Raw genomic sequence first — 72,089 nt, 5'->3', positions numbered from 1 at the left:
CCCACGCAGTCACCTTGAGAACGTACAAATTCTGCATAGACAGTACCCGTTGTCAGGATCGAACCCGGGTCTCTGGTGCTGTAAGGCAGCAACTCTACCTCGGCACTACTGGTGCTGCCCCCAGTGGTTCAATTTGCCAGTGCAGTCTGTGTGTCGTCTGCATGTTCACCCTGTTTCTGCTGGTTGCTCCGGTTTCCATCCACATCCCAAAGACATGCAGATTGATAGTTTAATTGACCACTTTAAATTGTCCGTGGTGTGTAGGTGAGTGATAGAATGGGGGGGGGGGGGGGGGGGGGTGGGTTGGAGGTCGGAGGGAGAGGTCGGAGGGAGAGGGGCAGGGAGGGATAGCAATGTGGGGAGCATAAACGCAATATGGTGAGAATAAAATTAGATTCATGTGAATGAGTGCCTTGTCACTGGCATGGTTGTGGTGAGATAAAGGGCCTGTTTCTGTACTGTGCGACTGTTAAGGTAGTCAGTGACTGTAAATTGTACCCAATGTATATACGTACGTAGTAGAATCTGGGGGAAATTGATCAGATGGTGGGGAATATTAAAAATTAGTGTAGGACTAGTGCAATTGGGTGACTGATATGTAGGTGACAGTTAGTATAAACTCAGTGGGCCGCAGGGCCTGCTTCCATGCTGTACGACTGTATGTTAGCATATGATGAGCGTTCGGCAGCACTGGGCTTCTACTCGCTGGAGTTTAGAAGATTGAGCGGGACCTCATTGAAACTTACGGAATAATGAAAGGCAGAGATAGAGTGGATGTGGAAAGGATGTTTCCACAGATGGGAGAGTCTAGGACCAGAGGTCATAGCCTCAGAATTAAAGGGCGCTCTTTTAGAAAGGAGGTGAGGAGGAACTTCTTTAGTCAGAGGGTAGTTAATCTGTGGAACTCATTGCCACAGAGGGCTGTGGAGGCCGTCAGTGGATTTTCTTAAGGCAGAGATAGACAAATTCTTGATTAGAACGGGTGTCAAGGGTTATGGGGAGAAGGCAGGAAAATGGGATTAAGAGGCAGAGATCAGCCATGATTGAATGGCAGAGTGGACTCAATGGGTCGAATGGCCTAATTCTACTCCTATAACTTGTGAACTTGTGACTCCATGATTCTATAATTAAAAGCCAATAAAGTAAAATAACAAGTTCATAGGTTCATCAGTTACAGGAGCAGAATTAGGCCATTCGGCCCATCAAGTCTACTCTGCCATTAAATCATGGATGATCTATCTTTTCCTCTCAACCTCATTCTCCTGCATTCTCCCCATAACCCCTGACATACTCACTTATCAAAAATCTGTCAATCTCTGCCTTAAAAATATCAATTAACTTGGCCTCCACAGCCTTCCAATGAATTTCACAGATCCACCACCCTCTGACTAAAGAAATTCCTCCTCATCCCCTTTCTAAAGGTGCGTCCTTTTATTCGGAGGCTGCTGACTCTATTGCTCGACTCTCCCACTAGTGGAACCATCCTCTCCACATTCACTCTATCCAGGCCTATCAGTATTTGGCAAGTTTCAATGAGGTCCCCCTCCAGTGAGTACAGGCCCAGTGCCATCAAACACTCATGTTAACCCAATCATTCCCGGGATTATTCTCGGAAACCTTCTCAGGACCCTCTCCAACGCCAGCACACCCATCCTCGGATATAGGTCCCAAGCAGTTTTTTTTTTTCCAATATCATTCAAAGAAATGGATACTGTTAATAAACCAACAGCAGGGCTGGGTGAAAACTGAATCTCACCCCTTTCTACATTGTCATTGTGAGATCTTACTGTGTGGAAATTAGCTGCTGCGACAGTATAATGGTGAATGTGGTTTATAAGGTAAGTCACTGCTGCCAAATACTATGAAATTCCCTGTAGCAACGGAGCATAAAAGGATCTGAACTAAGGGTGCGAGTCGGCCATTCAGCCCATCAAGTCCGCTCCACCATTTAATGGAAATGCAAGAGACTGCAGATGCTGGAATCTGGAGTAGAAAACCAACTGCTGGTGGAACAGTGGGTCGAGCAACAACTGTGGGGTCAGAGGGTTAGCCAATAGTTCGCATCGAGTCTCTGCATCAGTGCTGAGAGCGTAGAGAGGAAAAATAGCCAGTATAAAGTGGTCAGGGGGTGAGGCAGGAATCAGCAGGTAATGGATGGAACCAGGTGAGGAGCGGGTTGTTGGTCAGGTGGAGACGAGCAGAGGGTGGAGATAGGGATGGAATAATCTGAATGTAATCTCAATCCAGATTCTTGCTTACCTTCAGTAATCTTTCACCTCCTTGATGGACGAGGAAGGTTTAGTTTAGTTTATAATTGCCATGTGTACCGAGGTACACTTTTTGGACTTTTGACTTAGAGATGTAGTGCAGGAACAGGCCCTTCGGCCCTCCGAGACCCCAACGACCAGCAATCACCCCGTACCCCAGCACTTTCCTACACACTTGGGGCAATTTACAAGTTTATCAAAACCAATTAGCCTACAAACCTATACGTCTTTGGAGTGTGGGAGGAAACCAGAGCACCCGGAGAAAACTCAGCAAAGACATCCATAGTTGTACAGATAAGAATAAAGGGTATAGCGTTCAGTGCAAGATAAAGTCCACAAAAATCCAAATAAAGATAGTTTGAAAGTCTCCAATGAGGTAGCTGGTAGGTCGGAACCACACTCTATTTGGTAATAAGATGGTGCAGTTACCTGATAACAGCTGGGAAGAAACTGTCCCAGAATCTGATGGTATGTATTTTCAAATACAGTGCATTCAGAAAGTATTCAGACCCCTTCACTTTTTCCACATTTTGTTACGTTACAGCCTTATTTTAAGATGGATCAAATTCATTTTTATCATCAATCTACACACAATACCCCATAATAAAAAAGCAAAAACAGGTGTTTAGAAACTTTTGCAAAGTAATTAAAAATAAATAACTGAAATATCACATTTACACAAGTATTCAGACCCTTTACTCAATACTTTGTTGAGGTACCTTTGGTAGTGATTACAGCCTCAAGTCTTCTTGGATATGACACTACAAGTTAGCATACCTGTATTTGGGTAATTTCTCCTATTCTTCTCTGCAGATCCTCTCAAGCTCTGTCAGGTTGGATGGGGAGCATCAATGCACAGCTATTTTCAGGTCCCTCCAGAGATGTTCGATCAGGTTCAAGTCCGGGCTCTGGCTGGGCCACTCAAGGATATTCACAGACTTGTCACGAAACCATTCCTGCGTTATCAAGGCTGTGTGCTTAGGGTCATTGTCCTGTTGGAAGGTGAACCTCTGCCCCAGTCTGAGGTCCAGAACGCTCTGGAGCAGGTTTTCATCAAGGAACTCTCTGCACTTTGCTCTATTCTTCTTTCCCTCAATCCTGACTGGTCTCCCAGTTCCTGCCGCTGAAAAACATCCCCACAACATGATGCTGCCACCACCATGCTTCACCGTAGGCATGGTATTGGTCAGGTGATGAGCAGCAATATCACAACACAGTGCCACTTGGCATCCAGGCCAAAGAGTTCAATCTTGGTTTTATCAGACCTGAGAATCTTGTTTCTCATGGTCCGAGAGTCCTTTAGGTGCCTTTTGGCAAACTCCAAGCGGGCTGTCATGTGCCTTTTACTGAGGAGTGGCTTCTGTCTGGCCACTCTACCAGAAAGGCCTAATCAGTGGAGTCCTGCAGATATAGTTGTCCTTCTGGAAGTTTCTCACTTCTTCATAGAGGAACTCTGGAGCTCTGTCAGAGTGACCATCGGGTTCTTGGTCACCTCCCTGACCAAGGCCCTTTTCCCCCATTTGCTCAGTTTGGCCAGGCAGCCAGCTTTATGAAGAGTCCTGGTGGTTCCAAAGTTCTTCCATTTAAGAATGACAGAGGCTTCTGTGCTCTTCAGGACCTGCAATGCTGCAGAAATTGTTTTATACCCTTCCCCGGATATGTGTCTCAACACAATCCCTTCCTCTTCTCTGACAGGCACTGCCAACTGTGGGATCTTATATAGACAGGTGTGTGCCTTTCCAAATCATGTCCAATCAATTTAATTTACCTCTGATGGGCTCCAATTAAGTTGTAGAAAAATCTCAAGGATAATCAATGGAAACAGGATGAACCTAAGCTCAATTTTGAGTCATAGCAAAGGGTTTGTACACTTATGTAAATGTGATATTTCAGTTATTTATTTTTAATTACTTTGCAAAAATTTCTAAACACCTGCTTTCACTTTTTTATTGTGGGGTATTGTGTGTAGATTGACGATAAAAAAATGAATTTAATCTATTTAAAAATAAGGCTGTAACGTAACAAAACGTGGAAAAAGTGAAGGGGTCTGAATGCACTGTATCTGTGCTTCTTGCCTGTTGGGAGAGTGGAGAAGTGGGAGTGACTGGGGTGAGACTGGTCCTTGATTATGCTGGTGGCCTTGCCAGGGGGGTGTGGTGTAGATAGAAGTGTAGATGGTGTTATTTAAACAAATCATTTACTCATCTGCGCCACAATTGTCAAAGGCAAGTGTTTTAAAATGCGTGACCATCACATTCTTTCTGTATTTATTATTTCCTTGTCCCAATCAGAATGCTTAATCCAGGCAAATCCTGAGATCCGAACATCATGGCCTCTTTTATTCTAAAGTGATGCAGTTAAATCATTATTAGGAAAGGGAAGGATTATTTCCTGGAGGGAAGGTTACGAAGGCAATTGCATTAGGGCAAGGGGAGGTTTCTCATAGTGGCTGGCCATTGATGTGCAATAAAAATTCACATACATGACTATACATGATTACAATCACACTGTCCATAGAGTACAAATACAGGTTAAAAGATACGGCGTTTCGTGCAAAGACAATGTGTAATATAGTTAACATGGCAAAATAATGGCAAACATTCCAGGAACGTCCAAATTTTCTGTGTTCACTTCTTTTATTCAAACTGGGCACTCAAAAAAAAAAAATGCTCGGCACAGTGGCGCAACGGTAGAGCTGCTGCCTTTCAGCGCCAGAGACCTGGGTTCAATCCTGACTGTACAGAGTTTGTACGTTCTCCCCGTGACCGCGTGGGTTTCCTCTCACATTCCAAAAACGTGCAGGTTTGTAGGTTAATTGGCTTCAGTAAAAAAAATTGCCGGTTTTCCCTAGCATGTAGGATAGTGTTAGTGTACGAGGTGATCGCTGGTCGGCGTGGACCTGATGGGCCGAAGGGCCTGTTTCCACGCTGTATCTCTGAAGTCTAAAGTCTGAAGCTCGAGCAATTATAGAGAAATTATTCTTTGCAAAGAACCAGCGACTCTGCAAACTATCCAGAGCCAGGTAATGTCAAAGGTCAGTCTCAACGCTTTGACTGACACTTGACATGTGCAGCTAAGTGCGGTTGGAACGCAGTGCCTAGTCCTTGGCTTCAGAGAGTTAAATTGATGGCCTAGGAGCTGTGATGATCTACCTTGCAGACGCCATAGCCTCGGCTGGGTCACGGCCTATCCTAAAAAGGTCTCAGAAGATTCTACTAATAGCTTTAAGCTGTTGATACTGTGGCTTTAGGCGGTGTGGTTAGGAATTACTTAATGCCCAGACACACATAATGTCCCCAGTCCGAGAAAATTATGCAGCTTTCCATTAATGAGGCCACACACCAGACTCTCCCTAGTATTTTAACAACTGCCTTTCAATCATGCTGGGGACCTCGGTACCTCATGGCAATTTTATTTGACAGGTACAATTTAGTAAAATTTGTTTCAAAAATCCGTAGCCTCGTTTTTTCTCCTCTGATAAGGAGTGTAGAGAGTTTTGCACAGCTGAAAACGCGTGCAATGCAATGAATGTTTGTTACGTAGGAGCAAAGATTCTTCAGGTGATGATACTGAGGTTTATTAAAAAAACATTGATAATCCCTTAAACCTTAATCAGATTAAATGAAGGTGAATCCTGAACCTTCGGTGACTGCATATGCAGACCTGCGAAATTTTCGCAAAGAATATTTTTTTTCTCGATAGTTCTGACTTTAATGTAACATGAAAGCAAACAATAAATAGTTCACAAAGTGAAACAATTCTTTAAAAAACCCAATTTGTCCTGTTTAAAAAAAAATATTCTAATCTAAATAAACTGGTCAAAAATGTACACATTGATCACAAGGGTGGAGCTGGTAGAGCTGCTGCCTCATAGCGGCAGAGACCCAGGTTCCATCCTGACCTTGGGTGCTGTCTGCGTGGAGTTTGCATGTTCTCCCTGTGACTGCCTGGGTTTCCTCCAAATGCTCCGGTTTCCCACATCCCAAAGACGTGTAGGTTAATTGGTCTCTGTAAATTGTCCCTCATGTGTAAGGAGTAGATGCGAAAGTGGGATATCATAGAACTGGTGTGAATGGGTGATTTATGGTTGGTGGGGTCACGGTGGGTCGAAGGACCTGCTTTTTTTGCTGTATCCCTATACTAAACTAAATTAATGCAATGAACTGAATTTAAATAACTCATCTGATAAAATGGGATTATTTTACCTGTTTATAGATTAGGTAGAAAGGGGTGGGGTTTTTTTTAAGGAAATTTCAGACTTTAGGATCTCCTAATTGAAGATACAACTGCCATCGGTGGATGCAAGGAAGTGCAAATGTTGGTTTATGAGAAAAGACACAAAGTGTTCGAGTAACTCAACAGGTCACGAAGCATCTGTGGAGGACATGGATAGACGACGTTTTGGGGCGGGACCCTTCTTCAGACACAAATCACCACCTATTCACGTCCTCCAGAGATGTTGCCTAACCCGCTGAGTTACTCCAGGACTCCTGTGGCTTTTTGCCTTTGTTGGTGTTATTTAACGAGGGGATGAGAATGAGCTCAGTGCTGGAGGAACAGTTGGATTTGGAGGGCTGCACGGCTGTAGGAAAATGTAGTTTAATTTTAGTTTTAGAGATGCAGCACGGAAACAGACCTTTCGGCCCACCGAGTCTGCGCCGACCAGCGATCCCTGTGCACTAGCACTATCCTAAACGCTAGGGACAATTTACACTTATACAAAACCAGTTAACCTACAAACCTGTACGCCTTTGGAGTGTGGGAGGAAACTGAAGATCTCTGAGAAAACCCATGCAGGTCACAGGGAGAACGTACAAACTCCATTCAGACAGCACCCAAGGTCAGGATCAAACCCGGGACTCTGGCGCTGTAAGGCAGCAACTCTACCGCCGTGCCTATGTAACTATGTAACTGCCTTTGTAAATATGTCACACTTTAACATCAGCCTTTACTGAGTAGAATTGCGGCGCAGATGGGTAAGTGATTGATGACTACAGAAGTTTGAAAACACAGACCATCAGATTCAGAAACAGCTTCTTCCCTAATGTCAGCAAATTGCTGGTGAGTAAATGCAACAAGCTGCCACAGGAGGTAGTTGAGGCCGGTACTACAATAGCATTTAAAAGACACTTGGACAGCTACATGGATAGAAATGGTTTAGGGGGGTATGGGCCAAATGCAGGCAAACGTGACTAGCTTAGATGTGGCATCTTGGTCGGCATGGATGAGTTGTGCTGAATGGCCTGTTTCTATGCTGTATTTCTCTATGACTCTACATTGAACAGACCTCTCATAAACTAAGGGTATAAATCTTAATCCTCCAACCTACCTCATTGCAGCCCTTGCAATTTTTTTAATGTGCACTTTTACCATAATTGTAACACTACAATACTGTAATATTATCTTCTGCACTCTGGCATTTTTCTCTTTGCACTACATATGGTACTTGTGTAATAGCTTGACCGTATACACGTACACTATGATTTGACTGGATAGCATGCAAAAAAACATTTTTCATTGCATCTTGGCACACGCAACAAAATAAACCAATACCAATGCTAATTATTTATTCGTTCATGGGAATGGAGATGAGGAAAAACATTTTCAGTCAGAGAGTTGTGAATCTGTGGAATTCTCTGCCTCGGAAGGCAGTGGAGGCCAATTCTCTGAATGCATTCAAGAGAGAGATAGATAGAGCTCTTAAGGATTTCGGAGTCAGGGGGTATGGGGAGAAGGCAGGAACGGGGTACTGATTGAAATGTGATTATGGCTGATCATTCTCAATCAGTACCCCGTTCCTGCCTTCTCCCCATACCCCCTGACTCCGCTATCCTTAAGAGCTCTATCCCAATGTTGGGGGAGTCCAGAACAAGGGGCCACAGTTTGAGAATAAGGGGTAGGCCATTTAGAACGGAGATGAGGAAGAACTTTTTCAGTCAGAGGGTGGTGAAGGTGTGGAATTCTCTGCCTCAGACGGCAGTGGAGGCCAGTTCGTTGGATGCTTTCAAGAGAGAGCTGGATAGAGCTCTTAAGGATAGCGGAGTGAGGGGGTATGGGGAGAAGGCAGGAACGGGGTACTGATTGAGAGTGATCAGCCATGATCGCATTGAATGGCGGTGCTGGCTCGAAGGGCTGAATGGCCTACTCCTGCACCTATTGTCTATTGTCTATTGTCTATCTCTCTCTTGAATGCATTCAGAGAATTGGCCTCCACTGCCTTCTGAGAGAGAATTCCAGAGATTCACAACTCTCTGACTGAAAAAGTTTTTCCTCATCTCCATTCTAAATGGCCTACCCCTTATTCTTAAACTGTGACCCCTTGTTCTGGACTCCCCCAACATTGGGAACATGTTTCCTGCCTCTAACGTGTCCAACCCCTTAATAATCTTATACGTTTCGATAAGATCTCCTCCGTGCCAATCAAATCAGATAATGCTGTGCATGAAGACAATCAAGCCAAACTCAAGTACAATATGTAGATGGAAGAGAGAGATGCAGAGTGCTAGATTTACAAGTGGAAAAGAGATTTAAAAGAGTTGGGCAATTGTGCCGGATGATCGTAGAGCCTCTTCTGGGGCCAGTGTGCAAAGAGTCACCACACTCTAGTCACTGCTGTGATGCCAGGACTATGATGTCTGCAAAATAAATCAATGGACAGTAGTTTAAACTTTAGACTTTAGAGAAATAGAGTGCAAACAGACCTTTCGGCCCACCGAGTCTGCGGTGGACCCACCGAGCCCACCAGTGATCAGCCCGCCCACCAGTGATCAGTACTATCCCACACACTAGGGACAATATACAATTTTACAATATGCAAACAAACCTGTACATCTTTGGAGCGTGGGAGGAAACCAGAGCACCGAGATAAAAGCCACACGGTCATGGGGAGAACGTACAAACTCCGTACAGACAGCACCCGTAGTCAGGATCAAACCGGGGTCTCTGGAGATGTGAGGCAGCAACTGAAAAGTTGAAAAGTATTTATTTCTAATTGTATTGAATTGAATCATTACCTAGTGGATAGATCAAATTGCAACTCTATTATTTTTATGAATTATTTCTACAATTTTTGACTCTACTCTTTGAACTGTGGTCTGTACAATACAATTCGATTTATTCACAAAATGCTGGAGTAACTCAGCAGGTCAGGCAGCATCTCGGGAGAGAAGGAATGGGTGACGTTTCGGGTCGAGACCCTTCTGCTCCCCAGTCTGTACAATACATGTGGCCATGTGTATCCAGGCTTGGACAGTTTCACCATTGGCAAGTATGTATTCCACTGGGAAAACCCTGCCATCTGATGTTCCATCCTGAAACCACTCTGAATCCAAACTGCAAATCCAATATCTTTGCCCAAGTCATTCAGCCTCCTGCACTAAAGCTCTTTGCCTGGCTCAGCACCTACTTTTTGAGTGCTCTGCTGAAGGATCTTACAATATTTAACAGTGTTAAATCAAGTTGGTGTTGGTATTGGTTTGTTATTGTCACTGGTCCCACAATACAAGGAATAACTTTGTTTTGCGGGAAGATCCAGACAATAAACAATAGACAATAGAAAATAGAAAATAGACAATAGACAATGGACAATAGACAATAGACAATAGACAATAGACAATAGACAATAATAATAATAATAATAATAATTCATTTATTTTATATAGCGCCTTATCGGGTGCTCAAAGCGCTTTACAAAAACAATTAACATAAAAACAAACAGACAAACTATCCTGACGGAAAAGCGGCGAATAAACAACGCCAGCGTCCTCTCACGTCAGGGTCCGGCAGTAGACAACAAAAAGCACAGGACACACAGATACAATTTTTACACAAACAGCCATCACAGTGATTGCTCTAGGCATACCCTCACTGTGATGGAAGGCAAAGTCTTATCTCCTCCTCATTCTTCTCCCGTGGTGCCACGAGGTGATCGAGGCTCCCAACTTTTTGAAGCCCCCACCGGGCGATGGAAAGTCCCAGGGCCGACCACGCCACGCCAATAGGCAACAGAGCTTGCAGCGCCGGAGACCCGGGTTCGATCCTGACTATGGGCGCTGTCTGTACGGAGTTTGTACTTTCTCCCGGTGGCCTGCATGGGTTTTCTCCGAGATCTTTGGTTTCCTCCCAGACTCCAAAGACGTACAGGTTTGTAGGTTAACTGGTTCGGTATAAGTGTAAATTGCCCCTAGTGTATGTGTGAAAACGATAGTTAGCACACACACACTAGGGGCAATTTACACTTATACCGAACCAGTTAACCTACAAACCTGTACATCTTTGGAGTGTGGGGATCATTGGTCGTTGCAGACTCGGTGGTTCGAAGGGCCTTTTTCCGCGCTGTATCTCTAACCTTAACTAAACATAAATGTTACAGAGGGAGGAACAGTCAGGAGGGATGGGTGGGAGCAATAAGAGTCATTTAGATCCTAATGTGAGAGAATCTCTTGAGTCTTGAGTATGAAGGCTGTGGAGGCCAAGTCAATGGATATTTTTAAGGCAGAAAGATAGATTCTTGATTAGTACGGGTGTTAGGGGTTATGGGGAGAAGGCAGGAGCATGGGGTTAGGAGGGAGAGATAGATCAGCCATGATTGAATGGCGGAGTAGACAATGGGCCGAATGGCCTAATTCTGCTCCTATCACTTATGAATTTATGAAGTAGATTCAGTGACGATCAACGGAGAACTGGTAGCTCAGGTCAGAGCAAAGATGGACACCATTCAACTGTATGTGCTACATGGGACAAGGAGACCCAATAAGGATTGTCCCAGCTTTCAGATGGCATGGGAAACTGTTCCATCACAATTGCAAATGTTCTTTCCACAACAATCAATGCACAGGCACCACGTGGTAGCAAGGTAAATAATTATTCACTGAGACTCTCCTATAAGAAAGGAGTTATTGGTCAGATTAGCAGCTATTGCTGTAAGGTCTCTCCAAAGGATTCTGAGTGCATGTTTACATTAATTTAACCGCACCGATTGAAGTAGACATGCGGAGTTAGTGGGCTAATGCACCAGTTTTATAGCATGTCGGAACAAAATGATTTTTTATTGAGGAAAGGTCAAGCCAGTTGCTGTGCTTCTGTGGTGACTCGTTAGATAACATGAGACTGTAGTTATAAGGAAACCCAACGCTCTCACTCCAAGGCGGCTAGGAGCTATGATTTAGAGTCTGATTATCCTGTTTCTCATTCGCCCTCTTCCTCCTGCGGAAATGTAATTGCGCGAGGCAGCGGGGGGGTGGGTGGGGGGGGGGCGGGGAGGGTGTGGAAACGGGGATCATGCACACCATACTTAAAGGAGGCAACATTGCATTTCACGGGAGCCCTTCCTTTACTAGCATTTAAAGCTTTTAAACCTCACGCTGGTCACGATCACAGCAACCTGGTGGTTCATTCTCAGCCCGCTATCTCATCTTTTATTTTAGATTTCTCTCACAATGATGCTGGAGGGCATTGACTCAAGAAGCTCCTTGCCTTAAGACCCTGTACTCTGCACTGGCAATAATAGCCCATACTTGGATAATCCTGTTTAAAAAAAAAATCATGACTACTTCTTTCTAAGAATGTCCAGTTAAAAAGGGCCACTGATTATTAAATGAGAAACAGAAGAATGCCTGAGGAACTGCTGATTATGTAGCTTATCCACACAGGTACAAACCAGGTAAATGAGACCTGCAATGCGCGCTGGTTAATAATGCTTATCTTATATCATACAACAACAAAAAAATAGCAGACTTCCACTTCTGTATCTTTCAACACCCCTAATACAGTATTAAATCAGAACTGACAGTGCAGAGCTGAAACCCTTTCATAAGACAGACGTTTCCTTTTTAATGGCTTCTCGCTGGCCCAGCTAAAGATTGACTTCTGAACCTGAGGTGGGTTTTAATAGGAAAGGAAGGACATGATATAGATTTAATGACAGGAAGCATGTGGCTTCCAACTGAACAAATTCTGCCACTGAGTTCCTTACAATGTGCTAATTATTTCCGTGTACGTACTCAGGCAAACAAAGTACATGGAGCACTGGGACATAAATATGCTTTATAGTGATGGTCATTTTTTTTATAGTTTGTTAAGTAAGCCCCTATTTCTGAGACTGGGACTTCAATTGCAACTTTCTTGAGGGATTGTAACCTCTAATCAAAATAAAGTCTCTTGTTATTGCTGAGTAGATATTTGGTTAGCAATTATCTGATTGAACAATAAGTACGGGAATTTGAATTGATTTATTTGCTTGGTACTTTGCTTGTATAAAATAATGATCTGACATCTTATTTGTGCACTTCCTTCTTTTAAACAGGCTATTAGTTTTTTTGTTTAGTGTAGCATGGTAACAGGCCCTTCTTCCCACCGTATCCACGCTGATCATTGATCACTCCCCCCCCCCTTCACTCTCTCTCGTTCTCTGTTATCCCACTTTCTCATCCACTCCCCACACACTGAGGGGCAATTTGCAGAGGCCCAATTAACCTACAAACCCACACATCTTTGGGATGTGGGAGGAAACCGGGGCACCCAGAGGAAACCCACGCGGTCACAGGGAGAACGTGCAAAGTCCTCACAGTCAGCACACAAGGTCAGGATCCAAACTGGGTCTCTGGGGCTGTGAGGCAGCAGCTGTGCCACCAAGCCATCCTACGGAGTGTTTGATTTCAGATGAATCTTTGTGCAGTAGTTTGGATTAGTTCAGGTTTGCAAGGTTATAGTTTACAGAGCTGCTTGAAGGTCTAACACTGTACACCGATAACAGACTGATTGGTCTCTTATTGCACTTTAAATGATTCAACGATTCAATGACACTTTATTGTCACGTGTACCTAGCTAGGCACAGTGAAATGCTTTGTTTTGCACACAACCCGGTGATATCATACAGTAGACCTCACCCAGGCAGTTCACAGTTGTGGCCACGATTTGGCGACAACAAAGTTACAAAAGTTCAGCGAACATTCCTATCTACTATCTGCCGCCCCAATGCCGGGTCCCCTTAATTCTCGGCGTCCTCCCCTACCCTCCCCCCCCCCCCCCCCATTGCTGGGTCCCCTTTCATTCTCGACAGCACCCCTCCCCACCGGGTCCTCCCCTTGTTCTTGATAACCCCCCCACCCCCCCCCCCCCCCCACCCACCGGGCAGTTGTCACTGGCTCTCCTCCTTCTCCGACGGCCCTCTCGATTGTCATGCTGTGTCCTTAGCTGCATGTTTGTCCAATGTTGAGCTGGGAGCCATTTTGCATCGATGGTATGCTATCAGGTTGGTCTGAATCCAGAGGCTTGAGCAGATACTCGACGCTTGCATGCACGGTGCTGAGCTGTGGGGATGCTGCACTGTTGGGGGCAGTGCCGTTAAAATGAGACCCACAAGCAAGTTCCTGAGTACTCTCGCGGGTAGACACATAGAAAATCCCACACCTATATTGTCAAGAGCAAATGAAATCCCCCTCATGTCACGGGCAAAATATCTCTCAATCAATGTTGACACAGTTCCCACTTTTTTTTCCATGACAGTGTCACATCTCTAAAAGTACCCAGTTGAGTTTATAACACTTTGGGGTGGTGTGGAGTGAAGAGGGTGAGGGTGGATATTGAAATTGAAGTATACAATCATAGAATCACACAGCCCTGAAATGGGCCTTGACTCTTCGTGCACAATGTGGTGTAAATGGGACCACCCTAGATGAGGCACCCTGGCCGACACGGATGAGTTGAGTCGAAGGGCCTGTTTCCACGCTGTTAACTCTATGATTCTCAATGTCTCCAAGCCTCACCTCCTCTGGTGCCAACCCTGAAGCCTATCTATGCTAATCCCTTATGGAATTAGGATTAAGACAAGTTTAGAGGAGTATTGGTCAAAAGCAGACAAATGGGATCAGCATCCTTGGGCAGCATAGACAAAATGGGCTGAAAGGGCATTTTTACGTAGAACATAGAACTTAAAACAGGCCAGCACAGAAATGGACCCTTCGGCCCACTATACTTGTGCCAAAATGATACCTAGCTGATCCGACCTCATCTGTCTGCACATGATCCATATCCCTCTATTTCCTGCATTTCCATGTGCCTATCTAAAAGCCTCTTAAACGTGGCTATCGTATCATATTTTTTCAATGCTGTATGATTCCCGCTATTTGTCTGCTTGGGGCATTGCGAAAGATGTCATGAAATTCAAAGTGTTTCTCACAATATTATTTCTTCAAACATCAGCACTGACTGTAACACAGATTATCTGATCATTATCACATTTCCGCTTTTGGACTTTGCTGTGAATAGGTTGTCTGCCGGATTTTATTGCCAATAAGCCTGAAAGAAAGTTGCATTCTGTGGCTTTCACAGAGGCATTAAAACATTTACTTCAAATGAGCTCGCGTTGCTGCTGCAGTATTGGACATAACAACATCACAAGAGCAACCCAAATGTTGACCTGCCAACTGTAACGTTGAGCTTGTGGCCTGCTTTGTTCATTATAGTTCTGGTGGACCCTTATTACCTGTGACATGTGACCTCCCCTCGTCTAATACAGGATTGAAAGGCAGTGGGATTAGCTGACTGAGACCCATTTGGGAACATAAGGGCGACTCGCCAAACATGAGAAGTGATTTTGTTTTGTTGTGTGACAGATGTGGGTTGTAAATCTCACCGCTGAGTGCGGTCCCACAGCCATTTAATTATAGGCTGTGTCGAACCAGTTCCTTCCATGATATTTAACAATGTTTCTGCCGGGGCTCATTTTGTCAGTGTCATAAGTCTGTACTTTATTCTTTTCCTGCGCATACGGGCACCTGAAACTTGAGACCGATACTGTTGTCTGAACAGTGAGGCCACAGGTCTGCCCACCCCCAATACTAGCATTGTTCGCATTTTTAATTGGGGGCCACAGCTGCTGTCTCATGTGGTAGACACGCGGGTTCGATCCTGACCTCAGGTGCTGTTGCAAGTTCATAAGATAGATCAGCCCATCGAGTCTACTCCACCATTCAATCATGGCTGATCTATCTTTCCCACTCAACCCCAATCTCCTGCTTTCTCCCCATAACCCTTGACACCCTTACTAATCAAGTATCTGTCAATCTCCACCTTAAAAATGCCTCCACAGCCTTCTGTGGCAATGAATTCCACAGACTCGCCATCCTCTGATTAACGAAATTGATTGTGGCATTTGCCCGTTCTTCCTAATGACCGCGTGGGCTTCCTCTGGGTGCTCTAGATTCCTCCCACATCTCAAAGACATGCTGGTTTGTAGATGAATTGGGCTCTGTGAAGTAACCCTGGTGTGCAAGAAGTGGATGAAAATGTGGGTAGCAACGAATTAGTGTGAACGGGTGATCGATGGTCGTTGTGGACTCGGTGGGCCGAAGGGCCTGTTTCCATGCTGTATCTTTAGACTGAATGAAAAGTTTAGTTTAGTTTAGTTTAGTTTACTTTAGTTTGGTCTAATTTAGTTTAGTTCAGAGATATAGCGCAGAAACAGACCCTTTGGCTCACCGAATCCACGCTGACCTGCGATCCCTGTACACTAGCACTATAGAAACATAGAAACATAGAAACACAGAAAATAGGTGCAGGAGTAGGCCATTTGGCCCTTCGAGCCTGCACCGCCATTCAATATGATCATGGCTGATCATTCAGCTCAGTAGCCTGTACCTGCCTTCTCTCCATACCCCCTGATCCCTTTAGCAAAAAGGGCCACATCTAACTCCCTCTTAAATATAGCCAATGAACTGGCCTCAACTACCTTCTGTGGCAGAGAATTCCACAGACTCACCACTCTCTGTGTGAAGAAATGTTTTCTCATCTCGGTCCTAAAAGACTTCCCCCTTATCCTTAAGCTGTGACCCCTGGTTCTGGACTCCCCCAACATCGGGAACAATCTTCCCGCATCTAGCCTCTCCAACCCCTTAAGAATTTTATATGTTTCTATAAGATCCCCCCTAGTATCCTGCACACTAGGTATAAGTTACAATTTTTACCAAACCCAAATTAACCTACATACCTGCATCTCTTTGGAATGTGGGCGGAATCCGGAGCCCCTGGGGAAAACCCACACTGTCACGTGGAGAACATACTAATTCCGTACAGCCAACACCCATAGTCAGGATGGAACCCGGGTCTCCGGCGCTGTAAGATAGCAACTCTACTGCTGCGCCACTGTGCCGCCCCCAAAAAAAATTTAGACTGATATTTCTGCCCTCAATTGGTTCTTGGATAAGATTTAAAAATTTGCAAGTGGGTGCAAAATATTCCTTGTCACGAGCACAGCATACGCCTGTGACACCCATTATGGGATAATGGATCATTTTAAATCTATATCTCCTAAGGTAGGAATGGTTCTCCTGAGTTGCACAGTCCAGTTCAGCCTTTTGGATGAGATATTAACTGAGGCACATCTGCCATTTCCAGTTATTAAAAGACATTTTCAAAGAAACTTACGGAAAATCTCCCTATTTTTTACAGCTCACAGTTCCCAACAATGAACATGCATTTCCTGTAAACCATGCTGGAGGATGAAAAGTCTGGGGTCACATTGTGTTCTGCAATATCAATGGACAAATAGTTTAAGCACTTGTAAAATACTTCCATGCCCTATATTTCAACTAAGACCATTAACCAGTACAGAATAATGGGACAAATATCAGGGGGATTTCAAACCATTTTGCCTTTTTTGGCATCGTGGCGTAGCAATAGAGTTGTTGCCTTACAGCACCAAACACCCGGGTTCGATCCTGACTATGGGTGCAGTCTGTACGGAGTTTGTACATTCTCCTCATGACCATGTGGGTTTTCTCCAGGTGCTCCGATTTCCTTCCTCATTCCAAATACAAACAGATTTGTAGGTTAATTTGTAGGTAAACTGTCCCTAGGGTGTAGGATAGAAATAGTTTGTTGGTGTTCGTTGATCGGCACGGACTTGGTGAGCTGAAGGGCCTGTTTCCACGCTGTACCTCTAAAACTAAAGCTAAACTAAACAAGATAGCAAATAGATTTGGAGCAGTCAATTTGCAAACAGCAAGGTCCTAGAAACACTGTGTTATCTAAGTCATCATTCTTTGGGATGTGGATTGAAGGAAGAATAATTATTAACTCACGTAGAGTTAATAATTATTAACTCACGAAGATTTTCCGTAAATTTCTTTGGAAAAATGTTTAATAGTTTGACAAGACAGATGGGCCTCAGTTAATATAAGAAAATAACTGCAGATGCTGGTACAAATCGAAGGTATTTATTCACAAAATGCTGGAGTAACTCAGCAGGTCAGGCAGCATCTCAGGAGAGAAGGAATGGGCGACATTTCGGGTCGAGACCCTTCTTCTCGACCCGAAACGTCGCCCATTCCTTCTCTCCTGAGATGCTGCCTGACCTGCTGAGTTACTCCAGCATTTTGTGAATAAGGGCCTCAGTTAATATCTCATCCAAAGGACTGAACATTATGGTGTAAACAACTATGGTGCACAGTGATGCACCAGTAGAATTGCTGCCTTACAGCGCCAGAGACCAGGGTTCGATCCTGACTACGGGTGCTGTCTGAACGGAGTTTGTACGTTCTCCCTGTGACTACGTGGGTTTTCTCGAGTTGCCCCAGTTTCCTCACACATTCCAAAGACATGCAGGTTTGTAGGTTTAATTGGCCGGTAAAAGTTGTAAATTGTCCCTAGTACGTAGGATGGTGCCATTGTACGGGATGATCGCTGGTCGGCGCGGACTCGGTGGGCTGAAGGTCTTGTTTCCATGCTATATCGCCAACCTATAGTTCGACAAGGCAGATTTGCCTCAGTTAATGTCTCATCATAAAGACTGAACACTTAGATTAAGCAACGTTGTAGAACCTTACCTAATAAACAACCTTCTTAACCTAATTTAAGAATTCTTATATTATGCCTTCGCTGTTCAGCTATTTTATTCGATAATAGCCAGTAGAAGCATATGTTGTGTTACTGACAAGAAATTTTTAGCATCCATTGCAAAATTTAAAATCATGTCCAAAAGATCTGTAGAATACAGAAATATCGGTCTAAATCTTGTGCTCAAGTGATCGTCCAACAAAGGAGCGAGAGTACCCGGAGTCTTTTGCCCAGAGTAGGGGAATCGAGAAGCAGAGGATATCGTTTTAAGGTGAGGGGGGATAGATGTAATAGGAACCTGAGGGGCAACTTTTTTACACAATGGGTGATAGGTGTATGGAACGAGCTGCTAGAGGAGGTAATTGAAGCAGTTACTATCGCAACGTTTAAGAAACATTTAGACAGGTACAGGTTCAGAGAGATATGGGCCAAATGCAGGCAGATGGGACTAATGTAGATGGGGCATAAGGCTCGGCGTGGGAAGTTGATCCGGATGTCCTGTTTCCATGCTGTATGACTCTCAGTTATGGCTGATGTGATTGTACCCTTTGGCTTTGAAATTCAATTGCACTGCAGTCATTTTCCTTGCACAACCAGGCGCTCATAGACCATTCATGACAAAGGGCTTGTGCTAACCGACACTGAACTGGAAGTGCTGTCTCCACACATGGGATGGAACTGCTCTGTAAGTGTGCACACTGGTTCTTGGATACTAGTACAGGATTCAATGTAACATTGCAAATTGTCTGATGCTTGTTACAGCACCCTCTTCAAAAAAACAAACCTATTTCAGAGCTTGACTCAACAGAAGTTAAATGCCCAGCAAAAACCAAAATCCAACTCTCAGCACGTGAAATCAAAAGTGTTTCCATCCAGTACCAAGTCCATGGGCTGAATGACATCCATCTCTACCATGATTCTATAACAATCATATTGCGAATAAATACCTTCTGAGATGCTGCCTGACCTGCTGAGTTACTCCAGCATTTTGTAAATAAATACCTTCTGAGATGCTGCTTGACCTGCTGAGTTACTCCAGCATTTTGTGAATAAATACCTTTGATTTGTACCAGCATCTGCAGTTATTTTCTTATACTATATATATCCATCCTGATGACTGGTTGTCCTAATCAGTGACGAGGCTGCATCCAAAATTAATTTTCAAGACTTTATACTTTATACTTAAGACTTTATACAGCTCAGAAACAAGTCTCTCGGCCCACCGAGTCCGTGCCGACCAGCGATCCCCATACACTAACACTACCCTACACACGAGGGACAATTTACAATTTTATCAAACCAATTAACCTACAAACCTGTACATCTTTGGAGTGTGGGAGGAAACTGGAGCACCCGGAGGAAACCCACACGGTCACAGGGAGAACATGCAAACTCCGTACCGACAGCACCCGTGGTCAGGATTGAACCCGGGTCTCTGGCGCTGTCAGGCAGCAACTCTACCGCTGCGCCCCTGTGCAGCACATTTTGTTGGTTAGTTTTTGTGTTCCATATATAACTCCCAATCTGCTAACAACACACAAGGAATCAGTTCTCTGGGCCTATCTATTCCCTCCACAGATGATGCCTGACCCGCTGAGCTCCTCCAGCACTTGGTGTTTTGATACATACAACTATTTGATGCTGTGTATGAAGTTTTATTGCAGTCAGGGTGGTCTTGTAGGCTGGGGACATGTTGGACTAGCTTCTATTTTTTTATGGTATCACTAACATGGTTAAGTGACCTGAGGCACCTCTTATCAGGAGTTTTATCAGACCAAATCTGACATCGTTACTTAAGGGTATAATTAGGACAGTTGATCAAAAGCTTGGTTGAAGAAGAAGAAGGTTTTAGGGAATGTCTTAAGGAGGATTGAGGGGTAGAGAGAATCAAGGTGGTATACCCCTGACCTTGGATCCCAAAACAACTTTAGTTTTAATTTAATTTAGAGATATAGCTTGGGAGCAAGCCCTTCGGCCCATTGAGTCCACGTTGACCATCGATCACCAATTCACATTAGTTCTAGGTTGTCCTTTTTTTGCATCCACTCTCTACATACTCGGGGCAATTTACACAGAGGCCAATTAAGCTACAAACCCACAAATCTTTAGGATGTGGGAGAAAATGTGGAGGCACAGTGGCACAGCAGTGGAGTTGCTGCCCCACAGCACCAGAGTGCGGGCTCGATCCTGACTATGGGTGTTGTTTTTTTTAGATTTTTAGATTTCTTTAGATTTAGAGATACAGCGCAGAAACAGGCCCTTCGGCCCACCGGGTCCGCGCCGCCCAGCGATCCCCGCACACTAACACTATCCTACACCCACTAGGGACAATTTTTACATTTTCCCAGCCAATCAACCTACATACCTGTACGTCTTTGGAGTGTGGGAGGAAACCGAAGGTCTCGGAGAAAACCCACACAGGTCACGGGGAGAACGTACAAACTCCGTACAGACGGCACCCGTAGTCAGGATCGAACCTGAGTCCCCGGCGCTGCATTCGCTGTAAGGCAGCAACTCTACCGCTGCGCCACCGTGCCGCCTTGTCTGTACAGAGTTTGTACATTCTCCCTGTGACTGCGTGAGTTTTCTCTGGGTGCTGCAGCTTCTTCCCATTCTCCAAAGACGTACAGGTTTGTAGGTTAATTGGCTTCGATAAAATGGTAACGTGTCCCTAATTTGTAGGATTGGGCTAATGTGCAGGGAACGCTGGTCGGTGTGGACTTGGTGGGCCGAAGAGCCTGTTTCCACGCTGTATCTCTAAACCATACTAAACTAAACTAAACTGAACTCATTAAGATAAACTAAATAGTGTAAGAAAATAACTGCAGATGCTGGTACAAATCGATGGTATTTATTCACAAAATGCTGGAGTAACTCAGCAGGTCAGGCAGCATCTCAGGAGAGAAGGAATGGGTGATGTTTCGGGTCAAGACCCTTCTTCAATCTGAAGAAGGGTCTCGACCCGAAACGTCACCCATTCCTTCTCTCCTGAGATGCTGCCTGACCTACTGAGTTACTCCAGCATTTTGTGAAGGTAAACTAAACGGTCACATATGTATCTACCAGAATGTGTTCTTTTCTCCACACATTCCCTTTAACTCTCCCCATTTCTATCACCCCCCCCCCCCCCCCCCACATGGGTGGGTTATCTCATGAGGAAAGATTGGACAGGGCAGGCTTGGATCCACTGGAGTTTATAAGGGTGGGAGGAGTCTTGATGTGGAAAGGATGTTTACTTCAAACTCTACAACCAGGTTCACTATATAACAGGGGTTCTGCCATTTAGAATAGAAATGAGGCAAACATTTTTCTCCAAGAAGACTGAGAATGTTTGGGACTGATTTCCTTAAACGACAGTGGAAGCAAAGTCTTTGAATGGTTAGAAGGCAAAGCTAGATAACCATAGATAATCATACCTCTCGTTTCCCTCTCCCCTGACTCTCAGCCTGAAGAAAGGTCTCGACCCGAAACATCACCTATTCCTTTTCTCTGGCGCTGCTTCCTGACTCACTGAGTCACACCAGGATTTTGTGTCTATCTTTGGTGTAAACCGGCAGCTGCAGTTCTTTCCTGCACATCCTTGCCATAGTGGTGATGGCAAAGTAGGTTCAAGAGGCCGGGTGACTTACACCTGCTCCTAATTCATAGGTTCATATGTTCCCACTCTTTTCCATTAAACTACTTCCTTCCTGTGATGTGAATGCAAGAAATGAATGCATTGCTCCAGGTGTAACCTGGAGAACAATTCAGTGGCAGAATAATTTCCTTCAAACCACACTCGATTTTTCATTCTGTACAATCAATCCATCGATTTACCTTCATGACAACAGGCAGATTTTGCCTTGGTTATTAATCACTATTGTTTTTCAGATCTCTGTCATGTTATACTTTTCAATCTCTTGAATGCTTTAACACCTCTGCTTATTTTAAATCTATAGCCTGGACTTTCCACTCCGGTTCACTCTTTAGTGCTGTCATCTGATCAAGATCACAACGAAAAACTGTGCAAAAGATTCCAGAATTTCAAGTGCAAATTGTACTTTAAAATTATAACATCTAGTTCATGAGCGGTACGGTGGCGCAGCGCTAGAGTTGCTGCCTTACAGTGCGAGAGATCTGGGTTCAATACCAACTACGGGTGCTGTCTGTACGGAGTTTGTACGTTCTCCCCGTAACCTGTGTGGGTTTTCTGCCGGTGCTCCGGTTTCCTCCCACATCCTAAAGACGTGCAAGTTTGTAGGTTAATTGGCTTCGGTAAAAATTGTAAATTGTCCCTCATGCGTTAGATAGTGCTGGTGTACGTGGTGATCACTGGTGGGCGCGGACTCGATGGATGGAAGGGCCTGTTTCCGCTCTGTATTTCTAAAGTCTCAAGTCTAAAGTTCATGTCCATGTGCTCAGGCGGCATTAATGAACTAAGCAAGTTTCCTCCAAATGCATGTTTCCCAGCCTTAGAAGAAGCCTCCAAAAAGTAGCCTTTTGAATCCAAGGATATTAACAGCCACTTATAAAAACAATTCTCTCTATCATTTTCTTTTAGTCAAGTGGGAGCTGTGCATTATAAGTTACGTCAATCCATTATCTAAAAGTGGCCTGAATGTTATTGGTGGGTGGCACGGTGGCGCAGCGGTAGAGTTGCTGCATCACAGCGCCAGAGACCCTGGTTCGAACCTGACATCGGGTGCTGTCTGCACAGTGTTTGTCAGCAATTTTGGGCACTATATCTGAGGAAGGATGTGCTGGCTCTGGTGAGGGTCCAGGGGAGGTTTACAAGAATGATCCCAGGAATGAGTTATCCCACGATAGGTTAACCTATGATGAGTGTTTGTCGGCACTAGGCCTGGCGTTGGAGTTTAGAAGAATGAGGGGGGACCTCATTGAAACATACAGAACAGTGAAAGGCTTAGATAGAGTGGATGTGGAGAGAACGTTTCCACTAGTGGGGGAGTCTAGGACTAGAGGCCTCAGAATTAAAGGACATTCTTTTAGGAAGGAAATTAGGAGAAATGTCTTTAGTCTGAGGGTGGTGAATCTGTGAAATTCTTTGCCACAGAAGGGTGTAGAAGCCATCAGTGGATATTATTAAGGCAGAGGTAGATAGATTTTTGATTAGTACAGGTGTCAGAAGTTATGGGGGAAAATGCAGGATAATGGGGTTAGAGGGAGAGATAGATCAGACATGACTTAATGGTGGAGTAGACGATGGGCCGAATGGCCTAATTCTAATCCTATCACTTATGATCTTATGCACGTTCTCCCTTTGACCGTGGCGTTTCTTCTCTGGTTTCCTCCCTCCTCCCCCCTCCCAAAGACATGCAGGTTTGTAAGCTAATTGACCTGTGTAAAATTCCCCCTAGTGTGTAGGGAGTGGGAAATTGGGATAACATTGCACCAGTGTGAAAGGTGATCAATGGTCACCATGGACAAGGTGAGCTGAAGGACCTGTTTTCATGCTGTATATCTAAACTAAACTAAAAACTAAACTAAAATGACTGAATGAATTATAACATGTAGTGCACTAACTCCAATATGACAAGCAATCGTTTCTGTACATTTCATCATGATACATACAATCATTTAAATTCAGGCCACTTTTACGTAATGGCTGGATTTAAAATGTGTGCTTTTTGTGAAAAATCATTTTCAGCTGTGTGAATCAGCGGGGAGAACGTACAAACTCCGTACAATTTTCACTTTTGAACGTATTTAGGAATATTTGATTAGGGTCTGAAATAAACTGCAGATGCTGGTTTATACCAAAGATAGACACCAAGTGCTGGAGTAACTCAGTGGGTCAGGCAGCATCTCTGGAGAAAAAGGAACAGGTAACGTTGCAGTTTGGACCTGAAGAAGTGTTCCAACCCGAAGTCTATTGAGTCCATGCCAACCAGCGATCACCCAATACACTTGCACTATCCTACACACTAAGGTTAATTTTCATAAGCCAATTAGCCTACAAACCTGTACGTCTTTGAAGTGTGGGAGGAACCAGAGCATCCGGTGTAAACCCACGCTGGGCACGGGGAGAATGTACAAACTCCATTGAGACAGCACCCGTAGTTAGGCCCAAACCCAGATCTTTGGCGGTGTAAGGCAGCATCTCCTCCACTCCACCACCTTTTTCTCCAGAGATGCTGACTGACCCACTGAGTTACCCCAGCACTTTGTGTCTCTCTTTGAATTGTTGTACCATCTGGTAGACTGATGTCCTTCATGGAAGGAAGTCTTGTCCTGGACTGTATGTGACTCCAGACCCATCAACGTGCTTGGCAACAATTAACGATGGACATTTCAACTTCCCCATGCCTGGAATCCAACCTGCTCTTGGAGCTTTGGTTGCACCCAAAGAGATACCTCTATCCCTACGACCCTGCATACATGCTAATTATATATAGAATTGTTAGCCTTCTGATCATCAGCAAGTATTGCATGTCAAGTTGGCAATATTCTGGAAATTATGCCCAGAAATCAATTAAAATTTGCAAGATTAAGATAGGCTTTGTGTTTCCACTGAAATGTATTTGTGTAATAGTAAAACTAATTGTTTTATAGCATTGTGGTTCTTTGAGCCTTGGGCATTTCCTGGCTTAAACCCTTCAGGTATTCTGTCATTTGTTTCCTTCTACCACTGGGGTACGTACTGTATGTGGGTTGAGTTTGAGAAACTGCTTTCAAATGTCATTCCTTACAGAATGTCGTCTCAATGTGATAGAAGGTTCTTTCTTCTGGGTTTTCTGCTATGCTTTTAGAAACAGAAACAGAGAAAGTAGGTGCAGGAGTAGGCCATTCGGCCCTTTGAGCCAGCACCGCCATTCAATATGATCTTTGCTGATCATCCAAAATCAGTACCCCGTTCCTGCTTTCTCCTCATATCCCTTGATTCCGTTTGTCCTAAGAACTGTATCTAACTCTCTCTTGAACACATCCAGTGAATTGGCCTCCACCGCCTTCTGTGGCAGAGAATTCCACAGATTCACAATTCTCTGGGTGAAAAAGTTTTCCCTCAGCTCAGTCCTAAATGGCCTACCCCTTATTCTTAAACTGTGACTCCTAGCTTTGGACTCCCACAACATCAAGAACATTTTTCCTTAGAAAAGGCTTGAGCTGCTAACGGATTCAAAGTTTCCTGTGTTCACGGAAAAGGCTGCCACTGAATTAAAGGATGTGGTTTAAGGGCACGTTTAAGTATCTTGGACCCATCATAATCTCGATTGAACAATTTTAAAGGACTTTTTTTTAAAGGACTTTTACTTTAGGTTGCATTTGGTGACAATGTTACTCAGAGACTGGATTGGCATGATCAGACAATTCTATTCTCAATCAAAGCCGAGGATAATGTTCATTAAAATGATTGAGATTGAATTGCAATGCAAAATTTTAAATTATATCCTCGTCTCCTTACAGGGCAGCACTGTGGCGCAGCGGTAGAGCTGCTGCCTTACAGCACCAGAGACTGGGGTTCAAACCTGGCTGTCTATACGGAGTTTGTACGTTCTCCCTGTGAACATGTGGGTTTTCTCCGGGTGCTCCGGTTTACTCCCACGCTCCAAAGAAGTACAGGTTTGTAGGTTAATTGGCTTTGTTAAAATTGTAATTGTAGAGCTGCTGCCTTACAGCGCCAGAGATCCGGGTTCGATCCCGACTGTGGGTGTTGCCTTTGAGATGTGTACGTTCTCCCTGTGACCACGTGTTTTCTCCAGGTGCTCTGGTTTCCTCCCACATTCCAAAGACGTGCATGTTTGTATGTTAATTGGCTTCTGTAAATTGTCCCTGTAGGGTGCAAAAGTGGGATAACATGGAACTAGGATCGATGGTCGGCATGAACTTGGTGTTTCCACACTGTATCTCTAAACTAAACTGAACTTGATTTCCACCCATCGCTGCTGTTACCGCCTGCTGGTAGAAATACTAAACAAAAATTCCAAGGGAGGATGTTATTAACTCTTTTGTGTTTGGGATTGAAATGATATATCTCCCCTTTTCCAACAGGCAAATGGTATAGTAAGTGTGAAAACGCACACCTCCAGATTCACGGACAGTTTCTTCCCAGCTGTTATCAGGCAACTAAACCATTCTGCCAACAACTGGAGAGCAGACCTAAGCTACCATCTACCTCATTGGAGACCCTCGGACCATCTTTGATCGGGCTTTACTGGACTTTATCTTGCACTAAACGTTATTCACGTTATTCCCTTTATCCTGTATCTGTACACTGTGGATGGCTCGATTGTAATCATGTATTGGCTTTCCGCTGACTGGTTAGCAAGCAACAAAAGCTTTTCACTGTACCTCGGTACACGTGACAAAAAACTGAACTAAACTAAACTGAGATTCAGTTCTAATCTTGCCGCAGAAATTAAAAATGTGTATTTGATAGTGTTTCTTTAATGTGATTTGTTTTTGCTGCTGTTTTCAGTGAGGCACACTCTCTAAGGTCTACTTATAATGTCATTTCTGCTGTATCCCTCCACCTAATATATATGTCAGGCATTTCAGCAGCAGCATACAACTCTGGGGAGGGGCAGTTATAAATTTAACTGACATTGACCGCAGGCAATGCTGAACCAAATGCATTCTTTTGAAACTGGTGAAGCCCTGGTGCTATTCAGAGAAAGGTACAGCTTAATCAAGGTAGATTATTACAATCCCTTTAGTTCAGCTGGAGAAATGTTGCCTTTGTAGTTTGTTAGAAAAGTAACCAGGTCTTCAGATTTATGTGTTACACTTAAAAAATATGTCACTCGACATAACCTGCAAACTTTCTCATCAGGAATCTCCTTGATTTTCATTCCAGACTTCAGCAGCATTTTGGGTGCTTCAAGCAGTTAAGAGATTCGGTTGAGATTTTTTGTTTGACATAAAAACAATGGGAAGAAACTCGCAGAGTCATAGACACATTCAGCATGGAAACAGGCCCTCGAATCTGAGCTGAGCATCAACCAGACATTAATCCTGCATTAATCCCATTTTTCTATCCTCCCCACATAGAGACACATAAAGTCATACAGCATGGAAACAGCCCCTTCAGCTCAACTTGCCCATGTCAACCAAGATTCCCCATCTACGCTAGTCCCACCTGCCTATGTTTGGCCCATATTCCACTAAATCTTTCCTATCCATGTATCTGTCCAACTGTCCTTCAAATGGTGTTATTGTACCTACCTCAGCTCGTTCCATACACCCACCACCTTGCGTGAAATTATTGTCCCTCAGGTTCCTATTAAAGCTTTCTCCTCTCATCTTAAACCTGTGCCATAAGATTCCTAATTACCCTAGCCTGGGTAAAAGACTCTGCATCTATCTAGCTATTCACTTCATGTTCTAATACACCTTTATAACATCATCCCTCAGCCTCCTGCACTCCAAGGATTAAAATCCTAGCCTGCCCAAACTCTCCCTACAGCTCAGGCCCTCAAGTCCTGGCGACATCATCGTAAATCTCTGCACTCTGTCGAGCTTAAAGGCATCCTTCCCACAGCAGGGCTATAGCACATTCCCATAAACTCCTCTGTCATGATACCATATGTACGGGGCGATCGCCGGCCGGTGCGGACTCGGTGGGCCGAATGGCCTGTTTCCACGCAGCATCTCTAAAGTCTAAAGGAGCTTTTCTTTCAATTTTCCCAGTTACTCTTCATCCGAGGAAATCTTTGAAAAAATTAGGTCAGATTGAAAAGTTATCAAGGAGGAAAGGACTAAGATAAGAATGACCGGTGACGTCCTTGAAATGACAAATAACCTCTTTCAGGACTAGAACATGCGCCACTATCAAAAGAAAAATATAGCTGCAATAATAGATAAGGGTTTGAATCAATGGAAATGATGCTCAAAGGGTCTGCTGTTTTCCCATGCCTGTCGCCTGCTGCACCTCTGAATGGGCAGAGGCTGAAAGGTGAAGAAAATAATTAAATGTTGATTGATTGTATTTTGGTAGACTTTAGATAGACACAAAAAGCTGGAGTAACTCAGCAGGACAGGCAGCATCTCTGGAGAGAAGGAATGGGTGACATTTCAGATCGAGACCCTATTTCAGGCCCTGAAGAAGGGTCTCAACCAGACACATCACCCATTCCTTCTCTCCAGAGACACTGCCTGTCCTGCTGAGTTACTCCAGCTTTTTGTGTCTATCTTCGGTTTAAACCAGCATCTGCAGTTCCTTCTTACACACTTTTGGTAGACTTTAATTTGGTGGTGCAGTAGTAGAGTCACTATGTTACAGCACCAGAGACCTGGGTTCGATCCTGGCTATGGGTGCTGTCTGCATGGAGTTTGTACGTTCCCTCCCCTACAGCTTTCTTCCCCCCCCCCCCCCCCCCTTACACAATCAGTCTGAAGAAACGTCCCGACCCGAAACATGTTCTCCAGAGATGTTGCCTGAGCCGATGAGTTATGTCCAGACTTTGTGTCTTTCTGGTAGATCAATAATTTAGTTTTGTTTAGTTTAGGGATACAACATGGAAACAGGCCCTTTGGCCCACTGAGTCTGCGCCGACCAGCGATCCCCACACACTAGTATTATCCTACACACACCAGGCACAATTTACAATTTTACCGAAGCCAATTGATCTACTAACCCTACAAACGTCTTTGGATTGTGGGAGGAAACCAGAGTACCCAGAGAAAACTACAGGGAGAATGTACAAACTCCATACAGACAGCACCCGTATTCAGGATGGAAGTTGGGTTTCTGGTGCTGTAAGACAACACTGATTAGCTTCATTGAATTTATGCAATCCGCAATGTCAGTGGTTTATGACTTTGTTCTCTTGAAATTCGTGCAAATGAGGCAAATAGTTCCCTTGATTATCTGGAAACAATAAACTGTGGATGTTGGTATACAAAAAAAAGGCACGAGGGGCTGAAGTGACTCAGTGGGTCCAGCAGCATCTCTAGGGAACATGATGACATCTCAGGTTGGGTCCCTTCTTCAGTCCATGATACCGGCTGACCTTCTCGTGCAGATTTTGGTCGGGGCCCTTCCGGGGAAGGAAAGTCAGAAGAAAGGAGGGGCAAGGACAAAGCCTGGCAAGTAATAGTTTTTTTTTTAAAAGGCAGATGGGTGGAAACCAAAGATCTCAGATAAAACCCACGCAGTCATGGGGAGAACGTACAAACTACATACCGTTCGAACCCGAGTCTCCGGCGCTGCAAGCACTGTAAGGCAGCAACTCTAACGCTGCGCCACCGTGCCGCCCGTAAATTTGACAACACTTCAAAAGAGCTGCAAAGCTCTTGAGGATGCCCTTAAGTCTTTGGTCAGAGGGCGGTGAACCTGTGGGATTCATTGCCACAGAAGGCTGTGGAGGCCAAGTCAATGGATATTTTTAAGGCAGAGGTAGATAGATTCTTGGTTAGTACTGATGTCAGGGGTTATGGGGAGAAAGCAGGAGAACGGGATTAAGAGGAAAAGATAGATCAGCCATGATTGAATGGCGGAGTGGATTTGATGGGCCGAATGGCCTAATTCTGGTTCTATCGCTTATGAACTAATGAGCTTAAGTCATAGACAATAGACAATAGGTCATGAAAGATCATGAAAGGTACCATGTCTTTCTTCTTCTCTTTTGTAACGATTGAATCAGTTCACAACTTTATCTTTATCCTTTGAAGCAGTGCCAGCATAGAAATTGCTGACAGGCCTCTTGCTCATACTGAGTGCCATCTGAAAGTCACCCAAGAATAATATTTTAATTGGTAATGCATGTTGCAGTGCCATAATGCAGATCCTGGTTCTGACACCAATGAGATTCAGAGCATTCCTTCCTGTGGATCAGGAATAATAATAATTATATCAGCAAGCCCAGGACAGAACACATGGGTGGCACGGTGGTGCAGCGGTAGAGTTGCTGCCTTACAGTGCCAGAGACCCGGGTTTTATCCTGACCATGGGTACTGTTTATATAGAGTTTGTACGTTCTCCCTGTGACCTCTCGGATTTTCCCTGGGTGCTCTGGTTTCCCCCACACTCCAAAGACGTACAGGTTTGTAGGTTAGCGGGTCAGGCAGCAGCTCGAGAGATGCTGCCTGACCCGCTGAGTTACTCCAAGGTATCACAAACTGCTGGAGTAACACAGTGCGTCAGGCAGCATCTCTGGAGAGAAGGAATGGGTGACGTTTCGGGTCGAGACCCTTCTTCAGACTGATGTCAGGGGGGGCGGGACAAAGGAAGGATATAGGTGGAGACAGGAAGATAGAGGGAGATCTGGGAAGGGGGAGGGGAAGAGAGGGACAGAGGAACTACCTAAAGTTAGAGAAGTCAATGTTCATACCGCTGGGCTGTAAGCTGCCCAAGCAAAATATGAGGTGCTGTTCCTCTAATTTGCGGTGGGCCTCACTATGACTCTGGAGGAGGCCCATGACAGAAAGGTCAGACTGGGAGTGGGAGGGGGAGTTGAAGTGCTGAGCCACCGGGAGATCAGGTTGGTTAAGGCGGACTGAGCGAAGGTGTTGAATGAAACGATCGCCGAACCGGCGTTTGGTCTCACCGATGTAGAGAAGTTGACATCTGGAACAGCAGATATAATAGATGAGGTTGAAGGAGGTGAGTTACTCCAGCATGTTGTGTCTACCTTCGATTTAAACCAGCATCTGCAGGGTTTTTTTCTACAGGTTTGTAGGTTAATTGGCTTTGATAAAATTGTAAATTGCCCCTAATGTGTGTTGGATAGTGTTAGTGGACAGGACTGTAAGAAAATAACTGCAGATGCTGGTACAAATCGAAGGTATTTATTCACAAAATGCTGGAGGAATTAAGCAGGTCAGGCAGCATCTCAGGAGAGAAGGAATGGGTGACTTTTCGGGTCGAGACCCTTCTTCACTCTGAAGAAGGGTCTCGACCCGAAACGTCACCCATTCCTTCTCTCCCGAGATGCTGCCTGACCTGCTTAGAGGACAGGACTGATCGCTGGTCGGTGTGGATTCGGTCGGCCAAAGGGCCTGTTTCTGCACAGTGTCACTAAACTAAACTAAACTAAACTAAACTAAACTAAACTAAACTAAACTAAACTAAACTAAACTAAACTAAACTAAACTAAACTAAACTAAACTAAACTAAACTAAACTACAAGAACACCAGCAAAACTGAACTGGGGAAAACCTCTGAAATTGGGACAAAATTGCACCAGAAAGGGCAAATGTGGCATGGGCTTAAGCTCTCTTCTGACAGAGTCCATGTTGACAGTACCACTGTGCTGTTGTAGTAGCCTGTACTTAGAGTTGTTAGTTCATAAGTTCCAACAGCACGGAAATGGGCCCTTTAGCCTATCGTGTCCATGCTGGCCATCAAATACCCATCGATACTAATTCCATTTTCTAGCGCCGAGGATGATTGGCTTGACATATGGGGAGCTTTTGATGACTCTGGGCCTGTACTCACTGGAATTTAGAAGGATGAGGGGGAACCTCATTGAATCTCATCCTTACCAAAAGGTGAAAGGCCGGGATAGAGTGAATGGGGAGAAGATGCATCCACGTGCGGCACGGTGGCGCAGCGGTAGAGTTACTGCCTTACAGCGAATGCATCGCCGGAGACCCGGGTTCGATCCCGACTACGGGTGCTGTCTGTACGGAGTTTGTACGTTCTCCCCGTGACCTGTGTGGGTTTTCTCCGAGATCTTCGGTTTCCTCCCACACTCCAAAGACTTACAGGTTTGTAGGTTAATTGGCTTGGTAAATGTAAAAATTGTCCCTGGTGGTTATAGGATAGTGATAATGTGCGGGAATTGCTGGTCGGCGCGGACCCGGTGGGCCGAAAGGGCCTGTTTCCACGCTGTATCTCTAAACTAAACATAAACAAAACTAAACTTGTGGGAGAGTCCAGGACCAGAGGGCACAGCCTCAGAATAAAAAGATGTGCCTTTAGAATGGAGATGAGGAGAATTTTCTTTAGCCAGAGGGTGGTGAATGTGTGGAATTCATTGCTATAGATGGCTGTGGAGGCCAAGCCATGGGGTATTTTTAAAATGGAGATTGAAAGATTCTTGATTTGGATCTGGCTGTGCACACAAGGTCTATCCTGGGCACAGTTACAAGTGTTTTTTAATAGAAAGATGAAACATGGAACAGTTTGAGTTTAGTTTAGTTTATTGAGTTTAGTGTATTGTTATCTGTACCGAGGTACAGTGAAATGCTTTTGTTGTGTGTTAGCCAGCCAATCGGAAAGGCAATACATGATTACAATCGAGCCATCCACCGTGTACAGATACACGATAAAGGGAATAACGTGGAGAACGTTTAGTGCAAGATAAAGTCAAGTAAAAGTCGATCAAAGATAGTCTGAGGGTCTCCAACGACAGAGGTAGTAACTCATGGCTGCTCTCTAGTTGTTGGTTGGATGGTTCAGCTGGGAAGAAACTGTCCCTGATTCTGGACGTATGCGTTTTCACACTTCTGTACCTCTTGGGAGATGAGTTCAGACACCAGGTGAGTTATGAGCCCTTGCCTGTAAATGCACCCTCTGAACAGTTTACTGAATGTATAGAAGCATTATGTTGAAGGGAGCAATGTTGAGGCCACACACAAAATAGAGGAAGCACAAACCTCATATTCCGCTTGGGTAGCTTACAACTCAACGGCATGAACATAGAATTGACCAAGCTCTAACAACACCACATCCCCCCCCTTTCCTTTCTCCCCCCACTCCCCCTTTCTCTACTATCCTGTGGCCCATCTGGACTCGCACCCATTTCTCCACTCCCCCTCCTCCTACATTCCTCCTCTGGCTTCACAATTTGCAACTCCAATCAGTCTGCCTCACACCTTGCTTTAATCTCTGGCCTTTATTCCAACCATTGCCTATTAATCCCCTTGCTTATGCCTAGTTATTACCTGCCACCGTTTGTCCTGCCTCTCCTCTCTCCCACCTCCCCCAGCCACCCCTCCCCCCCATGTCTGAAGAAGAGTCCAGACCCAAAACGTCACCCATCCATCCAGAGCTGTGACCTGCCCTGCTGAGTTACTGCAGCACTTTGTGGCCTGCAGGGATGAAATCTGTTCTTTCAGAGATGGGATCCACAATGAGAGGATCCTACTTTTGTCTGGTGATCATAGAACATCGGATAGCACGTGAAAGGGACCTTCAGACAACAGGCGCAGGAAGGAACTGCAGATGCTGGTTTAAACCGAAGATAGACACAAAAAGCTGGAGTAACTCAGCAGGTCAGACACTATCTCTGGAGAAAAGGAAAAGATGACGTTTTGGGTCGAGACCTGAAACGTCACCTATTCCTTTTCCATAGAGATGCCGTGTGACCCCTTCAGACAACGATATCTGTGCCAAAAATGATGTCAAGATAAATTAATTCCATCTGCCTGCACGTAATCCATTTCCCTCATTTCCCTGCTTACATACGTGTCAATCTAACAACCTCAGACAGAGATTAATAAAAAGGCCAACAAGGTTGCAGTGTTTGTGACTTTGAAAGGTGTGAATACTAAGTGTGCAGTATTGTTAGTCGGTTGTTAATTAGAGAATTAGAAACAGGCATTCACCTGCTTCTCATTTAAAGGGGAATCTCACTTCGGTTCCGCACGTGCCACTAATGAAAGGCATTCTGATCAGTGTCTGAGGAAACGTCACCCATCCATGTCCTCCAGAGATGCTGCCTGACCCACTGGGCTACTCCAGCACCTTGTTTCTTCATTTGCACTACTATGGTTGTTCTGGGTACTTTCGTTTTTGTACTATCATGGTGTCAGGATGGCACAGTGGCGCAGCAGTAGAGTTGCTGCCTTGCAGCGCCAGAGACCCGGGTTCAATCCTGACCACAGGTGCTGTCTGTATGGAGTTTGTACGTTCTCCCTGTGACTGCATGGGTTTTCTCTGGGTACTCTGGTTTCCTCCTACATTTTGTACAAGTTTGTAGGTTAATTGGCTTGGGTAAAATTGTAAATTATCCCTAGTGTGTAGTATAGTGATAGTGTACGGGGTGATTGCCGGTCGGCATGGACTCGGTGGGCTGAAGGGCCTGATTCTGCGCTGTATCTCTAAAGTCTAAAATGGTCTAGTTAACTGCAAAAATGAATAAATTATTGTATATTTATTGCATATTTATTATTATGTTTGTTGTTGCCTACATTGTGCTGTAAAGCTGCACCAAGTAAGAATTCATAAGTTCATAAATTATCTGAGCAGAATTAGGCCATTTGGCCCATCAGGTCTACTCTGCCATTCAATCATGGCTGATCTATCTTTCCCTCTCAAACCCATTCTCCTGCCTTCTCCCCATAACCCCTGGCACCTTTACTAATCAAGAATCTATCAATCTCCACCTTAAAAATATCCATTGACTTGGCCTCCACACCCAATTCCACAGATTCACCAGCCTCTGACTAAAGAAATTCCTCCTCATCTTTCCATTGTTCCGGTTCATATCCAGTGCATATGACAAATAAACACCCTTGACACACTTGAACTTGTAAACCCTTGGACTCTGGTCCTTCAAAGAGCTGGCACAGGCTGAATGGCTTCTTACATAAAGACGTTCTGTGAAGTCATGAAAAACTAACAAGCAAATGGCTTTCTGTCAACCGTTTGAATCATCTTCTGTATCTGCACGTGACACTAATGATTTATGGTCATGGACCACCAAGCTTCTTTGGACATCTCAGATTTTCAGCACTTTGAAAATTCTCTGCTCAGTCCTTGTAAGTACAGAATGCGGTGACCTCACATCGAGCCAGCATCTCTATGACACAATGTGCTCTTCTATTCAGACTAATAATATCCCATTGTAATGTAATCCTTCCTCTTCACCGTGGACAATGCTCTCTTTCTTTATACCATCAACGAATGTAACTTTCTATCCTGTCATCTCAGCTCCTTATAAATATAGTTGTGAATAGTTGTCCCCCTAACGCATTTCCTCGCGAAACCCCACAGGTCACGCCTGCCCTCTTGAGTATCTGTCCATTCTCCCCACTCTGTGTGTCTCCTGCCACTTAACAATTTCCTAACTAGATATGAAAAAGCCTTTGTAAGTAGTTGGAGAGCCGTAACCTTCAAGACTATGAACCAAGGGCTTGGAAATGGGGAAAAGCTGGTCCATTTTTGACCAGCATGGACACGATGGACTCAATGGCTCTTTCTGTGACATGAATCCCAAATGTTTTGGTGCTCGTTCCATCATCTTTAATTTTAGAACCTTCTTTGAGGAACCTTACGAAATACAATGATCAATAGTTTATTTATTGTCATGTGTATAGAGATACAGTGAGATGCTTGTCGTGCATGCTATCCAATCAAATCATATCGCACACAAGTACAATAGATCCTCTTTAGTTTAGTTTAGTTTAGTTTAAAGATACAGCGCGGAAACAGGCCCTTTGGCCAACCAGCCAGCGATCTCCGCACATTAACACTATCCTACACCCACTCGGAACAATTTTTACATTTACCAAGCCAATTAACCTACAAACCTGCACGTCTTTGGAGTGTGGGAGGAAACCGAAGATCTCGAAGAAAACCCATGTAGGTCACGGGGAGAATGTACAAACTCCGTACAGACAGAACCCATAGTCGGGATTGAACCCGGGTCTCCAGTGCTGCACTCGCAGTAAGACAGCAACTCTACCGCTGCGCCACTCCGCACGACTCTTCTGGAACAGCACACAGAGAGACATCACGTTCTAATGCCTGTGCGTCTTTGGAGTGTGGGAGGAAACCGGAGCACCCGAAAAAACCCCACACGGTCACAGGGAGAACGTACAAACTCCGTACAGGCAGCACCCGTAGTCAGCATTGAACCCAGGGGTCTCTGGCGCTGTAAGAGAGCAACTCTACCACTGCGCCACTGTGCCGCCCTAATAGTTACTGTTACATGATTTAATGGCACTATTCGAGTTTTACCTTCCTGTGCAGAGGTATGTTGTAACACATTAGCCAAATTGTCAAGGCATAGAAGGCTACGAACCAACTGGTAATATTAAAGTAAATGGTTTATATGTGGACAGCATGGACATGGTGGGCTGAAGGGCCTGATTCCATGCTCTTAAAATGCAGAGGCAGAGATGGATAGAGTTTTGAAGAGTAAGGGTATCAGGGGTTATGGGGAGAAAGCAGGAGAATGGGGTTAGGAGGGAGAGATAGATCAGCCATGATTGAATGGCAGAGTAGATTTGATGGGCCGAATGGCCTAACTCTGCTCCTATTACGTATCACCTTATGACCTCTTTGATTCCATGACTCCCAGCTGGAAATCTGGACATCAATAGCCAAACCAGTTACCTGTTTGTGGTAACTGTAACCTAAGGTGTATAAATCCTCTAGAGTGGTTTACACCAGTCTTCACCATTTGGTGTTGAACCTGAAAGTCACCCAGATCCCACACATTGCATGCAACTGTTTGATGTCCCTTTAAGTGCTTTCCTCCCCTCTCAACTGGTTTAGTGCCAACTCTGAGCAGACGTTATCAGTTAAGATTTCAACATCAGTAATTTCAGGACAAAGTATTTGATTGTTCCCAAAGAAACCCTTCACAAACAAAAACACTCTTCACACAATGGCAGTGGACCAACAAGATGTTGGTGAGGCCGCGCTAGGAATATTGTGTGTTCAGTTTTGGTCACCCTGCCGTGGGAAAGATAGCACTACGCTGGAAAGGATGCAGAGAAGACTAGCGAGGGTGTTGCCAGGAATCGGTGGCACGAGTTATGGAGTGAGATTGGGCAGGCTCGGACTTTATTCCTTGGGAGTGCAGGAGGCAGAGGTGAGATCTTATAGAGGTGTTTAAAATCATGAGGGAATAGATGGGATGAATGCACAGAGTCTTTTTCCCAGCGTAGGGGAATCAAGAACCAGAGGACACAGGTTTGAGGAGAGAGGGGAAAGATTTAATAGGAACTAGAGGGACATTTTTTTCACACAGAAGGTAGTTGGTATATGGAAGAAGCTGTCAGAGGAAGTAGTTTAGGAAGTAGTTTAGCATATAAAAGACGGTTGGACAGGATTTGTGTCAAAGGCAGGCAATTGGGAATATCATAGATGAGGCATCATGGTTGACATGGTCGAGTTGAGCTTCAGGGCTTGTCTTTGTGCTGTTTGACTCTATGGGTCTATCCAGACTTTAGACTTTAGACTTTAGAGACACAGCATACAGACACAGGCTCTTTGGTCCACCAAGTCCAAGCCGACCAGCGATCCCCGTACACTAAGCACTATCCTACACATTCGGGACAATTTACAATTTTACCAAAGCCAATTAACCTACAAACCTGTACGTCTTTTGAGTGTGGGAGGGAACCGGAGATCCCGGGAAAACCCCAGCGCAGTCACAGGGAGAACGTAAAAACTCCGTACAGACAGCACCCGTAGTCAGGATTGAACCCGGGACTCTGGCGCTGTGAGGCAGCAACTCTACCACTGTGCCACCCGAGTCAACTAACAAAGTGATACATTTTAGTGACTGCTCCTTGAAAACTGATGCACCAAATTGTTGTAAGTTTGCAGCATATTTTTTCCATATGTTGCCTAGAACACAAAGAAATATTCCCCCGTGGTATAGCTCAAACATTAGCGTGAAATAGTTCTATGAACTTGTGACCCAGGTTCTTCCAGGCTCAGAGGTATGGTGGAGAGACGTCTTTGAATCTTCAGCTTGTCAAATCAGGAGTCGAGAGTGTTTTACTGTCATGTGTCCCAAAATGGAACAATGAAAACAGGCCCTTCAGCCCAATTCATCCATGCTGACCAAGATGCCCCATCTAAGGTAGTCCATGAGGTAGTCTAAGGTTATGTTTTAATTGTTGTCATAGCAGCTGCCTCAATTACCTCCTCTGGCAAACTTGTTCCACATACCCACCACCCTTTGTGTGAAAAAGTTGCCCCTCAGATTCCCTCGTCTCCCTCTCACCTACCTCTCACCTAAAACCGGTGTTGTCTGGTTCTTGATTCCCCACTCTCTAGGTTAAAAGACTCTGCATTCACCCTTTTCCCCTCATGATTTTACACACCTCTATAAGTTCACCCCTCGTCCTCCTGCGCTTCAAGGAATAAAGTCCTAGCCTCCCCAACCTCTCCTGTAGCTCAGGCCTTCTCTTCCCGTTGTTGATCAGCCATCCGAGCCAATGGTTTGCATGTGTCTGAAATGGTCCTAATTTGACCAACACAGTTCATTCATCCTAGTGAATTAGTTGTTGCATTTTTGGCTCAACAATGCCATTCAAACAGTTGGCAAGTCGAAAGCCAACTTGGTAAGAGAAAGAAAGGAAGTCATTGGACAATGTGAAGGACTCTCTGGAAAGCAGACTGTTATAACATGCTGCGCGTCTGAACGGGTTCTCAATCCGAGATTGTCTTTGGTTTCTGAATGAACCGTTCATCTCTCACCCGCCCCCCCACCCCCCCCCCCCCCACCCCCACCACCACCACTTCCCCTGCAGTTTATTCTCTTGCATGTGCGTGATTGTTACAAGGGACAAGGCGGGTCAGCTGTCGTGTGGACAGAGAAAGGAGAGGAGGAAGCAGACAATCCTGACTTGTAGCAGCTGCTATTATTTGTCGAGAGCCCCTCAGGCGATGGCTGAAGACAGCTAGCAGGCAGTGGAGCATTACTGTGTCCCACTATCTGAGAAATCAGATTATGGGAGCAGGATTCATGAGCGAAGGGGCATCAACTGAGGCTGCTTACTCTAATCAGCACTCTTCATCTCACTGCGGGCTGGCATAAACCAGGAACATCACAGTCCCCAACAAATTACATATTACCACATCTAATTACGTGTTGTTAAACTTGAGTGAATTGAATTGTTTTGCTGCAGCCAACTCTTTGCCGAGACAAGGACCTCATTTCATCAGACGCTCTGGGCCCAGAACTGTTGAACAGCAATTGAGAGCACAGCAAAATGTCAACTGGAGGTCAGGAAATAGTTGACTAGATGGCGGGTATTGAGGGCGCCACTGCTTGTGGCTTGGTGTGTGCAAAACGTCTTCTACAATTTTTATAGAGTCAAAGAGTGAGAGAGTCAAGCAACAAGCAAACAGGCCCTTTGTCCAAACTGCCCATTCCAACCAAGAACCCTTGTCTTCACCCGTCTCACCTGCCTGCGTTTGGCCCATATCCCTTTAAACCTTTCCTATCCATGTAACTGTCCAAAGGTATTTTAAATGTTGTTATGATACCTGCCCTACTTCAACTGGCACTTCTGGCAGCTGGTTCCATATACCCACCACCCTCTGTGTGGAAAACGTTGCTCCTCAGGTTCCAATTAAATCTTTCCCCCCCTCACATTCAAACTATGACCTTTGTTTCTTGATTCCCCTACTCAAAGTAACAGACTCTGTGCATTTACCCTATTCCCCTCGTGATTATAAAGCCCTCTCTTCGCTCCGTGTCTCGGGGGTCATCTCCTGCAGCCGGCCTTGCAGGTGATGGAGACAATACTCCTGGTCCCTCTCCTACTGGCCCACTCCTCGTGACCGTCATCGCCAGCGGCTCCCTCCTCGACTCTCTGATCTTTAGGGGCCGAGCCCGGCCTCACTTCCTGCCGACTCACGTGGCCCTGGGCCTTCGCCGTGGCGGCCGACTTCCAGCGCCTGATAGATTTTGCTTCTAAAATGCTCTTCATATGCAGTCAAAGTGTTGAAGATGTTGCCAGATCATGTGGGCTGGTGCTATAGGGAGAGGTTGGGCAGGCTAGGACTTTATTCCTTGGAGCACAGGAGATGACGGGGTGGCATAAACTGGATTGACGTCCAGTTTACAAATCGCAGTATTAAGAAATTTAATTTTAAAAGTGGTTAAATGGATTTTTGTGCGGAGTGTAGGCATTCTTTGGAAATGTAAGGGAGATGCATATTTGGTTTCTGGGTTGCATATCTGGGTTGGGAGCCTACTTTAAATGTAATCGCTGAGGGCCATAAACATCGCGAAAATTCCCACGCTTACCTGACCGTCAAACTGTCGCCTCCAATCTACCTGTCAAATGTCCTGACGGTAAATAAATTGGTTAAACACAAGTATTTTATGGTATCTTCAAATAACTTTACTTAATTTAATATTACGTGCTTCTAAATGCATCTAAGACAACCTAGCAAACCCGGGGACAGCATGCAACAGCGCCTGCAATAAGCAACGATACCTGGCGACAAACCAGCTGTCGCCGAGAAATTTCATACCAGTTGATTTCTCAGCGACGCGCCGAGATCCACTACGATTCTTTGAAGACTCCTCACGATCATGCCCGCGTCACCCGGGCGAACTGTCTAGCCAGCCTAGTCTTGGCAGTCGCCTTAAAATCACCTAAGTGGGACAGGCCCTTAATACATCCCACCCCTTGTAAGGTGCCATTGTAACAAGATAATCAATGTTATTCACTTCGCCTGCCAGTGGTCATAATGTTTTGGCTGATCAGTGTAAGATCCCTCCTCAGCCTCCTATGCTCCAAGGAATAAAGTCCTAACCCGCTTAACCTTTCCTTCCAGCTCAGGCCCTCTCTTCCCACTTTTGATCAATTATCAGTTCCAAGCGTTTTGCATGTGTCTCAAAAGGTTCCACACATAGGGAATTGGCTACATTTCGCCAGCGCTGTGTGACGTCAAAATGTCTTCAAAGTGCTGTGAGGCAGATGATGATCAACGATGCCCATGCTGTTGTGATGGCGGGGAATATTACAGACTGTTAGATGATCTGGTTTTTGTTTTCCACTGATATTTTCATTGCACATTGAAAACAGTTTTCAACTGGGGGCAGCAAGGTGGTGCAGCGGTAGAGTTGCTGTCTTACAGCGCTGCATACCTGGGTTCGATCCTGACTACAGGTGCTGTCTGTAAAGAGTTTGCACATCCTCCCTGTTTTTCTCCAGGTGCTCCGGTTTCCTCCCACACTCCAAAGACGTACAGGTTTGTCGGTTAATTGGCTCTAGTAAAATTATAAATTGTCCCTCGTGTGTCAGTGTACAGGGATCGCTGGTCGGCACGGACTCGGTGGGCTGAAGGGCCTGTTTCCACACTGTATCTCTAAAAGTCTAAAAAAATGTTTATAAAGTTGGTTGAAAATTAAATAGAATAAACGCTATTTCAAGCCGTATCACGAGTCTGATTCTGTATTTTATTAATTCCTGAGACCAACGGTCCCTTCCCACCCAACCACTCCCCTCTCCGATCCCCTACCCCCTCCTCCCCCACCCCCCAACACTCCTCCTCCACCATTCCCGATCAAGCTGTGCCAGCAACAGAAATAATGTTTGGCATATAAACAGATCAAAGTTGATCAGCGGGCAAAAACACAGGAAATACGAGGCTAGCTGAGTTCAGAGCTGAAGATAAAGGGAAGCTGATAAGCAATGGCCTGTGTTTTCCAGCAGCCGCTACGCATGTTTGTGGAAGGGGGCCACCTAGCAGAAGGGAAGGATATATAGGACTGGAGGAGAGGAGGTGGGAGGTGGTGGAGGGAGGGGGGTGGGAGGTGGGGGGAGGGGTTGAGAGTCCAGTTCTGAGAGCTTCTAATCTCCACACTCCCAGTGGAATTTGGCCACTCTTTCATTAATGTTCTCCCATATCCACACTATCAGTGCAAACCAAACACCCCTTCTGTTAACCCATCTAGACTTTTTAACCCTGAGCAACGACATCTAAAGTAAGCAGCTCACACCTTTTATTGCTCGGACAGCCTCTTTGATAGGGGCCGGCTATCCACGACTTTGCACACTAAATCTTCCAATGGACAGTTCAGGGTGAACCTGATTGACGTTTGAAGCATCGTCCGATGGATATATCTGGAACTCCTCCGCACAGACAGCCCTCTATTCTTGCGAGATTACTGTGGCAATCTGGCCTGTCTAACCCTGTCTCCATTAAGTGAGCTGTTTGTCTACAGAGCCATGGGGATGTGACAAGTGCGACCAAACTTTCTTTGCCAGGGAATGCCGAGATAGGGGAGCGGAGAATGGAAAACTAAGTTCTGTTATCTTGAAGAACATAACTTTTTAGCAGAAGATTGCTCCTTTTTGAACATTTATATATTTTTTCCTGGAACGTTGAACAGCACAGAACAGGAACAGGCCCTTCGGCCCACAATGTTTGTGCCAAAAATGATGGCAAGTTAAACAGATCTCATCTGCCTGCACATGATCCATATCCCTCTTACTCCCTACTCTTCTATATGCCTGTCTAAAAGCCTCTTAAATGCCACTATCCTATCTGCCTCCACTACCACCCTTGGCAATGCGTCCCAGGCCCCTACCAGCCTCTGTGTAAAAAACAGACATCTCCATTAAACTTTCCACCTTATAACTATGCCCTCTAGTGTTGGATATTTCCACCCTGGGGAAAAGGTTCTGACTGTCTACCCTATCTACCCTACCCTGTTTCAATGTGCTGAGTTAGATTGAGCACTTGATAGGGGGTATAGGGAGAAGGCAGGAACGGGGTACTGATTGAGAATGATCAGCCATGATCACATTGAATGGCGGTGCTGGCTCGAAGGGCCGAATGGCCTACTCCTGCACCTATTGTCTATTGTCTATTGTCTATTGTCTATCGTCTATCGTCTATTGTCTATTGTCTATTGTCTATTGTCTAATGTCTATTGTCTATTGTCTAATGTCTATGCCTCTCATCATTTTACATCCTTTTAAATCCTAGAGAAAACAATCCGTCTATCATCATATTTTAGAAAGAACAAAAACAAAAATGTGTTTGAACCAATTTAATGGGATCAACGCTGATGCAAAGAGGATTGCAGAAAGGCTTGCCAGGATTAGTACCATACATTGATTGGGGAATATTGAATGAACAATACAGCAGGGTAGCAGGCCCTTCAGCCCACCAACTCCATGCCGACCATCAATCACCCCCATTCACACTAGTTCTGTGATATCTCGCTTTCCCATCCGCTCCCTACACACGAGAGCCAATATACTGATGGCCAATTAACCCACCAAGCCACATGGCTTTGGGATGTGGGAAGAAATTGGAACACCTGAAGGAAACCCATGCAGCCAACGTGCAAACTCCACACAAGCAGCACCCAAGGTCGGGATGGAACCCAGGTCTCTGGCGCTTTGAGACAGAAGCTTTGCCAGCAGCGCCACCGTGCCATCGACATAACTAAAACAGAAGAGGTATATGCCTAGGAAGGACCTGCAGATGCTGGTTTACACCAAATAGAGGCCCAAAGTGCTGGAGTAACAGCAGGTCAGGCAGCATCTCTGGAAAGAAGGAATGGGTGACGGTGCGGGTCGAGACACTTCTTCAAGACCTTTTTGTTCTGGCCCTTTCTCGCCTCCAGCTTTTGCTCCCCACCCCCTCCTCCAATATCCTCCAGTCTGAAGAAGGCTCCCAACCCGAAACATCACCTATTCCTTTTCTCCAGAGATGCTGCCTGACCCGCAGAGTTACTCCGGCATTTTGTGTCTAAAACAGATAAGGTGCCAGACAATCCATCTGTTAAACATACAGAGCATAAAGACCAGTCATTTTAGACATTGATTCAATGATGAACTAATCTAAAGCAGAGACTTTAGTTGCCTTATCTTGGAAGACAAAACCATGCATTATCAATGATTCAATTCAATGGTTCAACGGTGCTTTTATTGTCACATGTGCGAAGTGCAACGCACAGTGAAATTGTTTTTTTACACATAGTCCTGTACAGAATTCCCAAGCATATCGCCGAATAGCATGTACACAGTTCACTGATCCCGCATGCAAGAGGCACCATGTTTTGGCGCCATTTTGAAAGTCCAGTCCACACTTTAGTTGTTATGAGCGTTGTCCGTTCCAGGCAGGCCTCAGGCTGTTTCCCAAGGCCTCCAGCCATCGTTTTCCCTTGGACATGTGGATCGACCAGCAAACCCATGTCCCTCTCCTCACCCGTCCACCTTTGTGCCTCGTGGGCATCTCCCACAGCTGACCTCAAGGCCAGACCCCGGGTCCCTCTCCTCTCCTACCGGCATCACTCCTCTCCCTTCGCATCCATCATGGCCGCCGGCTCCATCCTGATCTTCGGCAGACGAGCACGGGGCAGCTCAGCAGGTTCCACCTTCCCAGGCTGCGGTCTGCCGGGTCCCACAAGCAGGTTAAACTACGGAGTGACTCCAGTCCATGGAGAAAAATCAGAAAAGTTCAATTTCCAATGTTTTCATTCATCACCTTAAAGGCCCCCATCTTAAGTTATTAGATCTTTTGTTCTTCGGAGATCCTGGTGATCTAATTTTAAATTGACGCTAAGAATACAGATGTTTATTGACACCATCATGACAGCGAACAGCTTAGACTTTTAGACTTTTAGACTTTAGACTTTAGAGGTGCAGTGCGGAAACTGGCCCTTTGACCCATCGAATCCACACTGACCAGCGATCCCCATGCACTAACACTATCCTTCACACTAGGGACAATTTACAATTTTACCAAAACTAATTAAGCTACAAACCTGTATGTCGTTGGAGTGTGGGAGGAAACTGGAGCATCCCGAGGAAACCCAAGCAGTCACAGGGAGAACGTACAAACTCTGTACAGACAGCACCCGTAGTCAGGATTGAACCTTGGTGTCTGGTGCTGTAAGGCAACAACTCTACCGCTGTGCCACCGTGCTGCCCCGTACAGTCGTCGTGAAAACCAGTGTTAAAAAACAGAGATGTAAACAAAAGATAGACACAAAAAGCTGGAGTAACTCAGCGGGCCAGGCAGCATCTCTGGAGAGAAGGAATGGGTGACGTTTTCGGGTCGAGACCCTTCTTCAGACCAGATATAAACACATTTTTCATCCCTATGAGAAACATCTTAAAGTGCTTTGCATAAGATTAATTACAGTTTGTGAGGTGCTTTACGATTTTCTTGATTGGCTGAAAAAATGCTTAAAACATTGCGACATTCACACAGTTTCAAGTGGCCAATTTTAGGGAACATTTGCTGATATATTGGACAGGGAAAACTCCCCACCAAGAACTGATGGAAAATAATCTGATCCAGATTAGTTTATAGTCAAATGGGCAAGTGTACAATGAAATTCTTTGTCTGTATAAAGCACATTAAGTAAACAGCATTTAATAATGATAAACAACAGATCAGTAATCTGTGTCGGAAGGAACTGTAGATGCTGGCTTACACTGAAGATCGACATAAAGTGTAGGAAAACGCTGCGGATGCTGGTTTAAACCGAAGATCAACACAAAATGCTGGAGTACCTCAGCGGGACAGGCAACATTTCTGGAGAGAAGGAATGGGTGACGTTTCGGGTGGAGATCCTTCTTCCGACTGAGAGTCAGGGCAGAGGGATATACAGAGATAAGGAATTGTAAGGGGTGAGAGGGTTGGGGATAAAGGAAAATGTCGAATAGATCAATGTTAACTAGGAGAAGGTAACAACAAAGGAAACAGAGATAAAATGTAATCAGGGACAGTCAGACTGGTTGGAGAACTGGGAAGGGGGAGGGATGGAGAGACAATAGACAATAGACAATAGACAATAGGTGCAGCAGTAGGCCATTCAGCCCTTCGAGCCAGCACCACCATTCAATGTGATCATGGCTGATCATCCACAATCAGTACTCCGTTCCCACCCTCTCCCCATACCCCCTGACTCAGCTATCATTAAGAGCTCTATCTAACTCTCTCTTGAAAGCAAGGGTTAATTGAAGTTAGATAAGCCAATATTTATACCGCTGGGGTGTAGGCTGTCCAAGCAAAATATGTGGTGCTGTTCCTCCATAGGTAGAAAGTGCTGGAGTAATTCAGCAGGTCACGCAGCATCTCTGGAGAAAAAGGATGGGTGACATTTCGGGTCGGGAGCCTTCTTCAGATCAGCTAATCTGCTGTGGCGGCACTGTTGAGGGATAAAATCTGGATGGCCCATCAAGTAACCACACCCTCAACAACCCACTCATCCATGATTAGATCTGTGGGGTTCTTTGCAGGGACTTAGTTTATTGTCACTCCCAACATCCAATATTTCTGACAGTGCAGCACTTCCTCAGATGCCGAAGAGACCGAGAGAAATACGGACCTGAGATCGCACTGGAGGGCCTGGAAATGCAGTAGCCTTAAACTACAATCATATCATGCCTTAGTACCCTTCCAGAATACTGTCGGCATGGTGATCCAAGATCAAAGGCCTTCCTTAGCCAGACAGTGGTGTATCTGGGGAATTCATTGCCACAGACGGCAGTGGAAGCCAAGTCACTGGGTATTTTTAAAGTGGATATTGTTAGGTTCTTGATAAGTGGCCGCCGGCTCCATCCTGATCTTCGGCGGACGAGCACGGGGCAGCTGGTCAGAGGTTGTGGGGAGAAGGTAGGAGAATGGGGTTGAGAAGGAAAAATATATAAGGCATTATCGAATGGCGGAGCAGACTCCATGGGCTGAATTCTACTCCTATGTCTTATGGTCTTATCGTACAGCAGTATTGTTTAATCATTCTGCAGACAAATGATTGACCCTGGAATGGCAGAAAAGCAAGGAAGTTCTGTTACCTTCCTGTCTTTTAACAATTTTAACATTCTCACCTTCATTTCCAAACAACCCCATGGTGTCCGTCCTTGCTTGTGTCTGCAACCTCCTGTAACTTTCTAATCCTCTGGATCATTTGTACTCCTCTATTTCCACGCTGACCAGCAATCACCCCGTACACCAGCACTATCCTAGGCATTAGGGAGAATTTACAATTTTACCGAAGCCAATTAACCTGCAAACCTGTAGGTCTTTGGAGAGTGGGAGGACACTGGAGCACCCGGAGAAAACCCACGCGGTCACGGGGAGAACGTACAGACAGGGCCATTTTTACAGCATTATGGGCCCCCGGGCAAAGCAGTGTACTGCGGCCCCTACCGTTACTCTCCCCCACCCCCCTTTCCCTACCAGCCCCCCCCTGTCGTGCCGGCGAAAAGCACTTACAGAAAAGCACTTAGCGATGGACTTAGGGTGCTACATTGTTGCGAAAAGCACTTACAGGTCGCTGTGAGAAGCACTTAGGGATGGAAAATGTTGCGAAAAAAGCACTTATTGAACCTACATTTTTAAAGTAGTATTTATTTATTGCAAGTCACTTAACATACACAGATCAGCATGGGGCCCCTATGCTCGTGGGGCCCCGGGCAAGTGCCCATCAGGCCCATGCGTTAAGACGGCCCTGCGTACAGAAAGCACCCATTGTCAGGATCGGACCCTGCACTCCGGCGCTGTAAGACAGCAATTCTACCGCAGCGCCACCGTGCCGCCCAAAATGATAAAGATTGATTACGGGAACCAGTGGATGATATTGATCGGTTTAAATTCAAGATGTGTTCTCAACCACCGTCATCGCTCTGATGAGAATTGAGTAACAGGCAGGAGCATAAACGAATGGCCCTTATCACACAGACTCCCCTTCACCAACACATACCCCATCTTGCTCAGAGAGAGAGAAGCCTCACAGTTATGCTTCTAAATGACCCATACATCGTACAGTATATCGATGAATGCAGTTCAGGGCAGATGGTGGCATACAGCTGCTGGTCAGTGGAACTGGGAACAGCTGCACGAGAGACAATTTCAGAATCATTCAAGTCAACGTCATAATTAGATTGCCCACTTACTTTATTCAATTAGTTTTGAACTTCCTTAAATTCTCCTGATATCGTGCAGATTCACGATTAATTGGTCATAATTTGCTGTTAATCCAGCCATTTCCTACTTATTATAATCTACAGCATCCTGTTAAATGCAAGGAAGAGATGGTCCTACCCTGTAATTATTTTACTAATTTTCTCCATTGACCTCAGCCACTGAATCACAATCTGACACATCTTCATTTGGCGACAATTTGCTTTGACTTGCAACACTAAAACAAGCAAACAAGATTACATATGTTTTCGAAGAAGCTTCCCGACCCGAAACGTCACCTATCCATGTTCTCCAGAGATGCTGCCTGAGCTGCTGTGTTACTCCAGCACTTTGTGTCTTTTCATAGTCTAAAGTATCTTCGGACACTTGCACTTTAAGGAGACAAATCTGCCTTTGTTTGCAGATCACTGCTCATGTGTGAGTCCAAATACATTGTTAACATGAGAATATTTTAAAAAGCAGTAGTTAAGGTGAGAGAAACAAGATTTAATACGAACCCGAGGGGCAACATTATCACTCAGAGAGTGGTAGGTGTAGGGTCTGCCCGAGGAGCTAATTGAGGCAGATACTATAACAGCACTAAAGAGACATTTGGACAGGTACATGGACCAACGTAGATGGGGCATCTAGGTCAGCATGGATGAGTTGAGTCGAAGGGTCTGTTTCCGTGCTGTATGACTCTATGACTGTGTGACTAATCGACTACAGTTGCCAGCATCATGGTACAAACAAAATAACTCAGCAATAGGAAGTAAAATTTAATTGGCCTAGTTGAGTCTGGTTTGAGTTGCTGCCCAAGCTCTCTACCTACTTGCCCTTATCAAGGCTGGATGTAGAGCAAAGAGTGTGCCAATGGACAATCTTCACCCTGGAATCCGTCATACGGCGGTTGGGCAGCGGTAGAGTTGCTGCCTTAAAGTGCCAAAGACCCGGGATCGATCTTGACCACAGGTGCTGTCTGTACGGAGTTTGTACGTTCTCCCTACGACCACATGGGTTTCCTCCCACGCTCCAAAAACGTACAGGTTTGTAGGTTAATTGGCTTCTGTAAATTGTAAATTGTCCCTAGATGTGTTAATGTACAGGGTAATCACTGGTCGCCACGGACTCGGTGTGCTGAAGGGCCTGTTTCCATGCTGTATCTTTAAAGTCTAAAGTAAAGTAAAGTCTAAATCTGCTGTAAGTTGATATCAAGTGATACAGTGGTCTGGGCACCATTCAAGAACACCCTGATGGTCTCTGACAGGAGATAGACACAAAATGGTGGAGAAACTCAGTGCCAGGACAATTGGAGATGGGTGATTAAATGCTGACTCAGGCTGCAAAACTTATATCTCTTGAGTGAATGAAAAGAAGGGGAGATTTGGCTCGATCCACACTTGGTTTGAAGTGCGCTTTTTTCTGAATCACAATCCATTCAGTTCCCTCACTTTGCTGATCTCAACCCCTCCTCCATACCAAGTGGTTACTTCATCAACATGCATTATTTTAATGAATCAACAAATCTGCTTTACTTTTTTATAAAATTAAGTTTCATTTAAATAAAGGCCTGCCACAAATGGTTTCCCACTGGTCATAGAATCACTGAACAAAATAAGGAACCAAGGATAGGCACAAAAAGCTGGAGTAATTCAGCGGGACAGGCAGCATCCCTGGAGAGAAGGAATGGGTGACGCTCGGGTCGAGACCCTTCTTCAGACTGGTTAGGGATAAGGGAAATGAGAGATATGGAACCAATCTCTTTCTGACACTTTAAACTTGCCCTCCAGTGTGCGGTGGTGATCATATATTTCTGTTTGGTTAAATGATGGTGAAACAATTTAGCTACACTCCCATGCAGCAGCGGAGTTAGTGACAAAACACGGCCTGTTGGGCATATCTTGCAAATGAAAAATGGCAAAGGGCGCGATCCAGTGTCTGCTTTCGTTTTTGCACAACCTTCAAGCTGCTTGTGAAGAAAGAAAGATTTGTATTTATATGCCGTGCCGTAACAAGCGTCAGTAACGCCTTAAAAGACTTTGGGTCTAGTTAACTGCTTTGTGGTACTGAATGTGTGGCATTGTGGTTAAGTTACTGGACTTGTGTTCAGTGGCCTGGACTATTAAATACACTTGAATTAAGTGTGAGTAATTACATAAAAACTGAGACAAAAAGCTAACGGGTCTCGATCGAGGTCGATTCAGACCACTTCTGGAACACATCCCCTTTCTTTTCCCAAGGGCATGCTTAGCTTTTTATGGCCCTGTGGCTTCTAGATATCCTCTGGGCCTGGTTGCCACGGCAATCGCTCAAAGCTTGGTGGTTCCTAAGCATTAACAAGGCCTCAGGTAAAAGCCCTTGGCAGCCATGGTGGTCTTGTGACTGCTCACTGCTCCCAAATGATCTTTGTGGTTTTTTTTAATGTTTACTTTAGTTTAGCTTAGTTTGCTTTAATTTAGTTGAGTTCAGTTGAGTTTAGTTTAGTTTAGTTTAGTTTAGTTTAGTTTAGTTTAGTTTAGTTTAGTTTAGTTTAGTAAAGAAGGGTCTCATCCCAAAACATCACCCATTCCTTCTCTCCAGAGATGCTGCCTGTCCCGCTGAGTTACTCCAGCTTTTTGTGTCTATCTTTAGTTTAGTTTAGTTTAGTTTAGTTTAGTTTAGAGATGCTACACAGAAACAGACACCGTGAATGCTGACCATGGACTGCCCAGTCAGACTACTTCTAAGTTATCCCACTTTCTAATCCACCTCTTACCCATGAGCGGTCTATTTTACGGAGGCCAATTAACCCACAAACCCGCACGTCTTTGGGATGAGGGCAGAAACCGGAGCACCTGAAGTAAACACACGCGATCATAGAGAGAATGTGCAAACACTGCACAGACAGCACCCGGGGTCAGGATAAAACTTGGGTCTCTGTCACTGCTCTACCAGCTGGACATTTAAGCAACAGCTCTACCAGCTGGACATTTAAGTGATGGGAGTTAAAAATGTGAATGTTCAGAAAATAGATCCAAAATAGCACAGTCTTCCCAGGTTATTACGGATCTCTTTATAATGGTTTTCGGTAATAATGGATGGAATGTCCCCACAATAATCAGACAACACTGTCTCTTTAACAACACAGGCTGCTAGACACACTGCGGGAGGCCACTGAAATTGACAAGCAATTGCTTTGACCGACACTTGTGCAAAGATCCGCGATTAAACAATGCAACAAACAGCCTTTAGTAATTTTAACTTACAGTTACAAAAATAATTTTTTAGCTGTTACAAAGAACTTTGTGTTTTTTAAACAACTCGTTTCATGGCGTGACCGCTAGGGAGTTGGAGTGAATCCCCTTACTCGGTTATAACGGACAACCTTCTGCCCGACGGGGGCGGGAAGAAGAAACAATGACGGGGATGGGAAAGGTCTTTGTTCATGTTGGCTGCTTTCCTGAGGCAACACCAAGGGTAGATGGAGTCAATGGAGGTGTACCAAAGACACTCTTGCATGCAGCAGTTTAACAAACTACAGTACTTGCTCTTACCAATTTATCATTTTTATTTTTTTATTATTTATCAACACAGCAAGAAAATGCAAAGTGTAGTGGATGAAGCCCAAACCATCACATAGGCCATGGGAATTAAACCAGAGCGGCCAGAGGAAAGCCTTGCAGTCACAGGGAGAACGTACGAACTCCACACAGACAGCACCCGAGGCCATGATCGAACCTGGAGTCTTGTGTGCAGTTTTGGTCTCCTAATTTGAGGAAGGACATTCTTGCTATTGAGGGAGTGCAGCGTAGGTTCACCAGGTTCATTCCGGGGATGGTGGGACTGACATATAATGAAAGAATGGGTCGGCTGGGCTTGTATTCACTGGAATTTAGAAGGATGAGGGGGGATCTTATAGAAACATATACAATTCTTAAGGGATTGAACAGGCTATAGGCAGGAACAATGTGACCCATGTTGGGGAGCCCAGAATCAGGGGTCATAGTTTAAGAATAAGGGTTAGGCCATTTAGAACTGAGATGAGGAAAAACATTTTCACCCAGAGAGTTGTGGAATTCTCTGCCTCAGAAGGCAGTGGAGGCCAATTCACTGGATGTATTCAAGAGAGAGTTAGATACAGCTCTTAGAGCTAATGGAATCAAGAGATGTGGGGAAAATGCAGGAACAGTGTACTGATTCTGGATGATCAGCCATGAACATATTGAATGACGGATTTATTCATAAAATGCTGGAGTAACTCAGCAGGTCAGGCAGCATCTCGGGAGAGAAGGAATGGGCGACGTTTCGGGTTGAGACCCTTCTTCAGAGTGCTGGCTCGAAGGGCTGAATGGCCTTCTCCTGCACCTATTTTCTATATTTCTATGTTTTTCCATGAGACAGTAGTTCTACCAGCTGCACCATTGTGCTGCTGGTAGAGCTGGTGGGTCTGCAGTAACTGCAACGATAGCCAGCAAGAATTTTCTTGGCATCTCTTGAAGAACAGATCTCTCACAAACAGAATCTTACGCAGTTTGGCATCGCGCCTGAAAACTCATCGGTCGGCAGGGCCCGCCCGCAGCCTCGTCAGGGCCTGCTGGAAGGCTCGTTGGGTTTCGTAACCGGGAGGAAGCTGGAGACGTCAGACACGAGGAGCAAGGACTGGTGATGAGGGTAGACCGTGGTAATGCCTCCTGCGTCTTCAAAGTCAGCTGCAGGAGGCAACCGCAGGGCACAAAGATGGCCGTACGAGGAGAGGGACGTCGGTTAGCGGGAACTGCTCCCAGTACATCGAGCGTGCAAGCCGACCCGACTTTGGACTTTGGAAAAGGCAACAAGTGTAATACGCATGTGCAAGAATAAAGTCCTTTTGAACCATTGAACGTTTAAACAACCTGCCTGCACCTTTCCTGCTACTGCCTAAGAGAAGCTCGCACAGGAGTGGCCCGGCAGCTCTTTGTTGGGCAACACAGTGGTGCAGCTGGTAGAGCTGCTGCCTCACAGCACCAGAGACCTGGGTTCGATCCTGATCTTGGTTGCTGCCAGTGTGGTGTTTGCACGTTCTCCCAGTGAGCAGGAGGGTTTCTTACGGGTGCTCTGGTTTCCTCCTATGTCCCAAAGATATCTGGATTGTAGGCTAATTGATCTCTGTAAATCACTCCGTGGTTAGGGAATGTTTGAGAGAATGGGATAACATAGAACTAACTAGTATAAGCTGATAGTTATGTAGGAAGGTATATTTCGCTTGGGCAGCTTACACCCCAGCGGTGTGAACATTGATTTCTCTAACTTTAAGGGCCTGCCCCACTTTAGGCGATTTTAAGGCGACTGCCGGCGACTGTCAAAGTCGTAGCAGATCGGCGAACTTTTCTTTTACCCGATGACAATGACCACGACAATGCCGAGTCAGGTCGAGATTACAGCGTCTTCGGAAACATCGCAAAATTCCCACGCTGTCAATGCTTCTCCGGCGTCCTAATTTTCGCTGAAATCACTGACAAGTTGGTAAGTACGAGAGTTTTGAACTATAATATCTTGTATGGGTTACTTAAAAACCAAGCATCACTGTAACAAGGCATATATTGGATTTACTTCCAGTTTACTAATAGCTGTATTAAAAAAAAAAATTTTTTAAGTGGTTAAGTGGATTTTTGTGAAAAGTGTGTGGGCATTCTTTGAAAATGAACGGGAGATGCATATTTGGTTTCTGGGTTGCATATCTGGGTTGGGAGCCCACTTTAAATGTAATGGCTGATGGCCATAAACATCGCAAAATTCCCACGCTTACCTGACGGTCAAACTGTCGCCTCCAATCTACCTGTCAAATGTCCTGACGGTAAATAAATTGGTTAAACACAAGCATTTTATGGTATTTTGAAATGACTTTATTTATTTTAATATTATGTGCTTCTAAATGCATCTAAGAGAACTTAGCAAACCTGGGGACAGCATGCGACAGCGCCCGCAATAAGCAACGATACCTGGCGACAAGCCAGCTGTCGCCGAGAAATTTCACTCCGGGTGATTTCTCAGCGACGCGCTGAGATCCACTACGATTCTTGGAAGACTCCTCACGATCATGCCCGTGACACCCGGCGCACTGTCGGCAACAGCCTAGTCGCCGGCAGTTGCCTTAAAATTGCCTAAAGTGGGACAGGCCCTTTAGATAGCTCTTCTGTCCCTCTCTTTCCCCTCCCCTTCCCAGTTCTCTCACTGTCTTCCTGACTCCAACTACATCCTTTCTTTGTCCCACCCCCTCCCCTGACATCAGTCTGAAGAAGGGTCTCAACCCGAAACGTCACCCGTTCCTTCTCTCCTGAGATGCTGCCTGACCCGCTGAGTTACTCCAGCTTTTTGTGATACCTAGCATAAGCGGATGGTCAATGTTGGTATAGTCTCAGTGGGCCGAAGGGCCTCTTTCCATGTTGTATCACGAAACTAAACTAAGCTAAACTAAACTAAACTAAAAATGGACAACAAAAAGCTGGAGTATTTCAATGGGTCAGGCAGTATCTGTGGAGAAATTGGACAAAATTATCCATTTTCTCCACAGATGTGCCTGAGTTATTCCAGCTGAATTATTCCAGCAATTACCAACACACTGAATTACTCCAACATTATGTGGTACAAACCAGGATCTGCAGTTGATTTTTATTACATTTAAACTAAACTAAACTGTACTAAACTAAACTAAACTAAGCTAAACTAAACTAATCTAAACCAAACCAAACTAAACCATGCATCCAGGTAGCACCACCATCAAAGATTTTAAGTTCAACCTGGAGATTTAAGGACAAAACACATGCTAACCCTCCAAATGCAGTACAGAAGGGGATGAGGCATTATCCAAAAATGTTGGCCTTTTTATGGAGGTTAATTCCAAAGTCTCAACTTTCCTTGAAGAGAGTAGAAAACTCTCGCCACACAGTTCAAGAAAACATGGTGTTCTCTGGGTTTTCTGCTATCTGCCGATTAACATCACTAAAATAAACTATTATGGCCAACCTGGAATTGCTGTTCGTGGTTCTGTGCCCTCCATGAACTGGCTCTCGTGTTTAGTACTTTACAACATTTAGCAGTTACTTCATTAGCTATGAAGCACTTTGGGATGTCCTGAAGTCATAAAAAGCACCATATAACGCTAAAGCCTTTCCTTTCTTTCTTTGACAGGATTGCATTTGGCCCAAGCACTGGGCCAGTCATACAATGTCTGAATCAAAGACCCTTGGCACAGACGGGATATAATCCTACTTGGCCCTGGCGAAACGCAAAACGTTGCAGGAAAATTAAATCAGAGCAACTTGGCAGGCTCCTTGGGTGATCGCAAGTTCAAACTGGCAATGTTCTGTTTCCACAGCTGAGAATCTACCGCAGTTAATGGTTCTGGAAGCTGCCTGCAGTGTAGAAGTTAACTTCGGAAGTGAGACCAGTGTTTGCAGACTGTATCACAGTCACAACTTCGGAATTATAAAGTACCTGCAAAAATTTATGTTATGTTATGTTATGTTAAAATATTGAATCGAACATAAAACAGTTTTGGGTCACATATCTGAGGCAGGAAGGATATGCTGGTGTTGGAGAGACTCCAGAGGCGGTTTAGGGGAATTATCCCAGGAACGATTGGGTTGATGTATGATGAGCCTTTGACGGCACTGGGCCTGTACTTGCTGGAGTTTAGAAGAATGAGGGGGGACCTCATTGAAACGTATCGTAAAGTGAAGGATCAAGATAGAGTGGATGTGGAGAGGATGTTTCCACGAGTGGGAGAGTCTGGGACTAGAGGCCAAAGCCTCAGATTAAAAGGACGTACCTTTAGAATGGAGATGAGGAGGAATTTCTTTAGTCAGAGGGTTTCTTTAGGCAGGGGAAGAGAAAATACATTCTGGCCTTCCATCACAGTGAGGAGGTGACTGGAGGAGACTCACTGTGATGGATGTTTCTTTTTTTGTTTTGTGTTGGTTTGTGGTTGTGTGCAAATCTGCTTATTTTATTGCTCTTATTGTTGGACTGTGGGTGACGAAATCTCGTCCAAAAGACTTGGGGGTTTTTTTGGATGACAATAAAGGTAATTCTGATTCTGATTCTGATTCTGAATCTGCGGAATTCATTGCCGCAGTGGAGACCAAGTCAATAGATGTTTTTAAGGTGGAGATTGACAGATTCTTGATTAGTACGGGTGTCGAGGGTTATGAGAAGCAGGCAGGCGAATAGGGTTGAGAAGGAAATATAGATCAGCCATGATTGAATGGTGGAGTAGACTTGATGGGCCGTATGGCCTAATTCTGCACCTATAACTTATGAAATTATGAACTTATGAACATAGAACAGTGCAGCACAGGAGCAAGCCCATCAGCGTACAATGTTCCTCCAGTGTGCTATCTCCGAGTGCTGCTGTGACAGTCTTCCTGATTAACAGAGTAACCTCCCCGCGTCTTTTCCCTCCCCTCTATCACGACAGAAACATTGAAATCCCGGAACATGGAGCTGACAGTCATAGTTTTAGAGATACAGTGTGGAAATGGGCCTTTTGGCTCACGTGGTTTACGCTAACCATCGATCACCCGTACACTAGTTCTATCCTACACGCTTACAGGGACAATTTACAGAAGTCAATTAACCTAAAAACCTGCACGTCTTTGGGATGTGGGAGGAAAGTAGCGCTCCTGGAGGACAACTGGAGATATCGCTGTCTCTATCTCTCGTTTCCCTTCATCACTGTCTATATCTGTCATTTCCCTCATCCATAATCAGTCTGAAGAAGGGACTCTCAACCTGAAACGTCACCGATTTCCTTCTCTGCCTGGCCTGCTGAGTTACTCCAGCTTTTTTGTGTCTGTCTCCTGGAGGAAAACCCACACGCGTTCACAGGGAGAACGTACAAACTCCATACAGACAGCACCCGTAGTCTGGATTGGACCCGGGTCTCTTGCGCCGTAAGGCAGCAACTCTACCGCTGCACCAGTCGAGGCCCTCTCGCCACCACATTTCCACAACGGCCACCACATCATAGTCCCATGCACCGATCCAGGATCTACGTACGCCTGCTTTCACACAATACTTGCATTGAAATAAGCGCACATCAGCCCATCAGCTTCACTGTGTTCCTTCACCTCTCGTCTGTCTGTCCTTCCTTCATCCTAACTTCTACCTTCCCTTCACTCCTTACAATCTCTGACCTACTATTCTGGTTCCCACCACCCTGGGTATTTTGTCCATTCTATCTAAACAATTATGTATGTACAACGTACAGAATCATAGAATCACACAGCATGGAAACAGGCCCTTCAGCCCACCAAATGCATGCTGTCCATCAAGCACTCACTTCGGCTAATGCCATTTCATTCTGTCCACATGCTCATCAATTCCCTCCCGACTCCGTCACTCAGTTAAAAAACCAGGGGCAAAGTAAGTGGCCAATCAATCTGCACATCTTTGAGTCGTGGGAGGAAACTGGAGCATAGGGGGAAGAACGTGCAAACTCCACGGGGTAAACTTTAAAGTTTAGTGGGTCAATGGTGCTTTTATTGTCACATTTACGAAATGCAAACGTACAATGGAATTATTTTCTTACAAACAGTCCAGTACAGTATTGCCATGCCCAAGCACATCCCCCATTAGGATATTATTTGAAGGATTCCCGTCAGTCCTTGGCTGGAGTGACTGCCTGCGTAACGTGTTTAAACCAGGGTGTGAAACCATGAGCTCGGAGAATGATGGCGCAGCCATTTTGCTAATGAAGCAAAAGAGGGTGTTGGGTATATGGAACGAGCTGCCAGTGAAGGTCGCTGAGGTGGGTACTATAACAATATTTAAAAGACATCTAGTCAGGTACGTGGATTGGAAAGGTTTAGAGGGATACGAGCCAAGCTCGGGCAGGTGAGACTAGTTTATAGGCAGGAACAGCAGATGCTGGTTTACACCAAAGATGGACACAAAATGCTGGAGTAACTCGGTAGGTCAGGCGGCATCTCTGGAGAAAAGGAATAAGTGAAGTTTCGGGTCGAGACCCTTCTTCGGATTAGTGGGACTAATGTAGTGTAGACCCAGCAGGACAATGAACGTTTAAGGCCAAGATTAGACTCTGTACTATTACGAACTTTGAAACTTGCAGGGCACAATTTGGTGCCAGAAACATGGCAATTCTTTGTGTACTGCCTCGGCGAAGTCTACTATTCTTACACCTTTGAACTTAGCTATGATTGTTCTTATCTCCAGTATGATTTTACCAGATTGTATACAAAACAATGGAGTACACCTGACAAAGTACCATTGGAATCATTGAATCATTGGCATGTTGGCCGGCTTGGACTAGTTGGGCCAAAGGGCCTGTTTCCATGCTCTATGACCCTACGACTCGGGACTAGAATATACGATCTCGTTGGGGGGAATGTTTGAGATGTTCAATATATCTGCTGACTGGCACTCTATATTTATTGCAGCAGGAAATTCCTAAAGATTTCTGTTCCCTTGCTCAGTAAAATCTGGAAAACAACCACTGTGACTGCCAGAGACCGAAGCTGGGTCTGAATTCCACTTCAACCCCTTTGATGGAAAAGATTCCCAGGGCAGTTAATGCTGTGAATTCTCCAAGTCGATGCTACAAAGCATCCGATAGAACATCAGTACGATGTAACATTAACCAGACAAAATTCAACAAGAAATCAATATTCTTTACAATGGCTTGATAGAGTTATCTTGCAAGTGGATGTAGCAAATGCTCGGTGCAAACTCGTATTTGATTCTACAGTGGCTTGCCAAAGACCAATTGATACATTTTCAGCTGCACAGCAAACATTTCAAATACATATTTTTTCTAGCTTCTGATGGGAAAGGGAGGATTGGGAATTAGGGGAATGTTGAATGTCCACGCTGCTATCCATAATCAATCATGTCACTAACAAATCATACCAGTCAAAAATATCCTTAAATCTGCTTAGGCATGGGGTAAGTATAATTCTCCCATTTGTTGGTGTCTTCCACTGAGTTAACCCTTGTATCAGATAAGCAGAGTCATCTGGGATGTGTCTCCGACCGCCATACATTTGGCTTAGCTAGGTAACTCCTGCAGCATACTTTGATGCATTCCCCATGCATGTTGGGAACGCTGATGGCAGCCTTAGCCAAAGAGGCAAAGAGTCACACAGCGAGGAAACATGCCCTTTGGCCCAACTTGCCCATGCCAACCAACATTCCCCATCTACACTAGTCCCACCTGCCTGTGTTTGACTCATTTCCCTCTAAACCTATTCTGTCCACGCACCTGTCCAGATGTTTCTTAAACATTGCCTCAATGACCACCTCGGCAGCACATACCATGCACCTACACCCTTTGTGCAAAAAAGTTGCCCCTTAGGTTCCTATTAAATCTTTCCCACACCCACACATTAAACCCATGTTCTCTGGTTCTTGATTTCTCTACTCTAGATAAAAGTCTTTGTGCATTTACTCTATCTATTCCTCTCGTGATCTTCAATAGTTCAATAGTGTTCAATGATGTTCAATAGTGGTCTTATGCACCTCTATAAGGTCACCCGTCATCATCCTGCGCTCCAAGGTCCTAGCCTGCTCAACCTCTCCTTTTCGCTCAGTCCCACGAGTCCTGGCAACATCTTCGTAAATCTCCTCTGCACCCTTTCCAGCTTGACAACACGGTTCCTATAACTGAGCACAATACTCTAATTGTGGCCTCAGTAATGTCTTTTATAACTGCAACGACTTCCCTCCAGTAGCGTACATTGAAGCATTCCCCATGCTGAGATTGGTAATACTTATTCTATTGGAGGAAGCCTTAGTCATGGGGTCATGCAGCGTGGAAACAGGCCCTTTGGCCCAACTTGTCCACACTGACCAACATGCCGCAACTACACTAATCCCACCTGCCTGCATTTGGCCCATATCCTTCTAAAGCTATCCTATCCATGTATCTATTTATATGCTTCTTAAACATTGTGTTAGTAGCTGTCTCAACCACCTCCTCCAGCAGCTTGATCCATACACCCACCATCCATCGTGTACAAAACGTTGCCCCTCAAGTTCTATCAAATCTTTCCCCCCTCATCTCAAACCTATGTCCTCTGGTTCTTGATTCCACGACTGTAGGTAAAAGACTCTGTGTATTTACCCCTTCACCATGATTGTCCTCTTGTGTAGAGAGAAACTGCAGATGCAGGTTTACACTGAAGATAGATGCAAAATGCTGGAGTAACTCAGCGGGATAGGTAGCATCTCTGGAGGGAAGGAATAGGTCAACTGGCCATACTTCAGTCTGAAGAAGGGTCTCGACCCGAAACGTCGCCCATTCCTTCTCTCCCGAGATGCTGCCTGACCTGCTGAGTTACTCCAGCATTTTGTGAATGTGGCCATACTTACACGCTCACTTTCACACACCAAACCCCTACTTCCCACACTCCCACTAATACATGAACCCCCTAATTCCCATATTCCCTTTAACACACTAAAGCCCTAACTTCCCACGCTCCCTTTACACACCAACACCTTCCCCCCCGGTTCCCACACTCCCTGTAACCCACCAAACACCTACCTCCCACTCTCCCTTTAACACACAAAACCCCATGTTTTCCACGCTCCATTTAACACATCAAACCCTCACTTTGCACGCCCTCTTTATTGCCAAAAGCGACCATTTCCACGTTCCCTTGAACGCACTAAACCCCTACTTCCCACAGTCTTTAACACACCAAACCCCTGGTTCTCTCATTTCCTTTAGGCCCCAGTTCCCATGCTCCTTTTAAATTTACTCAGTTCTCAAGAAAATTTATTATACTACTGTGTAACATCTAATAGGAAAAATAATCATAGGCATGCTGGTATATCATTAGAATTTTGCAGAAAATCCACCAGTCTGATAACATTAAAGTCCCGAGATAAAGGAGTTTTACTGCAATTATGTTTCTTAATGATCAAGTGATCATATGACAAGGGGATCATGGATAATCAGGGTGGCACTGTGGCGCAATGGTAGAGTTGCTGTCTTACAGTGCCGGAGACCCGGGTTCGATCCTGACTATGGGTGCTGTCTGCACTGAGTTTGCATGTTCTCCCTGTGACAGCATGGGTTTTCTCCGGGGACTCCGGTTTCTTCCCACCTTCCAAAGAGGTACAGATTTGTAGGTAATAATTGTATATTGTTCCTAATGTGCAGGAAAGCACTAGTGTACGGGGATCGCTGGTTGGCCCGGACTGGGTGGGCCGAAGGGCCTGTTTCCGCGCTGTCTGTCCAAACTAAATTAAACTAAACTCAGCCATGATCATGTTGAATTGCTGAGAAGGCTCACAAAGCTAAATGATTTACCCTTGCTCCTAATTTCTATGTTCAGATGTTTTAACCAAATTTTAATTTCATGGCCTCATCTGTGAGATAGAATTGATGTCTGGAATGCAGCGGCAGGTTAGATGTCCCCCTCGTATGCCCCTCCCTATGAGTGGAACTTGTTTCTCTTCACTTAAATATAAAATCCTTCAAGGGTCACCGCAAGGTTTGCAAACAGCTCCATCCGAGACCGCAAGAAATTGCACACAGTCGTGGACGCAGCCCAGACCATCACGCAAACCGACCTCCCTTCCATTGACTCCATTTACACTTCACGCTGCCTCGGCAAGGCCACCAGCACGATCAAGGATAAGTCGTACCCTGGTCACTCCCTCTTCTCGCTTCTCCTATTAAACAAACGAATGCAGATGTGTGAAAACGCATGCCTCCCGATTCAGGGACAGTTTCTTCCCAGCTGTTATCAAGCAACTGAACCATCTTATCACCAACTGGAGAGTAGTCCTGACACCCCCTCCCCCATTTAACTCATTGGAGACCTTTGAACTATCTTTAATTGGACCTTACTGGGGTTTATTTTGCATTAAAAGTTAAACCCTTTATCCTGTATCTGTACACTGTGGACGGCTCGATTGTAATCAAGCATTGTCTTTCCACTGACTGGTTAGCACGCAACAAAAGCTTTTCACTGTACCTCAATACAAGTGGCAATAAACTGAACTAAACTAAACTAGGTCACCTCTGCAGAACACTCTTTTATGTTGAAAGATATCTTGTAGTCCAGAGGACTGATTTTATAACTACCTGAGGTACAATTAATGTGTAGCTCCAATAAAAACCTTACATCTTTATAGGAGCTAATGTTTCCTTTGGAAATATCTTTTGAAATAATAAATTCCAACTGATAGTATACAAACATCAAAGGTCCGAACTGAAACTGGGATTGAATTCCCCAATGACCATGGATGATAATGTCAGCCCAATATAACCTTCAACAAAAATTTAATATACTTGCTATAATTCTTATGCATTTATTCTGCAAGCAAATGGGTGATGTGTGCTTGCCAAGGATCATTGTTTAGTTTAGTTTAGTTCCGTTTAGTTGGGAGATACAGCGTGGAAGCAGGCCCTTCGACACACTGAGTCCGCACCGACCAGCGATCCCTGTACACTCGTTCTACCCTACACACTAGGGAGAATTTTACAGAGGCCAATTAACTAACAAACCTGCACATCTTTGGATTGTGGGAGGAAATCGGAGCACCGGACAAAAACCCACGCAGTCACAGGGAGAACGTACAAACTCTGTACCGACAGCACCCGTAGTCAGGATCGAACCCGGGTCTCTGGCGCTGCAAGGCAGCAACTCTACCGCTGCGCCATCGTCCTCAGGAACGATGCTCCATAACATGTAACGCAGGAAAACCATAGACAGTTTCAGAAAATTGAGTCAACTCCTTTCTTTCTCCCAAACTCTTTCTGAGACGTAACTTTAAGACAGGCTGCGCAAGTAGGAAATGAGATCAAATACTGAAAAGGGCTAAAGCTCTTTAAAATAAATGAGACAAGCCCTGGTTGTAAATCGCTGTTTCAGGGCCTTCCCACATAATAATTCTATTTTCCTGGCAACTCCAAGTCTGAGATGCATCCTGTATTTTCTAGCAGATGGTTCATCTTTGAAGTGTCTGTGATTTAGCTGCTCCTCCACTGGTGTACTTACACTTATGGTTTACTGAATTCCTTTGACTGTGATTGCACTGTCAGTTTCCAATGACCTCTGGCCCAAACCTATGAAGGAGACTTTTCATTAAACTCTTGGCTCATTGCCTTTTGTGGCTGCAGATATTAATTACCTCTAGGACTTGTTGTATGGATTTATTCCCCACACCCTTCCCTGACTTCATTCCTTTGCCCATCGGGCCTTCATCTCTCTCACCCATTCCCTTCATCAATACTCTGATTCTATGTTGCCCCACCTTCTCATTCACTCACCCACACACTAAGGGCAATTTACAGTGGCCGATTAAACTACGAACCTGCATGTCTTTGACCATCCACTAACTTGCGCTTAATTGAGTTGCGGTGAGGAAATCCGGGGCGCCCGGAGGAAACCCTTGTGGTCACAAGGAGAACGTGCAAGCTCCACTCAGACAGCACTCAAGTTGCAACAGTGACCGATGACTCGGAGCGGCACAAAGTGGCACAGCTGGTAGAGCTGCTGCCTCACAGTGCCAGTGATCCGAGTTCGATCCTGACCTCGGGTGCTGTCCATGTGGAGCTTTCACGTTCTCCCTGCGACCTCATGGTGTTTCCCCGGGTGCTCCGGTTTCCTGCCACAGCTCAAAGACATACGGGTTTGTAGTTGAATCGGCCATGGTAAATTGCCCTTAGTGTGTGGGTGAGTGCATGAGAACGTGGGACAACAGAAAATTTGTGTGAACGGGTACTTGATGGTCAGGGTGGACTCAGTGGGCCGAAGGGCCTGTTTCCATTCTCAAATCTTCCAATGATTCATCTGACTAGCTCACCGGCTAATTCACCGAATGGCAAATTTTAACAAGTGATAATATTCACCAACTTCACAGCTGAAGTGACACCAACCTCAGTGACATTTGACCTGTGATTGAGAACACGATTAAAGTTGGGCAGCACAGTGGCTCTGTTGATAGAGTTGTTCTCTCACTGCACCAGAGACCCGAGTTCAATCCTGACTACGGGGGCCGTCCGCTTGGAGTTTGTACATTCCCCGTGACCGCGTGGGTTTTCTCCGGTTGCTCTGGTTTCCTCCCACATTCCAGGACTGGAGGGCCTGAGCTGTAGGGAGAGGTTGGGCAGGCTGGGACTATTCTTTCAAAGGCAGAAGGATGAGGGGAATAGATAGCATAAATGATTTTTTTTTTACCCAGAGCAGGCGAATCAAGAACCAGGAGACATATGTTAAAGGTGAGAGGGGAAAGATGTAATAGGAATCTGAGTGGCAACTTTTTCACGCACAGGGTGATGGGTAGATGGAACGAGGTGCCAGAGGAGTTAGTTGAAGAAGGTAGATTTAAGGGTAAAGGGTTAATGTTCCCTTTTCTATAATTATAGCAAATCATCATTCAAATAGGGCAGCAGGAACAGCGGTTTCTTTCTATCACCCAGGAGAGATGATAAGGGCGGCACGGTGGCGCAGCGGAAGAGATGCTGCTTTACAGCGTTGGAGACCTGGGTTCGATCCTGACTATGGGTGCTGTCTGTATGGAGTTTGTACATTCTACCCATGACCGCGTGGATTTTCTCCAGGTGCTCTGGTTTCCTCCCGCACTCCAAAGACGTGCACGTTTCTAGGTTAATTGGCTTCGGTAAGTTGTAAAATTGTCCGTAGTGTGTAGGATAGTGCTAGTGTACGGGGTGATCGCTGGTCGGCGCGGACTCGGTGGGCCAAAGGGCCTGTTTCTGCGCTGTATCTCTAAAGAGTGAAAGTAAAGAGAGGTTTCCACGGTAACCGAACACCTATCACCTGTGAACTAACTTTGTGGCTGGATAATGAAACATGAAAGAATTGGACTTCTCAGCTGACAGTCAAAAACAACGGGAGGAAAGATATTTCCCACCAGAGACTTGATTTTTAAACCATTTTTTTTCCGCGTTAGAGCTCCACAGGAAGTGTTTCACACCTGCCTCCACCACCCCCACTCCCGACTCAAGTACAGCTCCGTCCAATGATTTTCCTTCTCTCGGCCCCCAAGAGTATTGCCAAATCCAGAGCAGTAATCGGCTTTGTGAATTTAATGAAAACAGATGAAGTGCCCAGCCAACATGTCCCACATAAAAGGCTATGAGCGTGCGGCCTCTAACAATGTACCCCTGCACTTTGCGGGAACCAAGCAGTGCTTCCCAGATAGTATGATCAACGATCATAACAAATCAAAGTCACGCAAAGTGCTGAGTGGCACCAAAGCGTAAATATGCTCATGTGGATTAAATAAATATTTGGCGATGTGAATAATTTACACCCTGAGCACCATCTTCATCCGAGTGTGTTGACAGAGAGATTTCAAAAGTCCAATAAATTACCCTCCGATCCTTCCGTGTCATCCCAGCCAATCCGCGCATTGCCACTCGAGTTCACAACCACAAGGGGCGGCACGGTGGCGCAGCGGTAGAGTTGCTGCCTTACAGCGCCAGAGACCCGGGTTCAATCCTGGCTACGGGTGCTGGTACTGAGTTTGTACGTTCTCCCCATGACCTGCGTGGGTTTTCTCCAGGAGCTCCAGCTTCCTCCCACACTCCAAAAAAGGACATATAGGTTTGTAGGCTAATTGGCTTCTGTAAAATTGTAAATTGTCCCAAGCGTGTAGGATAGTGTTTTGTTTTTTTATATCTGGTTTTACACAAACCAACCTCCCTTCCATTGACTCCATTTGCAGTTCACGCTGCCTCAGCCAGACCACCAGCATAATCAAGGACCAGTCTCACCCCGATCACTCCCTCTTCTTCCCTCTCCCATCAGGCAAGAGGTACAGAAGTGTGAAAATGCACCCCTTCAGATTCAGAGACAGTTTCTTCCTAGCTGCTAACAGGTAACTGAACCATCCTACCAACAACTAAAGAGCGGTCCTGAGCTAATACCTAGCTCATTGAAGACTCTTGGACTATCTTTAATAGGACTTTACCGTACTTTATCTTGCACTACATGTTATTTCTCTTTATGTACTCTGTGGACGGCTTGATTGTAACCTCATATAGTCTTTCCGCTGACTGGTTACATGTGACAATAAACTAAACCAAATAACAAAATAACAAAATCTATGTGCATTGTGTTTACAGAACTGTTATGCTGCTGCAAGATTTCATTATTCGTAGATTGTACATATGACAATTATCACTTTTGACTCTTTTGACGTTTGATTTGCTGATTCACAGATGCTGCTCTGGAGGAACCTGTTAGACCAAAGTTTACAAGTATCTGTCATGCTTTGGTCCTTCATATGTGATAATCATATGATTGAGATGTGAGAGGGGGGGAAGTTTAATGGAGATGTGCGGACCACATACTTTACACACAGAGTGGTGGGGGCCTGGGTCACATTGCCAGAGGTGGTGGTGGAGGCTGATACCATAGTGGTTTTTTAAGCAGCTTACAGATAAGCCCATGGAAGTGCAGGGAATAGAGGGATATGGATCATGCACAGGCAGATAAGGTCAGTTTGCTGAAGAGCCCGTTCCTGTGCCGTACTGTTCTGTGTCCTGACCTATGTTCTATGTTCCATAATTCTTTTTTTTTAAATTTATTTTTTAATATTTATTTTTATTGAAGAAAAGATACAATACGATTGACGTAATTCATTACATTCCTCTCCATTTTGTTTTTTATATATAACAACAAAAATAACCCTCACCCACCCTCCCTGGACACCCCTTTGCAGCTGATGTGTTCACAATACATCATATCACAAATACAAATGCACAATTTGACAGCAAAACCTCTACATTCTTCCAAGGCGCAGGCCCATACATATCTACAACATGTCAGATGGTTCAGGATACACTCATTCATTATGCATCAGCCATCCTGTGAGGTAATCGGCACTTGTGTAAACACGTATAAGATTATTAAGGAGTTGGACACGTTAGAGGCAGGAAACATCTTCCCAATGTTTGGGGAGTCCAGAACCAGGGGCCACAGTTTAAAAATAAGGGGTAGGCCATTTAGAACGGAGATGAGGGAAAACTTTTTCAGTCAGAGAGTTGTGAATCTGTAGAATTCTCTGCCTCAGAAGGCAGTGGAGGTCAATTCTCTGAATGCATTCAAGAGAGAGCTAGATAGAGCTCTTAAGGATAGCGGAGTCAGGGGGTATGGGGAGAAGGCAGGAACGGGGTACTGATTGAGAATGATCAGTCATGATCACATTGAATGGCGGTGCTGGCTCGAAGGGCCGATTGGCCTACTCCTGCACCTATTGTCTATTGTCTATAAAAATAAGTAAATAAATAAAAGTAAAACATAATTAAAGGCAGATCCCCAACTACAATCAAGTGCCCTCAGTCAGTGGGTAGTTCTTTTAGACTCTCAAAGTGTGACAGAAAAGGTTCCCATTTTGAATAAAACTTTTTCACAGACCCCCTCAGTGTAAATTTGATCTTTTCTACATATGGAAAACGGCTCTGTGTTGCAGGTCCACCCGGTTAATAGATGAAAACTCTTCCTGCTGACACTTTCTTTTCTCTCTCTCATTTATCATGTTGTTTACAGTGTACTGAGTTTACATATTCTATTGTGCTGCAGCAAGTAAGAATTTCATTGTTCTATCTAGGACATGTGAAAATAAAACTCTCTCAATCCCCATCGACCAACACTGTCCAGTCACTCTACACTTCCATCCCCCACAAGGATGGTCTCGACGCCCTCCGTTTCTTCCTCGACCGTAGAACCAGCCAATCCCCATCGACCAACACTATCTCCGACATCTCCCTCCCGTTTCTGGACCTCACCATCTCCATCACAGGAGACAGACAAGTGACGGACATTTACTATAAACCCACTGACTCGCACAGCTATCTGGACTACACTTCTTCCCACCCGGTCCCCTGCAAAAAGTCTATCCCCTACTCCCAATTCCTCAGTGTACGCCGCATCTGCGCCCGGGATGAGGTGTTTCACACTAGGGCTTCCGAGATGTCCTCATTCTTCAGGAAACGGGGCTTCCCCTCCTCCATTATAGATGAGGCTCTCACTAGGGTCTCTTCTACATCCCGCAGCTCTGCTCTTGCTCCCCCTCCCCCCACTCGCAACAAGGACAGAATCCCCCTCGTTCTCACCTTCCACCCCACCAGCCAGCGGATCCAACATATCATCCACTAACATTTCCGTCACCTACAACGGGACCCCACCACTGGCCATATCTTCCCATCCCCTCCCCTCTCTGCGTTCCGCAGAGACCGTTCCCTCCGTAACTCCCTGGTCCACTCGTCCCTTCCTACCCAAACCACCCCAACCCCGGGCACTTTCCCCTGCAACCGCACGAGATGCAACACCTGTCCCTTTACCTCCCCCCTCAACTATTGCATCCGCTGCTCCAGATGTCAACTTATTTACATCAGCGAAACCAAGTGCAGGCTCGGCGATCGCTTCGCTGAACACCTGCGCTCGGTCCGCATTAACAAAACTGATCACCCGGTGGCCGAGCACTTCAACTCCCCCTCCCATTCCCAGTCTGACCTTTCTGTCATGGGCCTCCACCAGTGCCATAGTGAGGCCCATCGGAAATTGGAGGAACAGCACCTGATATTTCGCCTGGGCAGTTTGCAGCCCAGTGGTATGAACATCGACTTCTCCAACTTTAGATAGTCCCTCTGTCCCTCTCTTCCCCTCCCCCTTCCCAGATCTCCCTCTATCTTCCTGTCTCCACCTATATCCTTCCTTTGTCCCGCCCCCCTGACATCAGTCTGAAGAAGGGTCTCGACCCGAAACGTCACCCATTCCTTCTCTCCCGAGATGCTGCCTGACCTGCTGAGTTACTCCAGCATTTTGTGAATAAATCGATTTGTACCAGCATCTGCAGTTATTTTATTATAATAAAACTCTCTTGACTATCTTGACACTTGACAAGCGAAGGTCGTAACGTCACACATCTCGGGTCTGTGCTACAGGTAACGTCGGGTAGTTGACGTGTTGAAGTGTACAATTTCTCTAATCAATCACATAGGAACCCACTCTCTGATTTCAATCTCACCTTCCTTCTCTTCCCAAGAATAATCATTTGACTCTTCCTCCACCAAAAGAAAGTTAGAACTGAAATCTTGACGTCGAAACTGGAAACGCTGGGAAAGCTGAGCAAATCGGGCAGCAAAGATAGACACAAAGTGCTGGAGTTACTCAACGGGTCAGGCAGCAGCTCTGGAGAAAATGGACAGGTGACGACGCTTCGGGTCGAGACCCTTCTTCAGACTGATTTGTAGGGGAAAGAACTGGAAGCAAGAAAAGACCAGGACAAATCAGAGCCAGCAACAGATGACATCAGGTGGGGTGGTTCCAATCGGCCGATTGTTAGCTTAGTGTTGGTGTGATCCCAAGAGGGATACGTCGTTGTGAACTGTGGAACTGGTTAACCAACTTTTAGTGGAGGTCGGGGGTAGGGGAGTGTTTGTATAAGTTACCTAAAATTAGAGAATTCAACATTCTCTAAGTCAGGCAGTATCCGTGAAGGGGGAGTTAACTTTTTAAATCCATGATCTTTTGCCAGAACGTATCCTGTTCCCATATTGAGCCAGAAAGCTGCCTCCCATGAGTTTCATCATAGCGAAGATTAAATATTTAGTTACAAGAATTACAACCATCTGACTGACTGCTTCCTTTGAGGATGTGTCTGTTGGCTGACAATGCAAATACTATCTTGGACAGTCAGCATAATTTCCCCGCTTGACAGATGCATTCATTTTTCCCCCCTATTTGCTTTTAAACATGCGGCAATAATAGTGGATAAAGGTTCTTGCTCTGTTTCAACAATACACTGGTGAAACCTGTGGAGATGGTGACAAGGTTCAGGAAAGTCATATCATAGAAACATAGAAAAATAGGTGCAGGTATAGGCCATTCGGCCCTTTGAGCCAGCACCGCCATTCAAAGGTTTCAAAGGTTTCAAAGGTCTTTTATTGACACGTGTACCAATTAAGGTACAGTGATATTCGTATTACCATACACCCAAACTAAAAAAAGCAACACGACACACAACTACATAAAAGTTAACATAAACATCCACCACAGCGGATTTCACATTCCTCACCATGATGGAAAGCAATTAAGTCTAATCTTCTTCCCTCATTTTTCTCCCACGTCAGGGCGATTGAAGATCCTGCAGCCGGCAATCGAAGGCCCCGCGATCGGGGCAGTCAAAGCGCCTGCATCAGGGCGTACGAAGCTCCCGTGTCGCGGTGGTCGAAGCTCCCACGATTGGGGTGGTCAAAGCTCCTGTGGTTTGGAGCTCCCGAAGTCAGTCTCTAACCAGGAACCGCCAGCTCCACGATATTAAAGTCCACAGGCTTCCGCGGTTGGAGCTCCCGAAGTCAGTCTTCAGCAGAGGCCGCCAGCTCTTCAATGTTAGGCCGCAATGCGGACAGAGACACGATACGGATAAAAATCGCATCTCCGTCGAGGTAAGAGATTTTTATCAAAGTTTCCCCCAACCCCTCCCCGCCACCCCCCATATAAAACAAGCTAAAGAACACTAAAAACATACATTTAACACAGACTAGAGAAACAACAGAGAAGGAAGGGACAGACAGACAGACTGTTGGCAAGGCAGCCATTGCTGGCGCCACCGGTTCAATATGATCATGGCTAATCATCTAAAATCAGTACCCCGTACCTGCTTTTCCCCCAAATCTCTTGATTCCTTTAGCCCTAAGAACTAAAACTAATGCTCTCTTGAAAACATCCAGTGAATCGGCCTTCACTGCCTTTTGTGGCAGAGAATTCCACAGATTCACAACTCTCTGGGTGAAAAAGGTCTCCCTCATCTCAGTCCTAAATCGTCTACCCCTTATTCTTAAACTGTGACCCCTGGTTCTGGACTCCCCCAACATCATGTGATTGGGAATATCATTGTGTAAGTACATAATCTCAAGTAGGAAATCAACACATGAAGAATGGAGACACAAGGAACTACACATGCTGTTTTACAAAAAAAGATACAAAGTGGAGATATGTGTTTTCACCCATACACCAGTTCTATCCTACAAACCAGGTACCAATTACAGAAGCCAATGAACCTACAAGGCTGCATCCACCGCTCTTTGGAGTGTGGGACGAAACCGGAGCACCCGGAGAAAACTCAGGCGGCCACAGGAAGAACGCACAAACTCCGTACAGGCGGCACCTGTAGTCAGGATCGAACCCGGGTTTCTGGTCCTGTGAGGCAGCAACTCTACCGCTGCACAACTGTGCCATCTAATGTGCTGATGTTGTTTATTGTCATGTGCACAAATACAGAGGTATTGTTATAATGGGAATCCAGCTTACAGTAGTGTCACAGTCACAGAGACTAAGACAGCACACAATAACATAAATTGTACATAAATTCGACAAGACAGTCAAAAAGAAGTCTATGATAGTGCCAGAGGTCACCCTTCGTGTGGTGTTGTTGATTTGTGTTGTGCCGGTCGGGTTCAAGGACATGGCATTTGTAAGACAGTAGCCGTTCTTGGTCGTATGTGACTTCAGGCTTCTGTACCTCCTGCCCAACAGTCGCAGCGAGAAGAGGATACGATGTGGATTGTGGAAATCCTTGGTGAAAGACGCGGCCTTCTTGAAGCTGTGCGTCATGTAGATCTTTGCAACGGTGAGGAGAGCTATGGCCATGGTAAACCAGGCTGCATCCACCGCTCTGAGTACCTCTTGCGGTCCTGTGCATTAGGGTAGCTTTACTTTACTTTGCTATACCAATTAGTATACTGTCCTTTGTGCATCTGCACAGGTTTGTTAGACTATTGAGACTATTGTGTTTACAAACCTGTTTTTGCTGCTGCAATTTCTTTGTTCCATTTCAGTACACATGACAATAAATCACTCGTGACTCTTGACTTTATTCCATGACATATCAAATCTCTGGTTTAGTTTAGTTTAGTTTAGCTTATTTAGTTTATTATTATTGTCAAGTGTACTGAGGTACAGTGAAAAGCTTTTTGTTGCGTGCATTCCAGTCGGCAAAAAGGCCATAGGTGATTACAATCAAGCCATCCACAGTGAACAGATACAGGATAAAGAGTATAATGTTTAGTGCAAGGTAAAGTCCAGTAAACTTTACACTGGCACACGTTCTTTATGATTACATCAATATGCTATATTTTAGTTTTGTTTAGAGATACAGCGCGGAAATAGGCCCTTCGGCCCACTTAGTCCGCACCGACCAGCGATCACCACACACTAAAGCAATCCTACACACACTGGGGACAATTTACAATTATACCAAGCTAATTAACCTACAAAGCTATATACCTTTAGAGTGCGGGAGGAAACCAGAGCACCCGGAGAAAACTCCCGCGGGTCACGGGGATAACGCACAAACTCTGTACCGACAGCACCTGGAGTCGGGATCGTATCTGGGTCTCTGGCACTGTGAGGCAGCAACTCTACCGCCGTGCCACTGAGGTGCGTGGGACGTAAGACCCAACCCACTCACCGGCATCATTGTACTCCTGCACCTGCCACTGCCGCCGCCATCTAGCTGCC

This window comes from Rhinoraja longicauda, chromosome 3 (genome assembly GCF_053455715.1).
Source record: "Rhinoraja longicauda isolate Sanriku21f chromosome 3, sRhiLon1.1, whole genome shotgun sequence".
NCBI classification, from domain to species: Eukaryota; Metazoa; Chordata; class Chondrichthyes; order Rajiformes; family Arhynchobatidae; genus Rhinoraja; species Rhinoraja longicauda.
This window is presented reverse-complemented; position numbering follows the sequence as displayed.